The sequence below is a fragment of the Nelumbo lutea genome, chromosome 5, assembly GCF_056320005.1.
Source record: "Nelumbo lutea isolate HS-2025 chromosome 5, American lotus-T2T, whole genome shotgun sequence".
Classification (NCBI taxonomy): Eukaryota; Viridiplantae; Streptophyta; class Magnoliopsida; order Proteales; family Nelumbonaceae; genus Nelumbo; species Nelumbo lutea.
The window spans coordinates 33193475-33265563 of NC_142688.1; the positions used below are offsets into that span (position 1 = coordinate 33193475).

General features: G+C 38.9%; 2 protein-coding genes and 1 long non-coding RNA gene across 7 annotated transcripts; 1 reads left to right on the forward strand and 2 right to left on the reverse strand.

Annotated features, from left to right (window-relative positions):
• Positions 1 to 11137: 11137 nt before the first annotated feature.
• On the reverse strand, positions 11138 to 16602 carry LOC148851562 (terpene synthase 10-like). Its single transcript, XM_088945691.1, has 7 exons — positions 16366 to 16602; positions 16003 to 16267; positions 15499 to 15886; positions 14370 to 14588; positions 12299 to 12437; positions 11949 to 12200; positions 11138 to 11815 (listed from the first exon to the last, which is right to left on the reverse strand). The coding sequence occupies exons 1-7, from the start codon at positions 16600 to 16602 to the stop codon at positions 11522 to 11524; spliced, it is 1794 nt and encodes a 597-aa protein (XP_088801817.1). The 3' UTR covers positions 11138 to 11521.
• A 10528-nt stretch (positions 16603 to 27130) lies between these two features.
• On the forward strand, positions 27131 to 32110 carry LOC148851563 (uncharacterized). 5 transcript variants are annotated; one of them, XM_088943308.1, is made up of 6 exons: positions 27131 to 27268; positions 27682 to 27773; positions 30383 to 30478; positions 30620 to 30716; positions 30859 to 31588; positions 31689 to 32110. In XM_088943308.1, the coding sequence occupies exons 3-5, from the start codon at positions 30464 to 30466 to the stop codon at positions 31059 to 31061; spliced, it is 315 nt and encodes a 104-aa protein (XP_088799434.1). In that variant the 5' UTR covers positions 27131 to 27268; positions 27682 to 27773; positions 30383 to 30463; the 3' UTR covers positions 31062 to 31588; positions 31689 to 32110. The 5 variants fall into 5 exon arrangements, with proteins under 5 accessions (XP_088799434.1, XP_088799436.1, XP_088799432.1 ...); XM_088943310.1 differs by having other exon boundaries at positions 30859 to 31368; XM_088943306.1 differs by having other exon boundaries at positions 27682 to 27738.
• A 24814-nt stretch (positions 32111 to 56924) lies between these two features.
• LOC148851564 (uncharacterized) lies at positions 56925 to 57937 on the reverse strand. Its single transcript, XR_016098798.1, has 3 exons — positions 57851 to 57937; positions 57666 to 57744; positions 56925 to 57493 (listed from the first exon to the last, which is right to left on the reverse strand). It is a non-coding gene; the product is annotated as an uncharacterized LOC148851564 (long non-coding RNA).
• Between the last annotated feature and the right edge of the window lie 14152 nt (positions 57938 to 72089).

Below are 72089 nucleotides of genomic sequence, written 5' to 3' on the forward strand. Positions count from 1 at the left end.
TGATTGGATGGTCCATATTGCACTTAATGACCTATTTCATCCAAAAATTGGTTCAAGGGCAGAATGTTGAAACTGATTCTAATGCTTTCCATTTCAGGATGTAGTCATTTCTATCAAAATATTCACCTGTAAAACCTACTGAGAAAAGATCGGATCATTTTCTTATACATCTCTATTACTCTGCAGTCTCTATTAACCCATCTAACTACCAGCTGAGACACCATTCATAATGCCACAAACAATTATAAACATAAAAAAAAGCTAAGCTAATCTAATAAAACTGGTATAAGAACATTTCGTCATTTTTAGTTTGATGAACTGAACTTGCAAAAAGATCAGATCTCTTTGTCTCTCTCTATCTGTTTCTCTGTCTGTTCTCTTTGAAGCTTAAACCTGGGAAAGATTCAAGATATAACACGAAACGAACAAAGGGGGAAGAGAGAGAGAGAGAGAGAGAGAGAGAGCAATAGTTCTGAGTACAGGTTGAAATGAAGACTCCAGTTAATTTTCGGAGGAAAAGCAAAAGATACAACTGTTTTCTTAGTACCCGATTTAGATTTCCTCAGCATCTCATCTTCTTGGAATGTACGATATCTAAAGGCTTTGTCATCAGATAGATATAAGCAATGGATTGAAACCTTCTCTTCCTCGGACGAACTACAACTTCTGGATCTTTTCCGAAGATTTCCTCTAATACTCTCGAATTGATATCATCTCTGGTTTCCCCTCGATTCTGATCTCCTTCTCCGCTGCTGTTGTCGTTGTTCTTGCCCCCAACGACATGCTTAACAGCGTCTGGGTCCTCTGAGGTTGAGCTCATCTGGATTTCATGGAAGGACTGTGATTCAGCGGCCATTGAAACACGTACAGGAGGAATAAAGTCTGATGGGAAAGAAAGATGTTGAGTTTTCTTCTCTTCTGTTTCTGGTTTTATTCGTTGGAATAGAAGAGATCTTGCAATGTTGGTGCGACGAAGATGAACGGAAATTGAACGAGGCTAACGCGTTCGGATTTGATACGCCGTAGTGACACATCACGTCAATTCGTTGACCATGATTTCCTTCTTTATTAATCAATTTATTTATTTATATATTTTTACCATTATTGCCAGATTGACCCGTCGTCGTCTTTGCATTAGATGAAATGAAAATTAAAGTTGGTATATGATAGTGGGGCCGGGCCTAGAAAACTGGACCAGTCCATAATTGAACCAATTTTATACGGTTGACTCACGATTCATGTCTGTCGACTTGAGTGGTATTACTCATCTGGGTCAAAACGTATCAAGCCGAGTCATGGTCGTTGAACGGTCTGAACTCTGATGTCCGGTTCGACCATTTCAACTTGTTCAAATCTAGGAACGGCAACGGGGCGAAGCGGGGACGGGGAGCCTCTCCCCATCCCCATCCCCGGGGACAAGTTAAAAATATTAATATATAGATGTATGTGTGTATATATATATATATATATATATATATATAGTGGGGATCCCACGGGGCAGGGATCAGGGTCCCCGTGGGGCGGGGAGTGCTCTCCCTGTTCCCGTCCTGTACCATACCCACTAACAGGGATGAAAAACTTCCCACCCCTATTCCTGTAGGGGGGAAATCATCCTCATCCCAGCCCCATTATGGGCAAATCCCCATGGGGATCGGAAAGATGATAAGGTTCCACGCTAATAATAAAATACATGGGACCCATACACCTATGAATTTATTACTGACATAAAACCTCATCATTGGTGCCACAGCTGATGTCAACTAATCCGAATTCCCTTCCTTTAGCTTAGTTCACTTAATCATTTTGCATGTGGGATAAATGTGAGTCCCTTAAAGAGTTTTACATGTTAATGTTTGAGAGGCTTCCTTGTCCCTCTTTCTCTTAAAGGCTCCCAACCAATTCTTTTATAGTTTTTTCCTTTTGAACCGCCACCTGACCACTAACAATGCCCTCAAAAAACTACCTCTGCTCTGCTTCTCATATGTCATGTCACTCCCCTTCTTCATTCATCATGGAACAATGATAAGTGAAGGAATCTATTACAATTTGAAAGGAGGGATTAAATGTAACATAGGTGAGGTTTGACACAATACATTTAACAGATGGAAAACATTTTTGAAAGAAAACAAACAACAAATTTTCCATAAGTAAAATTTGATACATAAAAGTAGCTCCGCCTCTCATATGTCATGTCACTCCTCTTTAATTTTTCATTTTTCCGTTTGCCCCTACTTCCCAAGGTCCCTTTACTAGTATTTATACATATTTATGTATGTTTTTTATATTATATATTATATATTTTTCATATTTTATATTATATAATATATAAAATAAATTTTTGACACATTATATGCATATAAATAAAATATTATATATTTAATGTTTTTTATAGTAAAAGTTATAAGCACGGAATCAGGCCCAGCCTAGGCTAGTCCTTAATGTTTCAGGCCGAGAACACGTCCAGGTTGGCCATGATCACCCCTACCATGATACTATCTGGGGCATTACAACTAGGATTGGTGTACAAAAGGGACGCGGATGGCTACTTGCAATTTCTATGTTCTATCTCAAATATCAGACTCATCTCATCCATCCCTCTATCCATAACGAATTCTAGCGCAGATTTTGAAAATTTAATGAACAGTCAAAGGCATTTTTGTCCTTTTATTTTTTAACAAGGAATTTTTTTTTAAACCTGATGGTGCAAATTATTAACATTTAACTCCACAAAGAATCGCGATGAATGCAATCATATAAAAATGGAGGACAAACCAATCAGTTTTTGGTTCTATGAGTTATCCAATTATCAAATTATATTTAAGTAGTTTTGAAAACCACAGGGTTATGTAAAAGTAATTAACGCTATCTTTTAAGGACAAATTTATGATATCAGAAAAAAAGAATGAAAAAGAAAATGAAAGAGCAGTCAATTCCGATATTGGTCATTATCTATATATCGTGATAAATGGTGTTAGTGGACACATAATTAATCAGAACAGATGAAAAGGATCTGAAAACTGAGCCTTAAGGTTGAACCAGAACAGATGGGAACCTTTGAAAAAAAAAAGTTGAAATTCCATTTTAGTGGAAACATTAATCAGAAAAATTATAACCTATATCATTAAATGGAGTATTCACCATTCAGCGAGTTCAAATTAGTCCCCACAACGTCCCACAGCACATCCTTGCCGTGTATTGGAAACATCTTCCAATGATAGCATCATTATTTTTGGTATTATCATCAGAAAATGTTCTCAATATACGGCGAAAATGTGATATAAAACGTTATGGGGGGCTGATCATTTGATCTCTCACCGGGCAATAGCAATAGCAATAGCCAAATAAAATAAACGTGCCAATAGCTCAAAAATAAGTTACGCCTGTTGGATTAGGGCTTGGATCTGCTATCCACAATCTGCTTCCACATCTCTACCCATGGTACACTGGTCCCATTGTTTGAAAATGCATTAATTAGCATTGATCCCAGGAGTTTAATTAATTGCTAATTGTTAGGATTATGAACACAGTTTCGCAGGTGACAGGTTGAATTTCCCATCTGATTCTCTTGAGTCTTGATTAATCGTTTTCAGACATAGAGAATCTAGATTCAGTCCTCACAAAATTTATCTTTACGACATTTGCCGTCACATCTCTCCGTGTATAAAAAAAAATACAAGCATAGAGTTGTTTCAAATGCATAAGTGTTGTGAAGACGGTATGAGGACTGAATCCGGATATAGAGAAAGGGATGAATTATGAATACGTTTAAGTGTATTGATACGTGATTCAAATTCAAAGGGGTGATCCTCTCTGAGAACAATGGTTCTAAGTTGTCAAACTATGAACATGGCAATCTCTAGAAAGAATATTAACCAATGAACATGGTGGCCACATGACTTAATTCCAAGTTATGTCCAATATTTTATACATGTCTTAAAACTGATATGTATGATGTGATATGTATTGATACTTTGAACCTTAAGTAAATAAAAAGTATAATTCCAGTTCTCAAACCTAATAAGTTCTTATCTACTGATCACAATTAGGATGATTTGAACTTGTAGAAATAAAAGTGAGATGGCTTGTGGTTACGGCCAATAAGTATATGTAAAAGCACTTATCACGTGTCCGAAAATCAGTTGTAATTGTACGAATTGGACGAATTCACATCTCCGCCCCACAGCACATTCCCGCTGTACATTGTGAACATCTCCCGATGATAATACCAGTCCCGATGTGCCATCATCGGGAGATATTCCTAATACACGGTGGGGATGTGCTGTGAGGCATTGTGGGGTGGAGATGTGATCTCCAATTGGATATACTCCCAATAAATCTGTCCCAACATGCTTTCAACATGATCTGTATCCACACATCTCAACATTATCCATCAATGAAATGTGTGGACACAGATCGTGTTGGAACATGCTGGCATGCTTTTTCGTTGGGAGCAAGTCTGGTCTCCAATTGCCCTATTTATTCATACAAGTCAATGTTTTCAGGGTTGGAATGGACTATGTACAGCGTGAGTTAACTTTCCAGGTCTTGGTTATTTGACGACTTTGAGGAGGGGGGCTCCTCACAAATGGGCGCTTCACATACAAATCCACCATGCATTGGGAACATCTCCCATGAATAATAACCAATTAGTACGGGCGATGTTCCTAATGCATGATAAAATGTGCGTGAGGAGCAGATCCGGTCTCGGGCGGGGAGCTGGGACCCTTGTTCCCCCATGCCTCAAAGTTCTCTACTTATATCATTAATATAATAGGTTGCAATAAAGTTAATTTCCTTCGCCTCCTTTCCCTCAAATGTGGTTTGGATTGATTTCCCATGAAACGCATCCCACACATGCCGTACATCAGATCCCAACTGTGCATTAGATACACTTGTGGGGAGCCAATGCGAATTGGTACTTTTTTTTTACTCTAAATAAAAAAAAAGCTATTATCCAATGAGTTTATTTTTGCTCCTTGAATTATACTAACGACACAAGCAAACATTTAAGCACTCCATTGTTGGATAATCAAATTGAACATAAGCCTGGATTTTTTTTTTCTAAACTCAGTACACCCCCTTCAAATTCTTTTCAGGCCAGTGAGAAGAGGGTTCTCACACCAACATCACAATGTGTCCCGGCCATATATTGGGATCATCTCCCGGTACTTTGTGTTGTTATTTATGAGGAAATATTCCTAATACATGGAGGAATGAGACTGTGAGAGATGTATTCTATGAAGAATAAATTCAGATCTGAATTATTATTCAAATGAATACCATCTTAACTTAAATGAATTGGCACGATATCATTAAACCAGTAAAGAAGAATTAGAATATTTTTCTCATACTGATCTTACAGTCACATCCCACCATGTATTGGGAATATCTCTCATACATGAATAATAAATATGGAAATTGTTCCCAATATGTGACCAGAACATGCCATGATATTGGTGTGAGAAGCTAGCAGATCCGAACTCAGACGAGGGTCACGTTTAATTATCTTCACTCCTTAAATCAAGAATAATGCAAGTGCGGCATTGAATGATGCCGGTCCGAAATAAATAAATAAATGAAAAACACTTTGATACAATTCGGGTTGTGTGTTAACATAAGTGGGGTTGTTCCTAACTTCTGAAGGACAACGATTAAATCAAGACGTGATTTTTCTTTTTTGGGAAGAAATAGGCTGGAAAAGAAAAACAGACTATACTCAACGGGTATTTTCCACTAATCTTCATGGAAAAAGAAAAAGAGATGTCCGAAAAGTCAGTACGAAAATCTACTTTTTGACTTAAATGAAACCACGTTATAAGTTAAGACATAGGGAGGCGGCATAAGCAACTAAGCAAGGGACCGTGATGACAGCATTTTACAGCTTTGTCCTGGGTTTAGGTGGGAGTGAGAGGTCAGGTCTCATAGAGGAAGGAGTGTGAAACTTGCATGCCTTTAAATAATAATCTGCATGCATAGCAGGCACTACATTAGCAGGAAAATATTTTCCCTTACCAAGGACTTAGGTCAATTAGGTTTTGATGATTTATGCTTGTGTAATTTGGCTTATTAGTTTTGGATTCTTATCCTACTTCAATTCTTTTCTACATCTGAATAGAATTAAATACATGCTTCGTGTTGGATTTTGATCTCATAAGAGATTAAATTTAATGGGTTTGATTGGTCAATTACATGAGAAATTGCACCTGTACACTTGGTTAAAAAATCGGTTTTTCTCTTACAAAAACCCCGTTTTGAACATGTTCCACATTGGAAAATTATAAGTTTTGTTTTCAATATTTAAATAGGAGCTGATTTACACTCTTTAGAATTAATAGAGTAGAGTATTGGGATTCGATATTGCGCAATGCGCGCACACGTGCGGCGCAATGAGACGCTTTAGAAGCGCACTTTGCTCGCACTTCGCACGCACTCGCGATGGACGGCTCTGGTTTTGGTGCTTTGATGACCGTTGATCACCGATGATGAGATCAACGGTCATGATTCGATCGGGTATGATCAAGAGGCACAATTCAAAGTTAACAGTCACCAACTGTTAACTACTTTTTAAACAGTCACAATGTTTGAAATTGTGACTGTTCAAGGTGCCTTTTTTAAACCAGCACCTACCTTTTCATCATACATTTTCACAAATTATTTAAGGAGCATGAATCAGACTCTAAAACACACAATTTCGAAATTCACTCTCTCTCTCTCAGTCCGGTCTGCTACAGTCTCACAGAAGGTTTCTCTGGAGACTCATCAACTTTACTGGTTGCAGATTCTCGCCCAAGGCTCTGTTGTATCCTAGGAACGAATTTGCCTGTAATAGCAAACTCAGTAAAACTGAGTGGGGGCAAATAACGTTCTAAAGACAGTGTATTCAGACGCGCCTCAGAGCTTCTCCTCCAAAGTTACAGTGACCCCATCTTCTCCAACACTTCGAAATTCTTCTTTTCTTGAATTGCGTCTAGGCCAGGGTCACTAGATGCGTTTGATCGTTTCATCAGATGAATTGTTTGGCTGAGCCAGTGTAAATTTCTAATTAATATCTTGTACTTTAGGTTCAATATTGTTTTGGTTCTCCAACTTTAAAATATGATAATTTAGTATCAAAAAATTTCAAATGTGTTGAATCTCCCGTTGTTTCTAGCAGAGAGATAGAATCTCACAAAGAGGTTTCCAATCTATATGAAATTGAGATTTTTTTGTTCTTATGATTCTCAACTGGCACTACTGAAACAATGCCACTTAAGGATGACAGGAACTGGATTAACATGTTTGAACGTTAGGGTACTGAATTATTACATTTTAAAGTTTTAGAATTAAAATGGCACTAAGTCTAAAATACAGGGTATCAAGAATTTTTCCTAAAATAAAAGAATAAACCCTACTTGAGCTAAAAAAATCTGAATTATGCATATAATTAGGGTGACAAATTTTCCCATCATCCCCCCAAGCTGGATTTTCTGCCCACTGCTGTCTATCCACCTTGAATTGCATCCACCTATTGCCATCTTGTTTTGTGAGATGTGGGGCTGCAATGTACTGTGGACAGGGTACAGGCAGAGAAAGTGAATACGAAATCTAGATTCCATCTCCATTGGTAGGCCTGATCGGGTTGGGTATGGAGACCGTGCTGGTAGGGATGGAGAATAATTGGGATACTGGCCAGGTCAGATTCGGAGATGGGGGTGGTGAAATCCCATCCCACCCCAAACCCAAATGAAATATATTTTGAATATTCTAAAATTATTATTTATATTTTAAATTTAAAAATAGTTTTATATAATTACGTTAATGCTACTACAGCTATATGTTCTTAGCCCCAAAAAACCAGCCCTAGCTCCCCAATGGTAACTATTTTGGTGTTATATATGTGAGAATTAGCTATATATTCAGTTGATTTCAAATGGATGTTGGTGAAGTGCTAAACCAATTTATATTGATGTATTTCTTTTTTTTCTTTTAAGTAAATCTTTTTCCCAACCATATATGATATCTGAGGCCAAAAATAAAATTTTAATTTAAAAAAAAAAGAGTTTAAGTATTTGAATCTTCAATGGGGTGGCCATTTCCATTGGAGGTAGAGTTTGGCATGGGGATAGGGATGGAGTATAGTAAATCTGCGTACAGTTCCAATTTAAAACTCCAATATGCTTTCAAAGCAGGATCAGTCATGGCAAATGATAATGACTTCTTTCTTTATTGCATTTATTGCATTAGGCCCAAACAGATTACCTTTTGGAAATCTAGTTGAAACTTCACTGCTGTCTGAATACTTATTTTGCTCAAATGGTTGTTCAGTTCTTTTGTATGCGTCTATTTTGGGGTGGTGCGTGCTAAGGCGTGTGGAGACTCTGCATCTTTAAGAATTTAAGGCCATGTTTGAGATTGTTTATGTTAAAAATAAATTCTTAAAACAAGTGCTTATTGGAATAAGTATTTATTTGTATTTGGTACCTAATTTTTTCAAGTGGCATTCATATTTTATATTGGTTATTTGATAGTTTTTTTTTAATAAGCACTTAAATAGCCATTTGTGGCTATTCTGTCTTTCATTTTTTTTTAATTTTCAAAATATACCTTTATGAAAGTACTTTTATTAAATTACTTTTATAAAAATACTTTTATGAAAGCACTTTTATAAAATACTTTTACAAAAGTACTTAAAAGTACTTTTATGAAAAACACTTTTACAATTTTATAAAGGAAGAGAAAGACAAAGAAACCAATACAAGGGTTGTAAATGTTTCCCTACCTTTCCCTTTCTTTCCTTACATTTTCCTTCAGACCAAACATAGCATTAATGAATGCAATTTGCTTTTTCCAAAAAAAAAAAAAAAATCCAATCCTATTAAAAATGAGGATAAATTGCTGAAACATCCTCTCAATATCAAGTTTGGTAATTGCAATCATTTCTTCTGAATTTTTTAATTTAGTTGCTACTAGATGCCTTTTCTTAGAATTCTCTAATAAGAATCACAAAAAAGTCCAAAATACTCATACAATTATTTTGACCAAAATGTTTGTTTTCCAAGTTTCTTTTTTCTACGTATGAATAACTGCACCAAATCCTTCCAATATCTTTTCTGAAATTGATTTATCCTTCAAATTTGCCCTTCATACCCATGCTCAAAAGTAAAATTGTAACTTTAAATTCTTTGGTTTTTTATAAGGTTTGTGTTGTTTTTTATGTAGAAACCAGCCTCAATAATAATTGTATGGGTATTTTGGACATTTTATTGTCTCTTTTTAAAGGATTCTAACAGAAGGGGTCTTACTTGCAATTGTATCAAAAAGTTCAAGGAAGGTTTTAGCAACGGTCTGAAAAATAAATTCAATAAGACTTGAACTTTATTAGATTTTAATGAAACTACTACTACTACCACCACCACCACTACTACTACTACTACTAACAAAAAAATAAATTCAATAAGACTTGAACTTTATTAGATTTTAATGAAACTACTACTACTACCACCACCACTACTACTACTACTACTACTAACAAATTGGGATATATGGATCCAAGTTTGATTATAAATATTCATATTCTAATTGGGTTTTATCCATAAGATTTAGAGTGGATTCAAATCAGACTCAAGTATATATGATTCTAATATTAAATACCACTAATAAGTCAAATTAAAAATGATAAAAATATTATGTTTTAAATAAAATAAACCAAAAGATGAATTTTATATTGTATATCATTAACAAAATGACTTAAACATGGCCATTTATGAGACTTTAGCCAATGAGTACTCAGTAAACATACTCCATTCAACCCAATTTTACTAGTAGATACATATTGATTTTACATAAATATCAACATAAACATGAATGTTTTAATAATTATTGTACTGCATCCGATCATATTGGACCAAATTGGGGTAGATCCAATCCATATTCAATCTAATTATGAACAAATTTGGATAATCTTAATCAGATGGGGTTTGAGTTTAATTTTGAATAAGCAGATACTTTCGCTTTTTTTTTTACTACTTTCTAATTATTTTCCATTTTCGATGTTTTTCAGAAGTATGCAATTAAGGTTCCTTTCATTCCACTACTCTTTTCAAAGCCGGATTGGACAGGAAGGTTGGACCAGAAAAATCAGGATTCGGTTATCTGACCGGTTTCATTTTTTTCCAAAATCATTTTTTCCCTTAAAACCGTTGATTTTGATCAGCAAACTGCTGAACTGGCCGATTAATCGTTTGAACGGTTTTGACCGTTTTTCAAAATTTAAAATTTTTTATTTTTTTGTCAGAACAAGCCGTCCATTCAGATCGAATGGTCGAACCGTTCGAATCAATAACCGAACCCCTGACCGGTTCGTTTTTAAAAACCATGCATTCCATTTCTGGCCAAATAGGAAAAGCACATATCAGCGTGAGTACATAGGTGTATGTACATTTAAGACATTGTTGGTTGACCCAAAGTAACACCGTCGTCTCTGTTTGGCAGCTTCGCGCGCCCATGGAAGCTTCATCTGAATCAGAACTTCTTCTTCTTCTGGGTGAAGCAAAGTTGCAGAGATTAGAGGTAGATGCCACTTGGTCCAAAGAGTAAAGATGGTAACAGAGAGAATTTGTAGATTTTTGCACGGAATTGCTTTTCAATGTCGCATACCAACTAAAAATAAGTAGAAATCAGTCAAATCATATCTGTTTCTGGTAGAAATGTTTTTGGGGTTAATCAATACAGTTGGTTTTTTTTTTTTTTTTTAATTTCCCTATCACATCACATCACATCAATAACTATTTTTATTAAAAAAATTATAGATTATTGTTGGCATTTAAAATCAAATTTGGCATTTCATGAAAAAGTGGCAATTGTACTGATACTAAAAATAGATTTTGTTTACGTAAATAATAGCCTGTTTTAACAAATATTTGTATTGATAAACCCCAAAGTTTTTAAGTTAATTACTTAGCAGCTTGAATTGTGGCAATATAGTAACTTGAGTATTAGTCAAGCATTTAGGATGTATTTGGTTTGAATTAAAATGTAGGGAACCCTACCATTCCCCTCATTGCACTACCTTCTTCTTTCAAACCAAGGCAGCCTTAATTACAAACAAGGAAAAAATGAAAAAGGAAGAGATATTTAATTTCAATAGATATTAAGACATATGCATGTTATATAACCCCATAAACATTGAAATATACAATCTATCATAAAACCCTAACCAACCCAAATTAAAACGGATTTACCAGTGACCATGGTTCTCAAAACCGGATTGGACTGGAAAAATCAGGAATCAGACACTTGATTGGTTCCGTTTTATCTCAGAACTGTCATTTTGGCCAGAAACCATTGATTTGGTCAGTAAATTGCTGATCGAGGTGATCGATTCGTTTGAACCGTCAAGCTGTTTTTGGCCGTTTATTATTATTTTTGTTGTTTTTGTCAGAATGGGCCATCCATTTGGTTTGAACAGTTGGACCATTTGACTCGGAATCCGGACCTCTGAACGGTTTGCTGTCCGGTTCAGTTTTAAAAACCTTGCTAATAACTATACCATAAGGGAAATGGGTTCAACCAATAATGACATAATTCCATCTTTGAGCTTCCAGTCAGCAACTCCATGCCCATGTCGATACTGGTACATGAAGAGGGCTGTTTGTGCAAAATTTACTGCACTAGTTATAAATAGTGGTGGGAAAGGAGCAGAGGCATGTTCATTCATCTGCTTCCATGTCTTAGCAACCAGAGCTCTGATGTGTTCACGGGCGATTTCCTCAGAACAATCAGTGTCATGCATGTAACATTGGATTGATTTTGGAACATCACCTCTCCTCAACTCATCCTAAAAGAGGAAAAACAGAGATCAATCCAAATCTCATGAATTGTCATCTAGTTTTAAACTGAGTTATATTTGAAAAAGATGATATATGGAGTTGATCTGACTAATAAGGCAGTTTGGTTTGCTTCACACTTACTGATGAAGTTCCAAAATCATCAGCAAATCGAAAAATTAAGGATGATGACCGTATGATATTTGAGTATTTTCCCAGTTGCTCCAGTGCCTCCTTTGTGATGTTGTCTCTCGATGAGCAAAGATAATTCTGAGTTAGAACGAGAGGCAGTCCTACTGAAATCCAGGCATTGTTCATATACTCCTCAAGTGTTGGTTTATATCCATTGTGGTGCCACATTGCCTCCACCAAGTATGCTTTGCATAAGTCCACCCACTATAATATAAGAGAGAGCCATTTAAATTACAGACAAATCAAAAAGAACTGATGATGAAGAAAAAACATGGAAGAAAGAAATTAAAGAGATAGAGTACCTCTTTCTTCAAGTATTTTAATATGTCGTGGCCATGCTCTTTAATGAAGTCGTAAGCCAATTCATTGGTTGTGTTGTAGAGAGCCATAAAACATATTTTCATGTACTCTGGAAGATCTTGTAAGTTATTTATATCCCACCTGCAAATCCAGTGTTGCTGAGTTTAATTCAAACTTTTTACTCATCTACATGAAGTTTGAGTTTTAAGCTCTTTAATATTGGTGTTCTTGCTCCCCCTTCTTTTTATTTAATTATCCTCATCTGTTGAGGTTCTGTAGTATATATATGTGTGTGTGTTATTTATTTATTTATAAATAAAATTTTATATTATATTTTTTAAATTTATTATATTATTTATTTTTTTATAAAAAACATATATATATATATATATATATATAATGAAAATAATACTTATATTTTTGTTTTTATTTTATTTAAATTAATATATTTTATTTTTTTAATAGTTTATTAATTTTTAAAGAAAACAAGTTGGATTAGATCAGATTTGACTTACCGATAAGATTTGAGTAAAAATCAAGTCCTATTGGATCCAATCAGATCTTCAGATTGGATCGGATCTGGCATAAACAGTGTCGCATCGAATCTTCTGCCTTTCCATCTTTTATTGTCAAACAGAAAAAAAAAAAAAACCTGTTTTTTTAGGTCTAATGATATTTGAGAAACCTGAAAGATTTTTTGACAAGACTTGAAAAACAGGCTCTTAGTAATTTCAGAAACAATTATATAAAATCTTCCCATATAGGTATCTAATTGCAAACAAGTGAGTAACCAAAGATGCCCACTTAGGGGTGTGGGTACTATAGCCACTTAAAGTGTGGTGGTTTGAAATGATAAATTTTAGAATATATTAAAGCTTTAGTAATATTAATGTTTCGTACTATGGTGGCTTGGTCTCTTACAAAGCATTGGAATTTGAAAATTGAAAAGTAAATACTTTTGTCAAAATATAACCATCCTCAGTCTGTGTTAATAAACATGTTTTTACATGGTGCATTTTAGAACCTAAGAGAATGGGCATGCATTATAGTGCTGAACACTCCCTTAATTGTAAAGGCAAAGGCTTTAACAGTATACCAATTGGCCTAGTTGGTAATCTTTGATTTGTTGTCATAGGAATAGGGGTGCAAATGGATGGACCAAGTCCGATTTTATTTTGTTGGATTTAGTATCTCTATTTTGGACCTTTGGATCAGATCGAATTGGATCATATGATTTGATCAAAAATCGGAATGAATTCGAACCATTCCCTTATTCATTTATTTATGCATATATTATTTATATTGTTTTTTTTTTTGTAAATTTGTTCTATTATTTTTTTTTATAACACACACACACACACACACATATATATATGATGAAAATAGTTGACAAGAAACTTGTATTTTTTTTCTTGTTTTTCTTTGTTTAAATTGTTAATTTGTAACAATTTATTATTTTTTAAATTAAACCATATCAGATTCAATCCGAATATCCGACTTCCTTATTAGATTCAAAATCAAATCAATGTTTGTGAGATCCGATTGGATCAGATCTTCTGTTCATGGTATGAGATAAGATTTGGATATATACCCTAATTCAAATTTGATCCAATCCATTTGCATCCTATATAAGAGTGTTTAACCAAACTGTGGGCCTTTTTTCTAAGCCAAACTGATGATCCTTCAGTTTTTGGAAAATTGTGAACTGAAACTAATTAATTAATCAGTTCAATTTTTTATTGATTCGGTTCTTTAGTTTTTTGAGTTTTGTAATTTATACTATATATTATAAAATGATTATATAATTATATAATATAAATAATATAAATATATACCGGTTGGATCGATTAACCACTGGAAACTAATTTTTCACATTTATAAACCAAAACCAAACTGGTATCTTTGATTTTTCTAAAATACTAAAGTGATCAGTTTGGCCAACCGAAATAGTTGTAGCATAACTTGGGATCAAATCATCAAATCCCTTTCTAACCCAAGGTTGGTTATAGGTTTGGTTTCTCATTTTATAGCTGCACGAGAGAGAGAGAGAGAGAACAATTCTTAAATACCAACCTTTGAACTGCCTCAGTAAAGAGCTGGAGTTCGTCAAGAGAACCATAAATATCATAAACATCGTCAATTACATTTATAAGAGAAACGGCTTTCGTAAGTTGTCGTCTACCAAATCCGAACTCAGGCTGAAACATGGCTCCAACAGTAAACAAGAAACACTCCACTAACCAGTCTCTAGAAAAGCTTAGTGCCTTTCCCAGGCCCAAGTTGTTCCACCACCTGAATGCATTGTGAAGGAAGAAATTTAAAGTTAGAAGCATTAATTTTTGTCTAAGAAAGTGCCAGTTTCTATATGTCTGGATATGGTCATGCATCGAAACAAGATTAAACTCGAGGTTTTTTAAAACCCAACTGAACAGGGAGCCGTTGGGTCTGGTTCCCGGGTTGAACAGTCCAACTGTTCAAATTAATGTTTAAAAAAATGATCCGGAAATGGAATCATTTTGGGCACTGGTTTCTGGGTCAATGGTCCAACTGTCCAGTTGGAACAGATGGCCTGTTCTGACAGTAAAATTAAAAAATAATTAAAAAAATAAAAAACAGTCAACTGTTGAACAGGTCAACAATTTGTTGACTTTTTCAACGGTTTTGACCAGATTCCAGGTTTAGAATAAAACGGAACCGATTGCCTAGACGATTCTTAGGCCGAACGGTTCCCAGTCCGGTCTGATTATAAAAACATTGATTAAACATTAGAAATAAATGGTTGGACTGGTTAGCTTACATTGTTCTTCTTGAGGCAACCGCACTGAATTGGAACCCACCGTTGCTAATTAAACAAGTACTTGATATTGTGATAATATTTGTTAATGGTTATTACATGTAATATATATTTTGTGTCTTTATTTATTATAAATGCACATGTTATATATATATATATAGTCTCAAGTTATTCTACCTAAAAGCTTAAACTGTTAAGCAAGGTCTCTGAATAGGTTTTTTCACACGAGGGCTATTTGGTTTTAAGTATGGACAAACATAAAAGCTTAAGCTGTTAAGCAATGATCAAACACTAGATCAGTTGGTCAAATAGGATCTAATGCCATCATAAGAAACCCTTCAACATAAAAGCTTAAGTTGTTAGGTGAAGTCCCAAGTGATTTTATTCTCTGATCATGTAGAAGTATACCTGGAGACATGCTTTAGGTCCTCTTGATGCGTCGCCTGCACCAAGTTGAAGTCTAACTTAGCAAATTTAAGTAACAAGGGATCCATATCTTCTCTCATCCCATATGTATCTAAGAACCATCTGGCCTCCATCCTTTGCATCCTCCAATGCAAAGGCAGTTCCATGGCATGGCTGATTTCTCTGGTAAGGTCTGGGGCTATATTCTCTTTGAGCTTTTTCTTGAGCTGTCTTCTTGTGAAGCGTTGCGCCTCATCCAGGATGCTTTCGCCTTCGAAAGCATAATAAGAAGCTTCATACAAACTCAATATTGTCCTTATATCCTTGCAAACAGGTCCACTAAAAGTAAAATAACCATCGCCTACCTCCTCCTTAAAGCTCTTAAAGACATCTGATTATTCAATTTGTTCAGAAACATCTACTGGTTAGAGAGAGAGACCCAAAAATTGAATTAAAATAAGAAAGAAAGAAAGGGAAAAAAAAAAGTGAAGAAAGAGATCTCAGTACCCTGAGAGACTTGAAACCCATGTTGCCTAAGGAGCCTGAATCTTAAAGCTTGGGCATATATTTCTTCCCCCGCACAGAAGTTGTTGTCCTTGATGGATATTATAGTCTCTAGAGCCCTCTTGATCTCAGTTTGGAAGTGATACCCCACTCCTAACCTCTCAACTGTGTCAATGAGCTCTAGCAGTGCCAATGGCTCAGCCACCTCATTGAACTTTCTTCTGACTTCCTCCCCCAGCTTCTTGGCCCCCCTCACGTATCTCTCCCCCTATTGAAATAATCAAGCTTAACTTAATGTAAACAATATGTTCAGTAACAAAAAATAGTTAAAAAGAGAGTAATTAATGTATAAATGATAATAATCACCGTGAAATCAGTTTTCAGAGATTGCACAAAATCATTATCCCATATGCTTGGCTGATAGTTTCCTGATCGCCTAGCAGCTGCTGTGAATTGGGATACTAGAGAGCTACAGAAGAATAATTGGACATGCTGAGACGTCACATGAAGATTTTGCAGTGGCCTAGCCAGGGGATCACATGTTTGTGAAAATTTCTTGGAGGAGAAAAGAGATGAGTGTGAAAAGGAAATAGAAAGAGCCATTGAGCTGAGGTTAGCGAATGTATGTGGAAATTAAGGGCTATGAGCATTTATATATTAATCCAGTTGCATGTATCCTACAGAAATTCCCAAAATATAATCACTTCAAGTCTTCAATTATGCACAAGTGGTAGATTTAAAAAGTAGCCACTTTGATAATGGACCCCTTATTAATTAATTGTTATGATCAAATCAGCAGATCCTGTCATATCCCGTCTCCAATAATTCTTAACATGTTTCATGTGTTAGAAATTAAGAATAAATTAATTAACATAGTATCATATTTTCATTATTATATTTTTATTCAATTCTTTGGGAAATATGTATGTTTTTTTCATATGGAAATTTTAGAATAAATTAGACATTATATAATATATATTATTAATAAAATGAATTGACAAAAAAACACCAATAAAATGAAATAAAAATATATGTTAATTTTATGTGGACACATGGATATATATACAACAACTTAATCAAATCTTAATTATATCAGATGTCAATATAATTATAGAACTTATTTTCTTTCTTGAGAGAAAATCCAGTGGCTCATTCATTGAATTGCATATTCCTCAACAGGAACTTAATCTCGTAGGCAGAGGAAGTTTTCAGTAGGAAGCTAAATTCAATTAGTGGGGATGAAAACCTTTTTTTTTTTTTTTTTCCAGTAGAAGGGGCTGCCTAGTTATTATGCATTATTTATATGCGTTTATGGACAACTTGTCAGTATTGATAAAAGTTGCTTTCTCACATCTGGGAAAGCCTCTCCATCCCGAATTGGGATTGCTGTTGCGGCCATTGAATTTCAGCAAAAAACAGTTCCCCTTCACCTACCTACCTTAGGTTCTCTAATCTCAAAGGGAAGACATAAAGCTATTCACTTTGCAAATTTGCTGGAGAAAATATCAAGGCGTTTAGCTTGTTGGAAAGCTAAGTTTCTCTGAAAAAATTACATTCATTAAACATGTTCTTGTTGGAAAGTATTCTTGTTGGAGTGCGTGGAGGAGAAGAAGAAATTTTTCAGAAAAGAAATCTACAATCTATGATTAACCCTTTTCTTGTAGGTTTGCAGTTCGTCCGGATTAGATTCGGATCGTCACACTTGTAGCCCTATGATATGTGTTTTCCTTGTTGTGATTGAATGTCAATTTTGGCTACTAATAATTTCAGACCAAAATCTTGAAAATTGTAACATGTTTTGGACACCAAACCTTTAGCCGAATTGACCCAATTTGGTCCAAACTAGTTGGATTGAACCCATGGTTTGATGGGGTCTAATCTCAGCCCCATGGGTCACGTTTTAAGTGAATTAAATTCGGTTATGGGCCAAGGGTTTGATGGCCCATTACATGATACAATTCAGCCCTCCCTTGTAAGACCTAATTTTTGTTAAGTTAAAGCAACATCAACCCAATTTTCTACATAATTGCTATATGGGTCGAACTACTTTTTGCAGTTTAGCCCATGGGCCATAAGTACTTGGCCCATGTTTAATCGTATGTGACTCTCTATGAACATCATGGCTGAATGCACATCATTGTCATGATGCCCTCAGTTCATTGGATGATCTCCCTTTTCAATGGGCACCCTGATCGGATTCCTCCCTAAGAGGAACCTCGTAGAACCCTAGCTCTTTTAGGATCCATTTGAATCTGACTTTATGAAAGTCAGTGGGAGCCACTTTGGTATGACCTAAATCAAACTCAGGGACTATTTTAATTTGTTCCCTCAAGTTAATATAAGTTCAAGTGATAGGGAATTTCATATGATGAATTTTCTAAAGGCCTTCCGTCATTAGCATGAAAGCGGGCTGAATCAACATTGAGAAAATGCACCATAAAATTGGGCTATCCATTTATTGGTCTAGTTGGTTGGATTGTTTCATAAGATGATAGAGGCATCATAGAACGATGTGGGAGAGGCCTATCCTAAAATGGAAGACTCTTTCACGGTACCTTGGGGTCCACAATATGACAGGTTAGCACTTACTAGATAGAAAATGTTTAACCTAAAATGGCAATGAACCTTGTTTGATAGAGGCCAAAGGGAAAGCTCATTTGATGGGTGAATAGGATCCTTCATAGAAAGTGGTGGGGTTTTGCAGATGAAACAGTTGGCTCAATGCACTTATGTGATTTCCCACATTTCCAGAGACATGGACCATATCTCTGTCACTGGGATAGGAGGAAAATCTTAGAGATGAATAAATGAAGATGGAGCATAGATAAATGACCATTCTTTGTTAAATAACATGAATCAATTTTAAGTTGTGGACTAATATCTATTGGCTTTTATCAGAAATGGCAAATGGACAATTTGCCAAATTGTTGGATGATAACAAACTTAAGGGACCCAACTATGCTGACCGATATCGTAACCTTAATCTGGTTCTGACGTCCAAGAAATTGGACAAGGTTGTTAAGAACCTTGCTCCGGAACATCCGGGTGATAGGGCTTTTGAGGCACGTAAGAAAGAGTATCGGGAATGGGAGGAGAATGATTCTCTTGCCCGGTGTTTCACCATAGCATCTTTGGACAATCAATCCAAAGATAGTTCGATAAGATCGAAGTGTCCAAGGATATCTTGGATAGTCTGGAGATGAAGTATGAGGAGCAGAATCGTTTTGCCTATCAAAAGGTCCTCAAACTATTGATGACAACTCAGATGACCGAGAGCCAACAGGTACATGACCATTGTTTAAAAATGATGGGTTGTATCAACGAATTAGAGGCTCTTGGTTCTTAGCTAGATGATGACACTAAAACTGATGTCATCTTAAACTCTCTGCCTCCCTCTTTCAATCAGTTTGTCATGAATAAGCTAAAAGTTAGCCTTCAGGAACTCAACAATATGTTGTAGAGGTCCAAATAACTGATCAAGAAGAATAAGCCATGCTTGTTGAAGGTGGCATGTTAGACAAAAGAAAGAGGAATGGCAAGAAGAAACCTTAGAAGAAAGCAAGCAAGCCAAAAAAATAGAAAAAAGACAAAGCATCGGATGCGTGTCACTTTTGCAAACAGACCAGGCACTAGAAGAGGAATTGTCCTCAATATCTGGAAACCAAGAACAAAGAAGGTAATTTCAAATCTCTTGTCATAGAGACCAATATATTGGTCACTTTTACATCATGGGGTATTGACTCCGAGACTTCTACTCATGCATGTAACACGTTACAGGGGTTCAAATAAAGCAAAAAGCTGAGTGACGACGAGATGATCCTTTACTTGGGACTTCTACAACAGTTGCAGCTACAGGTATAGGAATTGTAGATCTAGTTTTTAGAGAATGAATTGTTAAACTTAAAGATTGTCTTTATGTAGTTTTTTTGAGAAGAAATTTGACTTTTGTTTCAAAATTGTGCGAGGATGGCTATTGTATTTTGTATAGTGACACAATTACTATTAAATTGAATAACAAATTCCTTACTCACGGAGAACTTGAGAATGGTGTCCATGTCCTCTGTCTTTCTCTAGAAACAAACATAACCGAAACTACATCGAAAATTGTCTCCAAGAAAAGAACACGTGATACAGTTAATCTTACGTGCCTATAGCATTACCAACTTGACCATATTAATATAAATTGCATCACAAGATTGGTAAATGATGGTCCGGTGGATTTTCTAACTATAGAAAATCTTCTAACTTGAGAACCTTGCTTTTAGAGTAAGATGACGAAACGACCATTTGCGGGAAAGCCTGAAAAATCTATGGGCACATTTGACCTAATACATACTGATGTATGTGGTCCCATGAATGTTAGGACACGCAACCAACACTATTATTTTTAACTTTCACTGATGATTATTCTTGGTATGGTTACGTGTACCTAATGAGACATAAGTCCGAATCCTTTGAAAAATTCAAAGAGTTCAGACAAGAAGTTGAGAAACAGTTGGGGAGACAAATCAAAGCCCTTCGATCAAATCAATGAGTCAAATATCTCTCCGACGAATTCAAGGACTACTTATAGGCCAATGGGATTGTATCATAGTTAGCTCCTCTTGCTAACTCTTTGACACACAACTAAATGGTGTTAGAGAGGAGAAAGTAAACTCTATTAGATATGGTTTGATCATTCATCGTTCACTCAGAACTACTTATATCTTTTTGGGGGTTGACTTATACGGAAGCTATGTTGGACATAGATTCATTGAAGTGGGTAGATGGCATGAGAGTTGAGATGGACTCAATGGAAACCAATGGAGTCTAGACTCTCGTAGATCCACCCTCAGGGTGAAAGAGATTGGTTGCAAATGGATCTACAAGAGAAAGAATTGCCCCGATGGGAAGGTTAAGACCTACAAATTTCGTCTTGTAGCGAAGGGGTACACTAAAAAAGAGGGAATCGATTATAAGGAAACATTTTCTCCAATTGCCATGCTTAAATTCATACAGATTCTGCTAGCTATAGTAGCACACTGACTATGAGATTTGGCAAATGGATGTCAAAACCGCATTCCTGAGTGGATATGTTACTGAAGACATCTATATGTAGCAATCACAAGGTTTTATTGCTGCTAGTTAGGAACACATAGTGTGTAAACTTAATCGATCCATTTATGAACTTAAGCAAGGTTCAAGAAGTTGGAACATCCGATTCGACTCTACCGTCAAATAGTTTGACTTTGAGAAGAATCTGGATGAACTCTATATTTACAAAAAATTAGTGGGAGATAAGGTTATGTTCCTGATTCTGTATGTAGACAACATTATACTCATTGGGAATGATGTTAGAATGTTGACTACGGTGGAGGTATGACTTTCACAGTAGTTCTCCATAAAAGATCTTGGAGAAGCCTCCTACATCTTGGAACTTCGACTCTATAGAGATAGATCGAAAAGGATAATAGGATTATCCCAAACTACTTACATTGAAAAAATTACCAACAGATACAACATGGAGAAATCCAAGAAGGGATTTGCCCCTTTCAGACACAGAGTCACTCTCTCCAAGGGTATGTCTCCCAAGACTCCCAATGAGATTGAGGGCATAAGAGAGGTTCCCTATGCCTCTGTTGTAGGAGTATCATGTATGCCATATTGTGCACTCGGCTAGACATTGCCCAGGTTGTAAGTATAGTAAATAGATACCAGTCAAATCCAGGACAGGAGCATTGGACTGTTGTAAAGAACATAATCAAATACATTCGAATGACAAAAGGGTTTTGTCTAGTCTTTGATGGTAGTTCACTACAGATATTTGGGTATACTGATGCTGATTTCCAATCAGACCCAGATGATAGAATGTCTACATCTGGTTTAGGGGTATAAACGGTATTTGATTATCCAATTCTGAATTCAATATTCGACGTAATCGAATTGAATTCAAATGGTTCGATAAATTTAATGGTCGAATTCAAATTTACACACATTTTATCGATTAATTTATCGAATTCGAATTCGCATTCACGTTGATTCGATTCCATTAATTATATACATTAATATATATTAATAATAATTGTAAAGATTTAAAGTATTAAAGAGGGGTCATGTCTCTCTCTCTTCTCGATGACGCTTTCCCTCCCCTCTCTCTCTTGTCCTTTCATCTCCCTCTTTTTTTAAGTTTTAATTTCATTCTTCTTCCTTCTCTTCTCTTCCTCTCTCTCTCTCTCCCTCTGTCTTTTCTATTCGCATTCCTCTTCTCTTCCTCTCTCTTCCTCTCTTTTTATTCCCAATCTTTGTAAGCACTGATGACAATATTTATGATAGCAGTCAAGCATTGGTCACTGGCCACAACCATCTCCTTCGCCACTGCTCAAACTCAAATTCAACGTCTCAAGGTCCTCAACTGTCCAGCATCACCAGTTGTTGTGTTGCAACAATCTAGCATCATCGGCCAACACTGCTCACTACCATCGCATTTGCACTACCGGAAACCCACAACTGTCGCCGTCACACACTCACACTTGGCCCACTACTGGGAACCCATGATTTCCGCCGTCAATCCCCTGCCTCTTTTCTCAAGCTAACCACTTGCTTTTCTTTGCAAACTCAGGCATTTAATATTCTAGGCCCTCATGTTGATCGAATTCAAATATTCAATTTAATAATCGAATTCGAATTGAAACATTCGATATCCGTTGAATATCGAATCGAATTCAAATATTGTTTTTTATAATTGATTTCGAATTCGAATCTAGACTAATTCGATTCGAATTCCATCTGTTTACAAGCTTAATCTGGTTACATCTTCATGATGGGGTCCTGTGTAGCCAAAAACACTCCATGACCCAGGCCAAGCACATTACTATAAGTGAGATTGCCTAATGGATGAAGCTGTTCATCGTAGAATTTGGAATCCTACCATCATTACAAGAAAATTGACCTTTGGCAACAGGCAATTCATTACAGTTATAGATGGTTGTTGCCAAAAGATAAGCATTAACAACAATTGATCAACGTTGTTGCTAAATCAAATGAATTGGAAACAAAGCTTACCACCGTTTGCTTATTGCATATCCAATTGCTACTAAATCAGTGAATTGGAAACTAATTTGAACCAAGCCATTGAATTTTTAGCAACAATCATTGAAAACTGTAGTTATAAACATATTTTATTATTTGATAACCAAGTAATTAATTAATCAAAATAGGATCAACTTCTGACATCACAATTAAAATAACAATATACAAAAAATTATTAAACAAGATATAAAAATATAAAAAGTTGAAGAAAACTTGTAAAAATTATATTAAATATTTAAATATAATGATTGAGATGTTTAAAAATATAGAAAATTGCACAAAGGGAAGAAAACTCAATGCTTTTGGATTTTAACCTTTTATTTCTATTTTTGGAGTTCAACTATGATAACAAACTTAGTAATGGGACCTTGGGGCAAGAATGGTTAACCTCTTAGTTGTTTTTTATCAATGTTTAAAAAACCGACTTAAAGGGAGGTTGAACTAATTTTGCATCCAGGTCACAAGTCACCAGTTTGACCATTTGGGTCGAGTACATTAGACTACGCCACATCAATATATATGGGAAATATCCCAACATTTTTTTTGGTTTTTAACTTTTAACCATCAAAGAATCGATATCATTAACCAAATTAGTTAACCAATCATGATCCTTGGGTCACAAATTACACACTAAATTAACTTAAATCCTAATATTTAGAATTTTTGTCTAAATAAACAATTAAAATTAAAATATAAATATAAATATAAACTAAACAAAAATAAAACTTATATGTATACATGTAATTGACATGTTTGACCCAAATGATCAAACAAATGTATCACCTAGAGGCAAGACATTGGATATTTGGGATCTGATCCGATCTGATTTTTTTTTTAAATTAATAAGTTATTAAAAAATAAATATAAAAATTTAAATAAAACAAAAACAAAAAATGCAAATATATTTCAACTATTTTCATCATTTATATACATGTTTTTTTTTTACAAAAAATTATATAATATAACAAATTTGTAAGAATTTAATATAAATAATATATTTATAAATAAATAAATAACATATATATGTGTTATATATACTCTACTAAAATATATAGATTTAGAGGCTCCTGGTAGAGGTGGTCCCAAAAAAATGCTTCTATAACACATTAAAGAAGGCAACATTATTTCTTTGTCATAGAGGTGTTTTGTTATGCCTAAAGGTGTAAATCGGTCTGGCATGAATTTGGACCGGCCTAGCCTAGCCCAGTCCAACACGATGGTCCGCGGGCTGTGCCAGGCCCAGCATGACCCACCGTTGACTCGGGTAGTCAAACCGTCGACCTGTTGGACCTACACAACGATTTTTGGATATTTTTTATTTTAATTATTTTTTTAATTTAGAATGGGCCATCTATTCGGATGGGATAGTTGAACCATTGACCCAAAAACCGATGGCCAAAATGGTTCTATTTTCAAGGACAATGGACTGTTCAAGGTCCGGTTCCTGGGTTGAATCGAACGGTTGGCCCGTTCTGACAAAAAAAATTAAAAAATAAAAAATGGCTAAAAACTATTGGACGGTTCGAACGGTTTGACTGCCCGAGTCAGCAGTTTGCTGACCAAATCAATGGTATTTGGCAAAATGGCGATCCTAGGGTAAAACAAATGGGCCATCTATTCGGATGGGATAGTTGAACCATTGACCCAAAAACCGATGGCCAAAATGGTTCTATTTTCAAGGACAATGGACTGTTCAAGGTCCGGTTCCTGGGTTGAATCGAACGGTTGGCCCGTTCTGACAAAAAAAATTAAAAAATAAAAAATGGCTAAAAACTATTGGACGGTTCGAACGGTTTGACTGCCCGAGTCAGCAGTTTGCTGACCAAATCAATGGTATTTGGCAAAATGGCGATCCTAGGGTAAAACAAAACTAGACCCCTAACCGGTTCCTAGTTTTTCCAGTCTAACCATCCAATCCGGTCCGGTTTTGAAAACCATGTCTGGTTATGTGTCGATTTTTAAAACAATCACTAAAAACTTCATTTATAAAAATAAGGGTAAATTACAAAGATCATCCTTGTTCTATGGGGTCAGTGACAAAGTCCCCCTTGTACTTTTATTGCAACAAAAACCCCCATGAATTTTAACCGTTAGACAAAGACCCCCCTTGGCCGTTAAGTCAGACGATAAAAAGCACTAAATTACCAAAATACCCTACTAATCTTTTTCTATTTTATTTTTCTTGCCTTTTTTTTTCTCTTAAAACCTATTTCTATCAAAACCAACCGAAAATTTTCCGATTAACGCATTGGTCCGATCATGGTAGGAGAAAAATAACTCCAACTCAACTCTGTTTAAACTTTAAACTTGGTTGTGTAAAACCCAAAACACCATACACAGTAATAAGATAAAGTCCGACATGCTTTTTTATGGTCATCTTAGTGTAGGGAAAATAATAAAACTATAAAAGAGTCGTCGAAAGTTGTTCATTACCATTACTCCTTACAATTTACAACTGCCAGCTTATTTCCTGGTTTTTGTTTTATGAATGAAATTGCTATTTTCACTGTGTTTCTAAACAAAGGCTTATCTTCCAGGGTACTGTATATTTTTAAAGTCATTCGGGTTTGTATTTCGAACTGAAAGTGAAAAAGCACAGGAACTGAACCTCCGATTGGCACAAAGCTGACAATCCGCAGTGGTTCTTGGATCTGTGAGAAAGAAGAAAGGAAGAACAAAGATTCGGCAATTTTTTCTTTTCCTTGTTCAAAGCTGAATTGAGGAACCAAGATAGATTCCAACTTTCAGAGCTTCAAGAGGGTGGTTTGAGAGGGGAGAAGAGAGAGAGAAAGCTCTCAAATCTTTAACCAGAAGAGACACCAGTTTAAGGTCACTATTGCCAGATAGATGTGCTTGCCAAAGAAGGAAGAGAGAAAGAGAGCAGGTGAGAACCAATTTAATTACAGTGTCCAAAATTAAATCCTCATTCACCATTGCGATTTGTGAGCAATAGAATAACCACATGCTTCCCTACTCCTCTTTCTATAAACCATTAAATTACCATTTATTACCGCTTACCCAACCACCACAAAATTCTCAAGCAACTGCGCAGGGACAAAGACTACGACGACTCTTTTTCCCTTCTAGTTGTCTTGTCTGACTCTTGACCCACCCAAGAACTTTTCCATCCAACGTTTCAAAGATGGGTTAACGCGTTTTTCTCATTTTTTTTATCAATCTTTGTCTTTGTTCTACTGTTCTGTATCTGCATCTCAAGAATTAGAGTTCTGGGTTTATGAAATTCTTGCTATTAAACTCTGTCCTTATTAGTTGTTTGGCAGAGCATAAGGAGGGAGAGAAAGAAAGTCAAGAGCAACCAAAACCAAAAGTAGAATAATAAGGAACTGATTTCCGAGGGGGAGGAGAAAAAACAACAACCCAGTTGATAGAGCTGTTCACGGGTCGGGTTGGGTTGGTTTATTGGCATTTTTCCAACCAATCCGATCTGCTCGATTTATCTAGAAATAAAACCAAAACCGACCCAGTACTAAGTAAAACCGACCTGATCGGTTTAAATCAGTTTGGGTCGGTTTTGTGAACGATTCTCTCGTGTGAACAATAAAGAATTCAAGTCTAACAAAACAAAGGTTGGATGCCTGAAAATTAAAAATGATTTGATGGAATAAAACTAATATTTTGTATATAATATATATTTCTGAAATAAAGCTGAAATATATATATTTCCACAAATATATATAATATCTGAAATATATAATATATATCTAAATGGGTAGTATAAAAATCGAAACCGAACCGAAAAAACGGTTTATATTTTTTGCAATCCAAAATCGACCGATACTAAAGAAAAACCGACCAACTCGTATTAGATCGGACCAGATTAATCGGTTTGGGTCTTGTTATGAACAATCCTACCAGTTCTGGAGTCATACACGCACTTACTAAATGTCGGTTTAAACATCACTTGTCAAAATAAAAATAAGTTGTGACGGTTATGGTCGAGAGTAACGGAAAAACAGAGGAAAGCGGGAGCCGCATCCTGAATTTGAGAAGATGAAGAGTCTTTTTTTTTCATAATAGTTATTATAAGGGTAATATGGAGATTAAAAAATATAGAAAAGAAAAACCAAAACTCTAAACCCGCCCAAACCCATTTTAGCCTTGGCGCTCAACATACACCATGCGCGCAAAACTCTTCTCCGTCCAAATGGGGGAGTGCTCTTCTAGAAGAAAACCTTTCTAGGTGAGTTATTTTCCATTTCCAAATGATTTTCCTCTTTGAAATCGAAGCTGAGACGTTCGAATCATGTTCGATAGTGCATCTCTTTTTTGTCAATAGTAAAACAATAAAAGTTTCTTCCAAACTCTATTATGCCTGTTTTTTTACAACTATCATCTCTTTCTCGTCAATGTATCAAATCTTCTCCATTTTGTTGTTTCAACATCTCCTTTTCTTTTTTATGATTTGTTCACTTTTTATGGTTCAGTTGAATCGCCGTTCTTCGGCCCCCTTCCCTTCTTCTGTTAGGGTTTCTTTAGAAAGAACAAATTGAACGTAGCTGATAAGTTTTTGGGGCTCTTGTTGTACGTACCAAGCTCTTGTTGTTCGTTCCATTGTTTATTTCTTTCCTTATTTATTTTCTTTTTTTTTGGCAGGGGAGGCTCAGCTTGGGTCGTCATAAAGGTTTTGATAGGTGTATGCCATTGCTGATTGTTCGTGCTCACCACCGGTCAACTGCATAAAATAAGTGCAACATTGCATAAGCTTTTTTCCCTTTTTTTACCATAAGTTCTTTTTTTTTGCTTTGTTTCCTTTGGTGGCATTGTATGTTTGTATTTTCTTGTTTACTTCTTGATTGCTAACTTAAGGTTTCTATTTTACAGTTTAAAATTTCTTTGCATGACTCTATTGGGGCTTAGAATATGTTTTAGAAACATATGTACAATATATGTTGCATAGAGTTGAGCTTAGGATGAAAGCAAACATGAATGCCATTCCATATACAGAAAGTGTGCAACATCTCAAATAATAATTATTAATTATTAATTTTTTTATCAATAAGTTTTCAATTTCCTTCTTTACTTGAGAACTTCTATATTAAGAGTTGTATACTTTACAGATGCAAGGATCAAAACCTAGATCTGATAAAAGAAAAAGCTCATTCAAACCATTCCATTTGCACACCCCAGATTTCAGAGTTCAAAAAGACAAAAAAGTACGTCTGGGTTAGTACCACAGTCTGTCCCCATCATTTAACAGTCTTTTCAAAAACTGTTAAAAGCTACTCTTCCTATTTTTTATCTTCTGATTTAGTAGTTGCTTCAGCCTGGGGTATACATCCTTTTTTCTTCAAGGAGAACTGGGGGACAAACCGACAAAGACATATAAAAGTGACCCAACCCAGGATCATCATATAGGAATCCTAATGGCAGACTAGGCGCAACCAGTTGGATGAATCGGCCAGTGGGGAGATTGCATTGAACTCTCACTCAGGCACAACAGTTGAATGCTGCCAGCTAATAACCCACCCACCTTAGTCCAGCAAACAAATTCCTCAACCGCAACACTTGAGGAATCTTTACTGCAAACCTGAATTTCAAACAAAAAATTACGGCTAGTGGGGAGATCTCATGAACTAAAAATTAAATAATCTAATGACCCTACTCAACTGCAAACCTGAATTTCGAAATAGAAAAAAAAGGCTCCTCTTAGTTTTATAAACCTCAATTTTTACTGTAGTCTATGGAAAAGCTCACATTAGAAAGATATTACCGCGGGGGGGGGGTCTCACCTTTTTACTTTGATATCAGAACTTCTGATGTTTTGGTGTGAAACTCAAATCTGATTATAGTATGGGGAAGCCCAGCCATGCAGGAATACAAGCAGACATTTATAAATTCTTTTTAAGTGTTCTTGGAAAACCATCACTGAAGAGATCTATTGAATGGTATTTGTGAGTAATTGAATGCTACTAACTTGTCAAGCCCAAAGTTTGAAAGATAAAAATGCTACCAGCTATGTACTTATATGGTAACAGAAAAATATTAATTGATTATAACACCAAAAAATAATATGTTTAGATTTGGGGAGAATTGGGTTCAGCTGCATATGACATAATAATTGATGTTTCTAAAATGCTATAGTTTGTGGTTTAGTTCATAGAAGTGAAAATTTGGAAAATAATACTAGATCACAACTTCACAAGTGTGAGACCCATTGTGAGTAAAAAATTGTGAGATTCAAACACCTATAATAGAACTCAAGTTTGAATCGAGAGGGTGGAGAAAGAAGAAAAAAAAATTTGATTGAGTTGTAAGTTTCACTTTGAGTATAAAACCATGAATTCCAAAATACTCTTTTTTATTATGACTACAAACTTTAGGTACATGCATATGTATCTACATCGAAATTTTTCCATTAGCATTATCAGTCATCTGTTTTGGAATTCTTCTTTTTATTAGATGGGAGATGTTTGTTGTAATCTTTAGCAGTCTGTTGTATCTTTCTTTTGGAGTGACCTACCCAAATTATATGAGTGTAAACCAGTACTGACAAAAAATTTGGCAAATCAATTAAAATTAGTTTCTTTTTAATCAATTATAGATGATTCCTTACTCCTCACATTAAGTTGCATCACGGTGTCAGTTACCTTTTGCTATGAAATCAGTAGAAGGATTACAGAAAAAGATCCAACAGTATTTCTGAATTCTCTCAATGCTTTATGTCACTACTTAAATCAAAGGAAAGTTGTGTACAGAGTCAAACCAACATCTTGTCTTGATCATCACCAAAAGAGGGTGGACATGTCAATTATTCTGCACGGAGAGAACACCATAAATTAGTCTAAATATCTCCCTAGTTCATAACTCAATTGTATCCTACTTTGGAAAATCAACAACTTTGACAGGAAAGGAAGGGAAAGGTAGGGAAACCTTTATAAACCTTGTTAGAGGTTTTCCTACCTTTCCCTACCTTTTCCTTCAAACAAAACACAGCATTAATTCCTCCAAAGTGAATAGATCATGGAGCAGTAGCCATGAATCAAGAGAGCATAAAAGGTTAGGTTGGTATCTAGTTCACTCTTCCCAAGATCCTGGATGACCAGGACCAACATTGGATAATGGTGCTTTTTGGTTTTTAAAAATTTAGGGCATGCTGTACAATACATATTATGTATTACAAATTGAGTAGTTTATTTTAATGTTACTAAGACCTACATGCATCAGATGTGGTATAGTTTATTTTATTTTAATTCTAAGGAATAGTTCATCTTTTTAATCATCATTGTTGTTCTTAATGTTATTTGGATTTTGTTTAGTTATGCATTTCATACAATGTAAATTGTTTTCTCTTCAGAGATATCTGGTGGAATTAATATGCAGCTTCTTTGTTGCATCATGGACTGGGGTTGTCAAATATCATGGGCCACGGCCCAGCATGCGACCCAAGCAGGTATTATTAGTTAGCAACCTTGTTCTAGGCTTCTTGTAGCTTCTTGGTGTGAGTTGATGTTTCTCTAAGTGGTTACTTAATATTGTTAATTTGTAATACATATGCTTATGGATCTGAATTTCTGTTTTATGGCTTGAACAGGTTTTTGTGGCCAATTATACTTCCATGATAGATTTTATTGTTTTAGAACAGATGACTGCATTTGCTGTAATTATGCAGAAGCATCCTAGATGGGTTGGTAAGCGTCCAAGGCCAATTGTCTATCTGAGTATCCCTAGATACCTGCAGATATTCTATGTATATGCATGCATTCATGTATCTATACCTTTTTTTCCCAGAAATTCTGTGTTATTTGTACTAAATTTTTCTTTTTCTTTTAGTTTTCTTTGCCACATGGTTCAGCCTTGGAGGGCTAGATTTTGTGCTTGAAGGTTGCCACCCACTAAGGGGAAAGAAGAAAGAAAACAAAACGTGCCAATGTTTTTGTGCAATGATGCTTCCGAAGTCCAAAATTTCTGGGTTCTGCATTGTGATTTTGGAGCTCGTGTCAAATTTGATGACTTGTGAAATTGCAGGAGGCTAGTGAATTTCCACTTCTGAAATCCATCAACCCCAAAGACAGCCTTAATGTCCATCCTAGAATGAAAACGACAAGAAGTTTGTAGAGCTGAAAGAAGTGAAATGGGTAACACAATACATGGTGAATAATGCCCAGGTCAATACAAGGTTTCCCGCCAAATTAGATGACCAAAATCTTTGGTCCAGATAACGAGCGGTCAAGTCTCAAGTACACGAAATTTTAGGAAATTTATTCTTGTTTGGAAGACAGAAGGACTCTCACTCGTTCCAATAAGCTTCCATCCCTCGTTTACTCCGGAGAAATTATACCAGTAACCACCGCCCCTACAAATTCTCAGTTCCTGTCATCCTGCTTCTTGCTTTACTTTTTCCAATTTCTATTACCGTTCAGTCTGCACCTCCATTTCTTCAAGACAGAGATGGTGAAGAGGAGTGAAAATAGCTCATGTCAAGACATGAAGCCTTACTTCTTCATGATTAAGCTATCGGGACTCCCCACCCAATAGTTGGGACTGTCAATCTTTTATCTTTGTTAGTTCATTTCTCCTTTTCTTGGCCTTTACGGTTTTTAATCTGTGAACATGCTTTACTAAAACTAAATAACGAGCTTTTTTTTTCTTGTTTTTTGCAGCGGATTCATCCAAATTTTACGAGGCACATTTCAAAAAAAGCAGTTGGAAGAGCAATCCTAGAGGATCGTAGTGGTTAGCGTTGGTTCGTCAAATTAAGATAGACTTCAAGTGGCATATATTTGATAGGATTTTTTTAGTAGATCACTCTATATTGGATGATGAATTTTTACTATTTCGATATAATGGAAATCTAATATTCAATGTAAAGATTTTTGGCAAGAATGGATGTGAGAGAGATGCCAGTACATTTACTCTTAAGACAGACAGTCTTTACATTCTCAAATAGAAGAGAGAGAGGAGCTAGCCCATCAAGAAATTTTTTGTTAATTGTATTATTTATATGATATGAATTTAAAAATTGTAATATATTTTTAACATAATTGCATATAAATTACAGTTGGAATGCAATTTTTATCTTTTATAACATCAATGGGTTCGTTGACATTTTACATGTGTATTTTATTTAGATGATTGGCAATAATTATTATAATATTTACAAAAGTTTATTAAATTAAATATCAACAAGTAAAATGATAATTGGCAATAGTATATGACAATTAACATGATTGTTGTATATGAAACTTTGGGGCAACAATTGCTTGATTGTTGCCTAAGGTGCTTATTAGAGATAAATTTTCAGTTTCAGTTAATATGATTGTTGTCAAAGGTACTATTGAGCAACATATAATCAGTTGTTAAAAATTTATATGGGCAACAATTTTTATTAATTGTTCAATTGTAAGTAGAACATGAGCAGCGGTTTTTCTTGTATTGGGAACAAATTTTGACTTTTGCAAAAGATCAATTTTCTTGTAGTGCATATTACCCATTCCACTGATTATGGACGTCTAAATTTAGAAGTTAGTATCAACGGAGAATGTAACAGACCCATTGATTAAGTCGTTGACACAGAAAGTGTTTGAGAAATACGTGGACAAAATATGACTAAGACTTGTACCAGATTGGATTTAAGTGCAAGTGGGAGCTGTTAGATAGTGCATAATTGAACTCGCACTATTTTTGGTGTGTTTATGTGTAGTTACCCTTAAACTGGACACTTATGAGGTTTGTGTTAACTTAGAATGTTTTCGGTCGTTAGATAGACTTAGTGAAATTTATCTTGTCAAGGCTAATACTAATGTGCTGCCAAGTTGGTTGATGTGGCTTGTCTCAGTTGTTAGGGTGAGACCTGAAGCACATGTAGTGTGTGTTTGTTTAGAACATTGAACTCTGACTATTTTTCAGTTAGGTTCTAGACCTTCAAGACTGGTGGGTAAAATTATAAAGTTACACTTAACCTCTAGACTCGATTATGGTACTGCACTAAGTGTTAGATTGGGTTGTTTTTAATATGCCAATTAGTGAGATCTTAGAGGGAGTCAAAACTTGGATATGTTGAGGTAGTATGAGAATTCACTCGATTGGATGATTATAGTGACATGATCAACTCATTTGTCAGACATAGTGAATGATTAGAGACTGCATTCTGATGGAAACAAAAAATTGCCGGTAATTGATTTCAAACTTGTTTGAAATTTGTGTTGCAAAATATATATTATGTTTTAAGAAAATGTTTGCAAAATGTTTTGATTCCCGGGATCCATTTGAGCAGAGAGTGTAACACTGTACCTTGCAATTGAGTGAGAGGTCCTTTTGTCGGGCAGTATTTGATCATTAAGGGTTAAGAGATTAAGCGTAATACCATTTAGGGTTGTTATACTTGATATGCTAATCTCACTTAAGACTATCGTTCTTGGGCCTTCATAAGATGGTTGGACTCAAGGACCATTTAGTGTAAATGTTGGGCCAATTAAGAGCCTATATTGATGGACTTAGGGGTTCACTGTGCTTAGTAGTGAATTCGGCTAAGCTTTGTCACAGAAGATAGGTTGAACCCAAATGGGCTTTTGTGAGGTCAATGTTAGGGTTCCTCGCAATACAAAGAGAGTCAAGTTAGCTAGCAATTAAAAGGGGACGTGAGCCACTTACTTAATAGGCCTATGACCCTGATTTATTGGACTAATCAAGATCTCACATAACAATTTAAAGCAGTGATGTGACATGGGTAAATTTAGATATAGATATGGGCTTAGATTAGCAGATAGGATAAGAGGATAAGTTTTATACACTTAAAGAGTCTAAATCCAAAAAAGATTTAGATTAGGAATCTCTTAATTGGATTAGGAAAGTTGCTCTTTAAGGTATTTAAATAGAGGAAGGCAAACTACTCTAGGTTTACACACTACTCTCAATTTTCTCTCTCTCCTGCTTTTGCCGCCCTAACCCTAACTCGACCTCCATTCTTGAATTGATAAAGATAAGTTATGATATCTGATTTTGCAAGAAAACATCAAATTTATTCCGTACTCATCTCCCTTTCTTGATCCAAGTTGTTGAATTGCAGTTCTTGCTGAAGGATTGTGTTGCTGAACTGATTTCACCCTAAGCTGCGCCATTTTCAGTACAAGCTAGTTTTGGTACCATCTTTGGGCGTGAACACCTACTTTGGGATCTACACGTGTGGAATCCATATCATGTATTCTTCTCCCTTTCTTTACACTTACTTTCTAGTTCTCTTGCTCTTTAACTTTCTGAACTCCCTAACTTTGCTACCTAACTCATCTTAACTATATTGGCTGGCCAGACAACCTCTTCATTCTCTTCAATGGCTTGAGCATTGGACTGCTCCTCCTTAGGGAACCACCTTTGGGCCTTGACCTTCTACATGTGTAGGTCATTGAATCTTGTTTAACCCATTCAACTTTATTAGGACATTTTGTTTATTGCTCATCCATTTCAACAACATCAATGCAAATCTTGGTTTACTTTTACTTCAGGCTTGACCTTGTTATGAAAATGAGGGTGAGGAACCAAAGTAATTTATTTTGGGCGGTGTAAGGTACAAATAAAATTGATGCAGTCCTCACTTCACATGAAAGGGAATTTGGGTAGGAAGTACAAATCTTTCTTCAATTTTTGGATACAAATGAGACAAAAGATGCAAATTTTGCATCAATTCAGTTTTCTCACACGTTAAGAGAAGGAAATAAATGTGCTGATTTCTTGGCCAACAAAGGTATTGATGAAGCGAGATATATCCAATACACATCCATCTATAAAACTTCAAGGGACTTTCATCAGCTCCTTTAGGAGGTTGAGAGTCTGAGGGAAAGTACTCCCTATTCTGGGTATTGGGCTAGGCAGACTATGTCCTCCCTTGTATTATCCTTGTTACTTCTTTTTGAAAATGATTAATAAAATTTTAAGATGGTCATCCGTCCATTTGGTGTAAAGTTTGGGGTTAAGGTTCAATTTGAAAAGAGTATAAATACAAATACATACAAAATAATACCAAATACAAGATTTTGTACTTCAATTTGGAAAGAGTACAAATACAAATATATAAAAAATAATACAAAATACAATGTATGCAATTTATTTGTACTCCTTCCAAACTGAGGCTAACAAAAGAGTGAAAATCATAGTTCTAAACATGATGAAATCCATTCCATTGACACCTAAAGGACCCATTAAAGTGGTCAAATGTTGAATAGCAGAGTCCATAGGTGGTGATTTTTACAAGTAATATAAGTGGTTCTGTTTTATAATTTGCCATTAATCATAAAGGAAGAATTATTTTGCATGGTGGGAAATTAGCAGAGAATCCTCATATGCTAGAAACAAAATGTATATATGACACTTGCTTAGTATTTTCAAGTAGATCCGACTCATTTGCACCTTGTTTAGACTTTAGAGAAGCTTATTAATGATATTAAAGGACCCTAGTAACGAATAGGGTTCATCATGGGCCGGGCTCAGCACCTATGCTTGAGGCTCTAGCCTGGGTCCAGGCAACAAAATCTTCGGAAGGGTTACAATGATAGCTCAATTAAGGAAAGATTATATCATGTTCTCACGTCCAATATCAATTCTATATTCCCTAATATAGAACTAATCGTGTTTTAGTGATGAGCAAGACCAGTATTTTAAAAATCGACCTGGTGGTCGAATTGTTTTTGCCCCTGGGTTGCGGGTCACCGGTTCATTGGCCAGGTCAATAAATAATGTATAAATATATTTTAGATATATTATATATATTTTAATATTTAATTTATGTTTTTTAGTTCAGTTTTTAATTCTTTTTATTTATAAAAAATATTAAAAATTGTAATTTGATACCAAAAAAGTTTTTTTTTACAAAAATAGCAGTGCAGGGTGCCTATGCCTCATTGGAACACATAAATCTTGAAAAGTTATCCAAAATAAAAAAAATAAAGAAAATCACCCTAATCAGACATCGGAATGCAAAGTTATGGTCTCTGAAAATTTCATACATTGAGTGTGCAGCTCACAACCCGGGGACCAGGTCAAATGGGTCAGTGATCAAACCGGTCAGTTCAAATGGTTCTTAACCAAATCAACGATTTTTGACCATCTGATGGGTCTTAACTGAACCGAATCTGAAATCCTGGCAGGGTGATAATTCAAATGGTTCGACCAAACGGGTCAACGGCGGCAGGTTAAAAACATTGAGCAAGACAATGATAGGGACCAATTTAGTTGACCTTTCCTCAAATTCTCAGTTTTGACAAAATATAGTCAAAGTCCAATTTTATTAATTGAACTTCACCAAAGTTTTGGCCAAAATTTTAACGAGTAAGCAATAAAACTCACTGGTTTTTCATTTAAGGCTGTCTATATATATGAAGTCTTAATATGGGTGCCTGGGTCTATGTATAATTGTTTGAAGATTTAATTTTCCACTTTTAAGTGTTTATCGTCCACGAGACAGATAAGTTTATTTATTCAGTTCTTTGTTTTCATTTTCTCACTTTATTTTTTCCTTTTTCTTTAACTTTATTCTCTGATTTCATGCTTTCATGGTCCCATGCACAACTCCGAGTGAATGGTCAAAATGCTGAACCAACTACTAGTCCTGGTGGATCAACCGGGTAAAGGATACCCAACTGATGGGTCATGACTCGTGACACCCTTATTTTGAGATTGACAGGCTTCTGCAACCTGAATCTGTATTAATTCTATCTTTGGTTTGATACAAAATAAAAGAGAAACAGAAAGTTCTCAATGAGTTTTATTGGGAAATTCCTTAACAACTTTTCCATCAACTTTCTCTGTCTCTTATTTTCTACAAAACCAATTAACCAACCACAGCCCAAAAATCAAAAGCCTCCCTTTCTACTTTCTTCATAAAAATATATGCCTAGGCTATAATATCAGAAGCAAAGCTCATTATTATCAGTAATGAACTCGTTTGATATGCCAACGCTGAGCCAACCCAACTTCAAATTGGGTGGAGGAAGACAACCTGAAACCACCGACATCAAGCCTAAACTGAAAAATAGATAAATAAGAGACAATAGAAAACCAGGTTGGTTGACGGATCTGGTGATGAGAGACAGACACCACCCCTAGTTTCAGGAATCCCTCCTTGGGAAAGCTGGAACTGATCATCATGATAGCTTCATCTGTTCAAAGTGTGTGGCCTACTGACCTGTAAGCTGTAAAACAAGGCAGATGACAATCTCCAGTGATCATTGAAGAACCCATATGGGCTATCATCTCCTTTCCCTTATTAACCAGACCATCCACTATTTTCATTTATCTTCATGTGTACACTATGATTGCAGCAAACGTAAATTGCCATCATCTTAGCTTGGCGATGAGCTTCAAAGTTCATTGTATGGAAACAAAGTTGCAGAGAGCTAGCCTTAGGCTTTTGTCTGGACTCTTAAACCTTCGTAGAGCATTTGAAATTTCAAATAAAGACTGAATCCAAGCCATTAAATGAACAGTTTTAAGAAAAAAGAAAAGAAAGAGGAAATTAAGTTGCACAAATGGAGAGAGAGCTCGGCAAAGTTCAATAGCGTTCTTGAATCTTAACTAAGCGTTTCATGATTACATGAAAATTGAGAGATCAAGTATCGAATTGAACTGAAAAAAACAGTAAACAATCTCCGGTCTTTCAATTAATAAAAGAAACCCCAAAAAAGCTCTCGACCCATTCAAAGCCGACCTGTAAACCCAATTCGTGGCTCGTGGGTTCTTTCATCGACGTCGTATCTTCTTGGCGCTGATGACTTGTATGGGCTTCGTCACCCTGTAGATAGAGACGATGGACCGAAATCTCCTTTTCGTTGGCCTGCAAACGACGACTTCATCTTTTCTGATGATCTCTTGTTTGTTGCTTGAAGAGATATCGCCATCATTTTGGTTTCTCTCATCGTTGCCGTTGCTGTGGGTTTCCTCATCTCCGCTAAGCTGAATGAGCTGCTGAGCTGCAGCCACATCTGCTAGGTCCGTTGCCTCCTTCTTTGTACTGTGTGGAGATGGTGATTCCGCCATTGAAAACAAGCAGGCGCACACAAAGTCAATTCAGAAGAAGAGGATCGAGGGAAGTAGAGACCTTTTCCTTTATTCAGTTTTGGGTTTTGGTCGTTCTAGATTCTGGAATTGTGTTGGGCGGTTTTTTGCTTTATAGGTTTGGCGTGGAGCGCGTTTTAAGCTCGGAGAGTCGGAGGCCTTTTGCTTTTCGGATTTGGGATTTCGGGGGAGAGAGAGAGAATTTGCAGCGTGAAAGTAGGAAAGAATTGGGATGACGGACAGGCCTCTCTGATATGCACCCAGTTCCATCTTAATATAATACGCTGCGTGGCTGGTAATCCGTTAGATTCGTTGACCGAGGTTACGTAATGGTATTCCAAATTTCGGAGCTTGAGGTCGATGTGCTGCGCGTCATCCTTTCCTAGCCAAATAAATATTGACAAAAAGACCAAAACGCCCCTGAATATCTACTTTTTTATGTTGCTTGTGTTGCTTGCATCGCCCAAAATTGAACCGGTTCAACCATGGCTGGTCGGTCGAAGGGACATGATGGTCGGTCCCTTTACTCCATCGCCAGGGATGTGAGGATGTCAGTGATAAACCCGGCTTGGCCCAACTCTGAATTTTAATCATATTAGGGTTCATGCTAAATAAACCTGATCCTTTGATATAGTGTCGATTAAACATTTGAAAAAAATATAACCTTTTTGTGCCTACGGGAACGGTATCCTAAGGGTAAATTTCTAAAACCTCCCTTGAAGTTTAGTTATTCTAATAACCTCCCCTCAACTTTTTGATACAGTTGCAGCTCTGATAGAATCTTCAAAAAAAGGCATTTAAATGCTCAAAATACCCATACAATTACTATTAAGGTTGGTTTCTACACTTGCAGCCCTTCAAGTGACTGATATGATATGATGGAAAATTTTGAAAAAAAAAATCAATATCAGAAAAGAGATTAGAAGGGTTTGGGGTAATGATTCATACAAAGAGAAAATTTGAAAAATAAACATTTTATCAAAAGCAAATGCATAAGAATTTTAGACATTTTCATGCCTCTATTTAGAAGAGAGAACTATCGGAGGGGGTCTACTTGCAACGATGTCAGAAAGTTCAAAAGAGATGATTATAATTATCAAACTTGAAAAGAGATTTTAGCAATAACCAAAAACTCCAGGGGGGGTTTCAGCAATTTACCCTTTATATAATTGGGGTGAACCAAACCACATCAAACCTGAGACATTAACGTCCCCATCTATGACCATCCATTAACATAAAATATTTGACCTTGATAGAGGAACATTGTGACCCGGTCCATGTGGTTGCAAATAGGTCAAATAGGACCAACAATAGCCCTTGGTTGGTAGCATCCGGATATCCCAGGCCCACAAAGTAGAATGATGGTAAAGAATGGCGATCAGTGGGAATTCTTCGTTGTGGGCCCAAGCCCGGCCCAATTATCAAATTCCCTACTAATCCTAGTATGCTGAACCCGCTAGTGACTTTAATTTCATAGGTTCTATATTTGGAAGTTTATGAAACAAATAAAAAAAAAAGCTCCTATTTTATATATTCTTGTATGCTTACGAAGTTTATGAATCTTCATGATTCTTTGTAGAATATCTTCAGTTCGTTGAAACCAGAAGACAGTGCCCTAACATAGCTCTATTTTGGATTCAATGGCTTCTCAACTAGCAAGAAGATAAAAAGAAGGGTAAATAATAAATAGTTTTCCTAGGGACCTTCTTGTTTTTACTTACGTGCATAAGGATGTTTATTTGAGCAAGTGTTTCTCAAGTAAAATTTGTTCGGATAAGTGATATTCCAATATTTTTGTATGTTATAAGTTATTGGAGTAAAGAAAGCACTGGGAGGGAGAGAGTGCTTATCAGCATGCGCATAAGTTGTTTATCCACGTTGTAAGAGGATATCAGTATGTTATTTGGATAACTGATACTATCCGATATCCTCAGTTATAGTGACGTTTGTGGTCAACTTACTAATTGACCAACTTACTACATAAGGGCAAATGAACAGAGCCCAAGGAGGAAAAAGTTAGGGGGGTTTTCTTTTTCTGGATTTTGAGAGGGGGAAAAGTTGGTCAATGGGATTTTGATTCCCATTAACAAAAAATCCCATCTTTTTTTTCAGATTTATGTGGGGATTAGGGAAATTTTATTTTCCTGTCTATCACTTAAAAGTTGCCACCTTGGGCAAAGTTACCAACACTTGAAAGGGACAAAAATGCCCCCTGTAATAATCGATTTTTATGGATAAAATAGTAAATACCTTATTTACATGGGAAATAAAAGAACATGGGTAGATACATTTACCTAGGTAAATCTTTCCTGAAAAACAATTACTTGGGCAAGTGCATTTACCTAGGTAAATAACTTACCAAAATGCGAACGGGCCTAAGTTGAAACAAATGATCATTGCGAAAGATGAAAAACCACCCAGTTGGAACATTTTTGTGTGTTTGATTCCATGCGTCACTAGGTGTTACTAGGTTCCACTAGGCTCCACATCAGCGTAATAGTTAAAAAATGCTAAGTCATTTATCGAAACTTTAAAAATAAATTTCACAAATGGCTGGCATGCACAAAAACCAAAGTTGACTTTTTTATTTTCAATGCATGCAGAAAAGCAAGACAGAGAAAATGTTGAAGTAAGGCATATGTGATACCGTCAATAAACATTTACTGAATAAATGTAAACAGAACCAAACACCCTCTTTGTTAGTAGCTGTGTGTATTGCGAAGGCTGTTGCATTGCAATTTGCCATATGAATCAGAAATAATGCTTCACCTATTAAGTGCATATATGCCATTAGATTCCAAATTTCCTATCTATATTCTATCTAGTTTAACCAGATCACAAATGCTTTCAGTTGCGGAGTGCTAATTGAGAGACCAGACCCTGTGAATTTGCATGATTGGATGGTCTGAGTCCCATATCAATCACCAAGCTCATTCATGACTTGGATCAGAAGAGCTCGTGTATATATGAGGGTGCAGAACTAGTTCGACAATGCTTGAGTCTCCGGCCTTTGGTTGGTCACAAACCCAAGTGAAACTGGGAAAGCTTGAAAACCAAGAAAAATCTGAGGGGGACTGAACTCTAAATAGTCCATTTTTTTATACGTGTTTGAATGATGGCCAAGTCAGTAATTGAAACTGGTTGACTTGACCCTTCAGTTGTTCATCACTTTTGTGAATTGAGTCAGAGATAAGTAGCAACCACGGAAATCAGTATTTGGAAAAATATCACGGATTGATCGTGCAGGACTTCTCCTGTATCTTCCACTGATAATAATATCTTTTCGTCGTCATCACAAAAAGGATTAACCAATTTATATGTGCTTGAACACTGAATGAATCAAGTTCAATGAAGTTTATGAATACAGGAAATTGAAACCCATCTAGTCATGTGTGTAGTAGCAAACAAACTTGCAACTTGTAACCACCAAACTGTTCCAGCGCTTCGATATTATTCCTTAAATATGAAATAGAGCCCGAATAAAATTGGGTCTAGATCCCATCAAAATTTCATAAGTGATGAAGGAAGATTTGGCCCAATCTCGTAATCATTCAACACGTGGCAAAGGCAATATCTCGGCACAACAGTACGCTTAAGGTACGAGCTCCGAAAGGAGGAACTAGCGGTCCGAACTCACTACAAGGAGCCCGAACTCCCCGCAAAGAGCCAAAACTCTCCCTTAGGCCCCGAGCCTTACAAACACAAAGGGCAACAACCCGAACTGGCCTGCCCCATGTTTGGGACACACCTCTATCCGAACTCAAGACTTCACCTTGCTCACCACTCCAGCACTTCGCCTCCAGGATGCTGAACTTAACAACTGTACCATGCCTGACGCCGAGGAAATCCGTATCCAGGGGCGACGCACCTGACTGACTTGGGATCTGACGCTTGATAGTCGCACTTCAACGGCCACCTCCCACCGCCACCTGCCACCGCCATCTCTAGTTGCAGAGGCGACTTCGACAAAGAGAGCAGTGGCGGTTCTTCCCCAGTAGAGGTGATGACACCCGAACTGGCAGGAGCGCAGAGATAATCATACCCGACCTGACAGAAGCTTAAGAGTGAGTGCGCGAAGTGGTTATAAAAGGCTCCCTACCCCACAAGAACAAGGTATGTGAACTTTGCGCCATCTGATTTTATCTTGCCTTTGAGAGAGTACTAACTTGAGCTTCGGAGTAGTCTCATCGGGTTCCTCCCCGGAGATTCTTCACCTTCTTCTCCGTTTCAGGCCCCTGTTGCTCCAGTCAGAGGCAAGGTTGTTGATAGCTAGGATCGATCGGGTTGCGCACCATCAATTGGCGCCGTCTGTGGGAATGTTTCTAAAAGCCTCCCTCTCAAACTCTCAGCCTCTCTTTTCCAAAAAACCCCAACACTCATGGCTTCTTCCAGCAATGCCGGACGTGGCACGGAGATGAACACCACCGGGGAACAACTTCAAGTCCCCGTGGTGTGCATCGGGCAGTTCACCATCCCCCTTCTAGTGGATGGGATCCCCAGCCTAAACGTGCCACGAACAGTGGCGCCCGTAAACCTCCCCACCATGAATGTTCCCTTTCCACTCCCTATCGAAACAACATTTACTGAACCAACTGCTGTCCTCCTGGCGACCAGCCAGAACCGGTTTGACGACCTGATGCAATGCATGCGGGCAATGCAAACCCAAATACAATAATTCCAACAACATCAGCTCCAACAGCACCAAGTACTGCACCACATCTCTCAGTATCACTATCAGCAGTAGTTCCCCCAACTGCCTCTGAACCAACCACTGCTTCCACCTCGGCGCCCTGCTCCAAAGCCGGTTAAGCCCTCCCCTCAGGGTAGATGCCATCACCGAGGAGAAGCCTCCCAACTTCAGAACCCCCACAAGAGCCTGGCCTCATCCCCAGGCCGAGGGGAAAGAAAAAGCACCCCCGCCTCGCAGCTCATCGGCGGATCAGGAACCTCTCCCGCCAAGTCAGTATTTCGACACTCCAAGTCTGAATTCCCGCTGATAGAGAATCGGTTCAGCGTCCTAGCGGCAGACTACCAACAGTCTGAGCCCATCGAGCTTGGCAACACAGAGGCCAGCAGTGCCAGTACCAGGCCTACTCAGCAACAAAGACGCCGGCGAAGTCGCCGAACTACCACCCGTGTCCTGCATTAGCTCAGAGGTAAAGAAGAGACAAGCTTGGACGAGGTAAAAGCTGCTCCTATTCTCTCAGTTCCTTCCCCCCTCTCATCAGAACTCCTTGCAGTCCCCATGTCCAGAGACTTCAAGCTCCCCCTTTGGACAAGTATGATGGGTCATTCGACCCCAATGACCATGTCAATGCCTTCCAGTCCCAAATGCACCTAGCCAGGGCTAGTGAATCGTGCATGTGCATGGCCTTCACCACCACCTTCAAGGGGGTGGCCCGCACTTGGTACAGGAACCTGGCCCTCGGGTCAATAAGAAGTTGGACCCAGTTCGTGCAGGTCTTTACCACACACTTCGTTACTAGCAAACGGTGCCCCAGAACCGAGGAAAGCATTTTTGGAGTAGTCCAGAGGGAAGGAAAATCAATCTGGGGCTACATCAAGCGGTTCAACGACGCGTACTTGCAGATACCGCGACTGGACCCCGCTGTACAGCTCGCGGCGGCCAAGAGAGGAGTAACGCAAAGGAGTTCAAATGGCACATGGTAGCTAACCAGCCGCGACCATTGCCAAATTCCTCAAGGTCGCAGATAAGTTCATGAGAACAGAGGAAGAGATCAACCAAAGGACTGAAAGCGGGATCGAGAAAAGGAAGAGGGAAGGTGAGCCCTCCAACCTAGTTGACAGAAGAAAAAACCCGGCCCGGGAGGCAAAGCTGAGCCAACCATTCTGAGCTCTCTTAGCAGCTCGGATGGACTACACACCCTTAAACACAAGGCAGACTGAGATCTTGATGATGATCAAAGATGCCCCATACGTCAAATGGCCACCCCGCTTGAAAGGAAACCCAAACGAGAGAAATAAAAACTTGTACTGTAGTTTCCATAGAAATCACGGTCATAGTACCGAACAATGTAGTAATCTCCAGGACGAAATAGAGGGATTCATCCGTCGCGGGTACTTGAGAAATTTTGTACAGCATAATAATAATAATAATAATAAGGCAGGTTAGCAAGGGGAGCATGGAAGAGATGCCCCCGAATCCAGTAGCAGGCCAGCCAAACCATCGCAAAGATAGCCTCCAGAAGAGAGGCCAGTTCGGAGAACCATCCACGTGATAGTGGGAGGTTCAGTGGTAGCAGGTTGTATTTCGGCAGCGGCCCGAACGTCAGTTCGCAAAGCAGCCCGAGAAGAACAGAACCTTCCAAAGAGGCCGAAGACGGAAGAACCAATCTTCTTCACGAAAGACGATGCGCGAGGTGTCCACTACCCGCACGATGACGCGCTTGTCATAAAACTAAGGATCAACGACTTCGAAGTCAAGCGTGTACTTGTAGATTTAGGGAGCTCGGCAGGCATCCTCTTCAAGTTGGCATTTGACCAGCTTCAGTTGCAAAGAAGCAAGTTGAAGCCCGCGAACACTCCTCTGGTGGGCTTCCTTAAAGAGGAAGTCAGGCCCCTTGGGAAAATAACAGTACCTGTGGAAGTCAGCACATGGCTTTGTGCGGTGAGACTCAGCCATGATTATCTGGTGGTCGCGATCCCCTCCCCATACAATGCCATAAAAGGGCGGCCAATTACGCATGTCCTACAGGCAGTGGTCTCCACCTACTATTTGGTAATGAAGTTCCCTACAAACTTCGGTGTGCGGGTAGCGCGGGGCGACCGGCTCGAGTCCCGCAAGTGTTATGTTGCCGCCCTGAAGGGAAAAACCAAAGCGGCCGACGACCTCGAGATGGAGCGGCTTGCGGAGCAGGGCAAGGAACGAGCTTCACCCACAGAGGAAACGATCGCAATCCTAACTTTGGCTATGGACTCGGCTCGAACGCTACAGATCGGTGCTTCCGTCAAGAAGCATCTACGAACCGAACTGGTGAGTTTCTTACTTCAAAATTTAGATATTTTTGCATGGTCTACGGCCGATATGCCCGGTATTGACCCTAACCTTATAACTCACAAAGTTAATATTGACCCTATAGTCAGACCCATTAGATAGAAGAAATGCAACTTAGCGCTGGAGGGCGGTTGACGAGGAGGTTGAAAAGCTCCTCGCAGCAGACTTCATAAGGGAAGTTCATTACCCGAGCTGGGCAGCCAACCCAGTGTTGGTGAAAAAGGCAAACGACAAGTGGTGCATGTGCGTCAATTACACCGACCTGAACCGAGCTTGCCCAAAAGACTGCTTCCCCCTCCCTAGAATTGACCGCCTAGTGAATGCGACCTCGGGACATGAGTTTGTAAGCTTCTTGGACGCATACTCGAGCTACAACCAAATCAGGATGGACCAGTCCGATGAAGAAAAAACCAGCTTCATAGCCGAGTTCGGCCTGTACTGCTACAAGGTCATGCCCTTCGGACTGAAGAATGCTGGGGCGACTTTCCAAAGACTTGTGATTAAGCTATTTCGGCCCTTAATTGGCATGACAATAGAATGTTATGTAGATGACATGGTCATCAAGACACAGTTTTCACAGGAATTAATATAAGACTTAGATTCTGTCTTCCAAATTCTGCGTCAATTTAGCATGAAACTGAACCCAAACAACTGTGTCTTCAGTGTCACCTCGGGTAAGTTCCTAGGGTACATTGTCAACTGGCGCGGTATTGAGGCCAACCCGGACAAGATAAAGGCCATCCTAGATATGAGACCACCCCGGAAAGTAAAAGAGGTTCATAGGCTCAACGGCCGCATAGTCGCTCTGAGCCGCTTCATGTCCAAATTGGTAGACCACTGTCTGCCTTTCTTTAAGGCAATCAAAGGCAAAGGGTTCAAATAGACCCGAGACTACCAACTCGCATTCGACAAGCTAAAAAACTACCTCGCTAGTGTGCCAATCTTAGCCAGGCCCGAGGAGGGCGAGGTCTTAGAACTGTACCTCTCAGCAAGCGACGATGTGGTTAGTTCGGTACTAGTAAAAGAAGTAGATCGGGTCAAACGACCCATCTATTATGTTAGTAAAATTCTGTAGGGAGCAGAGACGAGATACCTGCAGATAGGAAAGCTAGCATACACACTGGTAATTACAGCACGGAAACTCCGCCCATATTTCCAGGCCCACACTGTCATCGTCTTGACTGACAAACCTCTGAGGCAAGTCTTACTTAAGCCTGATGTTTCCGGTTGACTGACGAAGTGGGCCATCAAGCTCAGCGAGTACGACCTCCAGTATAAGCCACGAACTGCTATCAAGGCACAAGCCTTGGCAGATTTCATCGCCGAGTGCACATTCAACCTCGAAGTCCCTAGGCCGGTTGAGCCTAAGATCCCCAGTTTGGGTGAGACCGAAGCTCCCTAGGCAATAGAGTCTGAACCCCGTGAAGTAGTAGCCAGTGTGGCATTTCTCCTGGTTAGGCCAAACGCAAACTGGGATGAGGAGCCCTGGATCCTTCACGTAGATGGATCCTCGAACCAGCAGGGCAGCGGGGCTGGAATAATGTTACCCAGCCCGGGTGGCACAAAATTGGAATATGCACTACGCTTTGAGTTCGCGGCATCCAACAATGAGGCAGAGTATGAGGCACTTATAGCCGGGTTGAACCTAGCGCAAAAGGTAAGAGCAAAGCACATAGTTACCAGCAAAAGGTAGCTCGGTACTACCACCCCAGAGTAAAAAAGTGGAACTTCCGCGTCAGCGACCTGGTTCTTCGTAAGATCATGGCACCCGAGCCCAGTGTGGGCTAACTTGGACTGAATTGGGAAGGGCCCTACCGAGTAAAGAGAGCGTTCGGGGGGGCATACGAGCTTGAAACTTTAGAGGGCAAGCAAGTACCCTGGGCTTGGAACGTCGTTAACTTGAGATGATACTACCTATAGATCACTAAGCGAAGTGGACTGTCACTACCAAAGCCGATGCTAGGATGCCGAACTAACAAGGACCTTGGCATGGACAAGCAAAGGCAAAAGATGCAAACTAAAAGCTCAGGCAAAGTGCCAACAACGAACTAATAGGGGCATCGACATATGGTCAATTCGGCAATACAGCCAGTTCGGAGGAAAGATCGACCAACACTTAATCAAAAGAAAATCATTCCATTGCCAAATACTTTGCATACATTTCAAAAATAATAATAATAATAATACTATGTACAATTAATAAAAAATCATAGGCCCGGAGGTACTTCTTCATCATCAGAAGGCACTTCAATGATACCAAAGGTCCTGCCTTGCCCTCAGAATCTGGCTCACCGTCAGTGGCATTGGCCATCTCCTGAGTAATGCGCGAAGTGGATATAACACTAATATCGAGCTCGGGATACGTATTCCGGATCATCCACCGGCTTAGTTTAAAGCCCCTTTTGTACGAGTCCACCATTAGGTCATCAAAGAACGACGAGGCGATGTATTCATCGACGGCCTTTTTCTTGGCATCCTCAATGCCTTAAGAAAAGATCTGTGTCCTCTCCCTAATATCCTCTTGAAGGTATTCAACCTGATGTTGCAAATCCAGCCTCAAGTCCGCAATGTGCTTCACCATAACTCCCATGGCCTCGGCATCTTTCTGAGACCTCGCCTGCCTGGCCTGTGCAGCGCGAGCAGCTGCCTCAGTAGCTCGGAAAGCTGCCTCGGCAGCACGAGAAGCCTCTTTGACAGTTCACGCCTACCTCGAACTCCTTTCCACTTGGGCTGCCAAGGCATGGATAGAAGAATTTCACCTACCAAAAGGAAGGAACAAATGATCAAAAGAACAACAACAAGAAAGATAAAAGCAAAGAGCCCGACAAGAAATCTGACTTACCACCATGGCATGAGTGGCAGCACGACAAGCTACCTGGTTCAAAGGAAGCTTGGTCCATGCCGCGACCTCCTCAGGATAGATGGCCTCCCTACTCTTCTAAAGAGTGTGGTTCGGTGACAACACGCTCCTGAACTCGCTTGGGGCTCCCGAGTCTGAGGGCCCAGCTCGCGTATAAGCAAACTTAGAGTAAGCGGGAGCCCCCGTGTAAGTAGCCTCGGCATAAGGGGCCCCTGCCACTTCATGTACTGGAGGGGCCATCTCGGGTTCCCTGGGCGGATCCATTGACGGGTAGTCTGGTACCTCGGGCTCTGTATCTTGGGGTAGCTCGGCACGAGTTCGCTTGGCGACTCGCTTCCTCCTCTTCATGCCGTGAAAGAGGTTCCCACCACGAGTCTTCTCTGAGTCCATCACACCTGCAAAAAGAGCTCGGCATCAGGAAAAAAACGAAAGAACAGAGCAAAACAAAAGACAAACCTCGGAGTAAGGAACCTACCCGAACTCAGACCGACCTTAATGAACTTGGCCTCCGTCAGATAATGATGGCATTTTAGCCCAAGCTGTGCCCATTGCCAGAGGCCCTTTGCCGTCTCCTTATCAAGCGTAACACCGGCGTCAGGGGCAGCCATCCCGCACTCGGTTTGGAACGGCCACCCCAATGCACTTCGCACCCCGAAGTAGTCTCGTTTCCATGACAGAATATTGTTAGGAAGTTAATGTAAAAGCTTAAAACCTGGGCGGGGAGACAGGTAATACGCCCACCTACGCCTGGGAGGGGGACCCGCTTGCTTCTTAAGCATTAAAATGGAGGAGAAGATCTCCAGGTCTAAAGGCAAGACCTGTTCGCAAAATAGGGAGATTGTCCCCACCAAGTTACGAATGGAGTTCGGGTGAAGCTAGCTGACAGTAACGCTAAAGTGGTTCATTACCTCGATAATGAGGGGGTGGAAAGGCAGGCGCAACCCCGCAACGAGCTGCTCTCGGGATATCACGATCTCATCAGAACCGTGTTCCCAAGGAAACTGCCCGAGGGTATGAAGTAGGTGTACTCCCTAGGCAAGTTGAACCGGGTAATAAGGGAGTGAAGCCCCTCAGCCGTCATGGTCGAGGGCCCAAACTTGTCTAATGTCCGACCTCGACGCGAGGAGGACGCCAAACTAACCGAGGCAACTCGACCTACGGGTTCGTACTCTTCCTCGAGTTCTACCTCAGGTTCACAAGGACTGTCGGCGGATGCAACTCGGTTCGTAGATCCTGCATCTGACCCCCTTGAAGAACTGTCTGAGCTACCCGAGCTAGATATCGGAAGAAGAATAAGGATTCCAGGAAAGTCTCACCCGAAAAAAAACAAACGGACTACGAGAACGTGAACACGAGCTGAAACTTGGACGTAAGCTCAAGAAGCAAAACACAAGATAATGACAACGACTAGGGTCCCCCACTATTCATAGCCACAGTAACCAAGAATCAATGGCTCAGATCAAAGCCAATCCAATGGCTCGCAGTCGCGCTGACTGCATGTCTCCGGAGACCGAGACGTGACTGGCCTCACATCTCCTGAGACCGAGACGTGATTGGCCACACGTCTTTCTGAAAACTAAAAGAACACCAGTGCACGTCTCCTCACATTAAAGGCAGCAACGACACGTTTTTTCAAATTTGAAAAGACGCACGCTGTCACATCTCCAGTGGCGCGCTTTTTGAATTTTGAAATAAGCGCACACCGTCACATCTGTCAGCATTTATAGACAGATTGGCATGTTTCCCGTCTTTTTGGTGCTCGAGAAACCCGAAAAAATCCTGACGAACACGCACTTCGCGCTACTAGTCAACCAGTTCGAAGTACGAGACAAATCCACCCGCCACCTCGTGAACTCCCCACGCCAAGGCAAGTCCCTTAGCGCGAGGAGTGGGGGGCAATTGATAAAGGAAGATTTAGCCCGACCTCGTAATCACTCAACACGTGGCAAAGGCAACAGCTCGTCATAATAGCACGTCTAAGGCGCGAGCTCCGAAAGGAGGAACCAGTGGTCTGAACTCCCTACAAGGAGCCCGAACTCCCCACAAAGAGCCCGGGCTCTCCCTTAGGCCCCGAGCCTTACAAACACAAAGGGCAACAACCCAAACTGGTCTGCCCCATGGCAATTCGGGACACACCTCTATCCGAACTCAAGACTTCATCTCGCTCACCACTCCAGCACTTCATCTCTAGGACGTTGAACTGAACAACTGTACCATGCCTGACACCAAGGAAGTTCGTATCCAGGGGCGACACACTTGACTGACTTGGGATCTGACGCTTGACAGCCGCACTTCAACGGCCACCTACCACCGCCATCTCTAGTTGCAGAGACGGCTCCGACAAAGAGAGCAGTGGCGGTTCTTCCCCAGCAGAGGTGATGACACCCGAACTGGCAGGAGCACAGAGATAATCATACCCGACTTGATAGAAGTTTAGAAGTGAGTGCGCGAAGTGGTTAAAAAGGCTCCCTACCCCCCAAGAACAAGGTATGTGAACTTTGCGCCATCTAGTTTTATCTTGCCTTTGAGAGAGTATTAACTTGAGCTTTGGAGCAGTCTCACCGGGTTCCTTCCTGGAGATTCTTCACATTCTTCTCCGTTTCAGGCCCCTATTGCTCTAGTCAAAGGCAAGGTCGTTGACAACTAGGATCGGCCGGATTACGCACCATCAATAAGGTTTTCTTTTCCTTTCTTATTCTAATTGAATCATTTATCTATAAAATAAATAATGAATGTTTAAACATGGCTTTGTAAATTTGTTGGTGACCTTGGACTGGTATCTCTGAAGTGGCTGTACTTGAACAAGTACTGATGAAGAAGCTATTAGTTGTAGGTAATTAGATGATATTCATCATCAAAGGATGCTAATCCATAAGTTTTTCAGAGATGAAGAATGGTGACTTGGATGGGAATTCATCAGCAAATGCATGGGAGCCTATGTCATTTCTAACTTCACAAACGATTACAGAAGAACAACAAGAAATTAAAGATGGATGGCCATATATGATTTAAATTCGGGGATTTATTCTACCTTATTCTACTTTGGGTTTGATCTACCATGATCACCTGGCTATTGAATTTGAATTGAAACTCTAGCGCCTACCATGTATAGTCTGAGTAAGTGGTCAAGTTGTCTGATTCACCAAATCTGTTCATATATATGGCTTTTCCCATGTCCAAACACCATTACGAGAAAAGGTTGAAACACGAAACTGTTGATGATGTCTTTACATGTTGAATATAAACGAATGGTCAAGTCATTACCAGTGACACAAAGATTGACTATTGATCCTTGTAATAAACCCATATAGACTATGTTCGTTGAGAGAGAGGTTTTAACTTTTTAAGTAAGAAACTTCCATCTCCGAGTCTGTCAACTCTTTCAGGTTTCCATGAGGAGGTAGTGATTCCGCCATTGAAATGAAAAGATTCAAAGGAGAAAGGCCACTGGAATTAGAAATAGAGAATTTCTGGGTTACGACGGTTTCGTTTTCAAAGGTTTGGGTTAGAGTTAGAGACAGCTTTTCGGGGATGGAGAAAGGGAAGAGAGGGCAAACCCAAACTGGGTGGGTGCGATAGAAGTGGAACGAACGAGAGCACTTGGATTGGGTTCCCATTTTGTCCGTCGGATTTGTTGATGTGATAGGTGTCCCTCTAGATGATACGGTATGTGGCCCGGTTAATGACAACGAGGACTCCACAGATTTTCACAAATAGATCATTTCACCCTTCCAATTTCTACTAAATTACACTGGACCGATCTTAAATCCGAGTTCGGCTTCGGTCTGTGCAAAATTGTTCACACCGTTCGAACACTCCCTTACAGCTTTGCATTGGGAAAATCATATTATGAAAAAAAGTTTATAAGTACGGAGATATTTCGGATTCAAGGGTATAAAAGGCTGTTGAAATGGGCAATTGGGCATGGGCTGAAGCCGATTTCGTGGAATTCACGTTGTATATGCTTGGCATTCTGACAAAACTAGACCTGGCAATTGGGATGTTTGGGTCGGGTTTAGGTTTGGTCAAGATACTTTGGATTGATTATACGTAGGGTTGAATTTTGGGTTGGGTTGTCAAATATTAGGCCTTAACCCTAAATTTTCGGGTTAGGGTTGATCCATGGGTCAATTCGAGTCATCTTAAAAATTAATTGAAATTAAAAACAACTATATAAAAATGTTAAAATTTAAAGAATTAACTTTAAAATTTTAAATATAAAATAAAAAAACTTGAATGTTTAACAATTTAAAGAGTAAACAATAAAGAGTAAAGACAAAATAGAAAAAAGTTAAAGAGTGGAAACTTTTATCAATGCCTAAATAGTCCCAATTAGACTTAACAATCGATTCAGCGGGTTGACCCATGTTCCAACCCAGTTTTTTCGGGTTGGATCAGGTCATTCTCACATTCAGGTAGCTAAATATGAAACCCTAACCCTGTTTTTTTGGGTTGGGTTGGGTTCGCGTGTTAGGTCAACTTTCTGCTAGGTGTAGAGAAAACGGTGTTGGTTGGACCTTTTTCTTGTTTGGAAACGTTGATGCCAGGTAGAACGTTTTCTGGAGCAGCAACAACATTTTCTGTTTGATATCAATGCTCCAAGAAACGTTTTCAGCACTGGTACCTATTATCCAAAGCCACATCATGTCTCTGTCATTGCCACCTCATGTCCCTGTTGGCAGCAACGAGTTGCAGCTCCAAGAAACGTCAAATTCAGCATTGCTCCAAGCCACACCTTTCCAATTTCCAAGGTGTGGCTTGAAGCATCATTTTTTTCTGGCGTGGCGCTAATGTGTTGTCGTTTTCTGGAGCAACGACATCGATACCCAACGGGCATGTATATGTTTGGCATCAATGATGGAGATGGTGCTACTGATGTGTGGGTTGGAAGAATCGATGTTTTTGTTTTCCTGTTTGGAAACGTTGCTGCCAGGTAGGATGTTTCTTGGAGCAACAACAACACTTTTTGTTTAGTGCCAGTGCTCCATATCTGTTTTCAGCACCAATACTTATAAGAAGTTTACGTCACTGCCACATCATGTCCTCGTTGGCAGCAACTAGCTGCAATATGAGAAAATGTCAATTTCAGTGTTGCTCCAAACAACACCTTTTTGATTTCCAAGGCATTGCTTGGAGCACCGGTTTTTATGAAAAAACAGTTCCAGAGAGATTGGTGTTTCCTGGAACACCATTTTTTCCGATGTGGCGCTGATGTGTCACTACTTTCCAAAGTAATGGCATCAATGCCAAACAGATGCTACATCAACACCTATATACACATCTCAGCTTGTATTGGAAACATCTCTCGAATCAGTTGTTCTTTATTCAGATTGGAGGGTCTGGACTGGACTGACTTCACTGCAAGAATGTGTGAAATATGCATTAAGATTATGTTGGCATTTCCAATTCGGACTATCCATCGGATTCGGATAGGATTGCTATGCAAATTCCATATTTCTTTTATGGAGTTGGGTAATGGAAATTGCTTCCTCAAGTATTGCAATCTCTGAATTTTAACTTTTACTTGGTGTAGGTCGCTTAGAAGACCCACTCATGTTCAAAGATGCCATTAATAACCCTAAATTTTTTTGGCTACCAATGGTGTTTGGGGTTTTGTGTCGCTACCAATAGGTGTCAAAATTGTTCCATGTAAATGGATATTCAAAACAAAGAGAACTCCTAATGGTGAAGTGGAGAGGTATAAGGCTAGATTATTGGCAAAATGGTACAATACTCAAAATGGAGTGGACTATAATGAGACTTTCTTACCTGTCTCTAAGAAAAATTCATTTAGAATCATAATGGCATTGGCGGCCCATTACGATATGGAGTTGCACCAGATGGACGTTAAGATAGCATTCCTAAATGGGGAACTTGAGGAAATCTACATGGCACAATCAGAAGGGTTCGCTACAAAGGGTAGAGAACATTTGGTTTGTAGATTAAATAAGTCCATATATGGCTTGAAACAAGCATCCTGTTGGTGGTATTACAAGTTTTAGTGTAATTACCTCATTTGGTTATAAAGAAAATGTTGTGGATCAGTGCATATACCTCAAGGTTAGTGGGAGCAGTTTTGTCCTGTTAATTTTGTATGCTGATGACCTTCTAACTATCAATAGAGACATGGACTTACTATACCAAGCCAAAGAATTTCTTACACTGAAATTTGATATTAAAGACATGGGGAAAGCATCCTATGTTCTGGGAATTGAAATCTAGTGAGATAAAGCCCGTAAAGTGTTGGGTTTATTCCAAAGGGTATATATTCAAAGGATCATGAAATGGTTTGGTATTGCACATTTTGCACCAAGTGTAGTGCCAATTAATAAAGGGGATAAGCTTTGCATTGAAAGTTGTCCTCTCATCGTATATGAAAAAGAGGAAATGAACAAAGTTCCCTAATCATCAGATGTAGGAAGTTTGATGTATGTGTAGGTTTGCATAAGACCTGACATTGCATTTGTGAAGAAGGTATTTAGATATTTGTGAGGAATAAAAGAATTTCTTCTCACATATAGAAGACGGGATGATCTTAAGTTGTTGGGTATATTGATTACGACTATGATGGATGCCCCGACACTAAAAAGTCAACATCAAGGTATGCATTTCTATTAATAGGGCAGTTGTATCTTGGAAAAGCTCAAAACAAAATCTAGAACATCCTCCACCATGGAAGCAAAATTTATAGGATGTCATGATCAACAACTCACGCAATGTGGTTGAAGAACTTCATTGCTAGTTTAGGAGATTTGATGTTCGATTGCATTGATAGAGCAATATGACTATTTTGTGACAATGCTACAACTGTATTATTCTAAAAAAATAATAAAAATAACAGTTAAAGCAAGTGCATAGATTTGAAGTACTTGGTTGTAAGGGATGGAATCCAAGAGCAAAAGATTACTATTGAACATATTGGAATTGAGAGGATGATTGCTGACCCCATGACTAAAGGGTTGTCCCCTAATTTATACCTGAACTATGTAAAAGACATGGGAGTAGTCAATTCAATTCATGGTGTAATCTAATATAATGACACATGTCTCTATTCAATTAGTCTTGTCCCAAATCTGTCAATTTTGCACAAGTTTTCTTTGGGCAGATGTAATAAAAAAGAAACACATTATGAACTTTTTACAATGAGGGTTGCAATGTATGACATCATGATACATGTAAAGGGACTGCTATGATCTATGTTATATTTAGCAATTACCTAAGTGATATCACTATAATCTAAATCCGTAGCTCTAATCAAGCTTACATCTATTGGGTCATGACCTAGTTGCGGCTCTTAATAGTGGCCATAATCTAGGTCATTATAATTTTAAATATCCAAACATAAGCTTGTTGGGAATGAGTTGGAAACATCTCACAATCACTCTATAAGTGTAGGGGTGTGTTTTAATTTGAATTTTAACTGAATAATAAACAAGATTTAGGAGAGGTGATGGGATTTGAAGAGATTTTCTCTCAACTAAATTAGGAAGTTCATTGATAGGATGGACTAATTAAGAGATGGGAGAAATAAAAGGAACGTTTTCTCCTTTGAGTCTAGCTAATGAGCTTACTCATATGGTAACGTTCAAGAAGGCCCCAATCGGTCTCTTGAACATGAGAGCTCTAGAGTGGTTAGACTTGAGAGGAGAAAAACACTAGAAGGAAACCAAGAAAAATAAAACTCCATACTAGTACACTAATCTTAAGCAAAAGGGCGCACCAGAAACATATATTTTTCTGTTGATTAAGAACATGGCTGCAAGATAATTGATTTGGTTGGAATTCTCATCAAACAATAAGTAAAACTCATGGCTAGGGCTTCTAGAGGAGGTAAGATGATTCACTATATTTATTTGCATACTGTTTTAATGGTTCAGTATAACCAGAGATAGATTGGACTGGTTCTCACTTGGACCATGTCGAATTGTCCTTCACATCCCTCAGATCTAAACAATTGGGTTTGGACCTTTTTATTATTTGTCCTTAAAAATCTACAGACAAACTGAACTGCCAAAGCTAAGATTAAAGAGAGATTTGTCCTAGTAAATAAATAACACGAGAAGAAAGGGTGTTCTTAGATATCTTTACTGTCGAAGATGACAGATTTGGGTTCCTTAAGGTTTTGCTAGAGTTATTTTCGGTTCCTGCTTGGCGGCAACCTTTCTTTTGGGCTTGGAGGCATTCTTGGGAGTTTCAAACCTTTTGACGGGTTTAAACCCGAGGCCCGAGCCTAAGTCCGAAATTCGACAACATCATCAAATGAGAGAGAGAGAGATCTGGAGTTTTGTATGGGACATCGCCACTATCCAACAAAATAAATTAGGCTTAGAAATTTAGGATATATATTATTATATATTTTTTTTAAATATAATATTTTTGGGCTGAGCCAGGGTCGGAGAAAACTTTTATGTGAAATCCCATGTTGGGTCCAAAATTGAGTAAGGTTTAAATAATAGAGGCCGAATCCAGGCCCACGAGTCTAATAATACATCCAAACCCAATCGTAACCGGGCTGTTGGATTACCCGAACCATGAAAAGGTCTAGCCGCGGCTAGAATGTTTTTCATGTCGTCCGTTTCATTAGTCGCTGAAATGACTTTAGTTTTGGTAGAGAAGGGAGGGGACTGTGAAAGATGAGTCGATGATATTTTTGAATAAATTTAATTTTAATGTTTTTAGAAGTCCGCCCGTTAACTGCATCATTAACGTTAAATTTTAAATAACATACGTTTTTGAAGTGACGTGTTGACTTTTGAATGGAAGTTGCTGGTTTATGCAAAGACCACGGATGTTGCAGATGCTCTCTCCTCCCTTCTGCGCTCTAGGTGGAAAAAACCTATGTTAATGTAACTAACATACGGTGGCACAAGTACAAGCGCAACAAGGGTGGTGTGGGCATTTCTTTTCATCATTTTCCTTCTTCTTAGCTACTTCTTTATTCTTGTCCTCTTCAATGATTTATTCTCTCATCACATGTCCAGCAATAAATGGCACATTATTCAAGTAAAATGTTACGACATAAACAAACATTACAGACATCCCACCGTCACAACCACCGCCGCCACAACCACCACCTCCTCCTCCACCACTACGGTTATACAAGTGAACAGAACAACCCCCCAGTTGAGGATATTACATGGTGGAGCAATTAGGTTGGGTTATGTCGTTAACCGTCACTTGGACTTGACAATAACAACATCCTGGTGGACACCTATTGTAAGGGCAAGGTGGCCATGGCGAGGGTGGTGCGGGTGCTGGTTGTTCCTTTGTATGTATACAAATAACACAACAACAGCCTGGTGGACAAGCCTTTTTCTTTTTACCAACACAAATAACACAACAACATCCCGGTGGACATACGATTATACAATTTGGTTTTGGTTCTGGTTTCGGTTCCGGTGGCTTGGGGGGCTTGACCTCCTCAATGGTGATCAAGACTGCGTGACCAACTTTCTTCCTCAGGATGTTGGTTAAGCAGGTGGTGTCGACTTCATTTCCGACCACCTCCAATTTGTCCATGGAGTCATTAAGCTTCACCGAGATCACACCTGCATACTACATATCAATCAACGTACGGAGATGAAAAGCTTACTGTTTTTTGCTTTTTAAGCCCTTGTACTTGTGAATGAGAGCATATATATGAACAATTTAGTCTTTTTTAATCCATCTACTTTGATATATAAAGCACAGAAGTAGATCAGGTTTGGAAGTGATACACACCGTATGCTTCTGCAGCGATCCTCATGGCCTTGTGCCTGCAATCGTCACAGTGCATATCCACCTTGATAACGATCTTTTGCTGTTGCACAAGCAAATCAACACCACAAAATTAGCACAGAATAATCGACCAATTCAAAAAGCAAACTGGGATATGATAAAACATCAAACACATCCGTATCTACTACTTTCATATTTGCCCGTCTCAAAAGAAAACCAGCCTGTTTTTCCAGTGAAGTGAAGGTAATTAAGCAATCTAATTAAGGGACTTAATTCAGTTTATATAGGGAGTTGTAGTCTTTAGGGGTTAGACAACGGGGGTATATAGCCCATTCAATCCAAGCCTCCACGGCAATCAGCAAAAGAGACCTTACCGACCAACCGATTGTCACTTTGCTATCTATTGAATTATCAATTAGATCCTTTCTTACACTCAAATGCGGTGCCAAGATATAGGGTAGTATTATTAGCCACTAAGATATATCATATCGTACACCAAACCCAGCTACCAATTAGGACGTACAGTTGGATGTTGGTAGCCTCATCTCATGCTCAGTAAGACGACACCAAGTAGCTAGTGCGGATATAAATCAGGCATTTCTTCTGTAAAACACTTGTATATATGGACATGAACAAGGCCTAGGTCATGTATAGCTAGATATAGTGATCAACCCATCTGCTTTACGCCTTTAATTAGGTTCGTTTGAAAACATGAATAATTATCCTTAAATATGTGAACACTGAGGAAATAAGAAGAAATTCAAACTCTTTTGTTTTCTCGTTATCTTTTTTTTTTTTTTTTTTTTTCTACATCATTCACCTAAAATTCTCTCTCTTATACGTCTCCCCTAGCTATTAGTATGTATTCAATATACAAAATCACAGATTGTGTCATGGCCTAATTGGCAACTTGTGACCCAGAATCTTCTGAAGGGAAAACAGTGTAACACTGAAGTAAATGATTTGAATTAGGACATCACATGCATTCTTCTTTGAATTGATTCGTGTCTAGATGTTCAGTATATTTTTGGCATTACAATGGCATCATTGAGCTGATTTCTTCATACCTTCTTGGCCTTTTGTATCATTGGCAAATCTGTACCAACTGGGCAATTGGAATCTGGGTTGTTAGCGTTAGCCTATGAAGTTGATTATCATAACAACCTTCTATTAATTCTCTTATTATATGTGCATGCATGGACAAATTTTTTTTTTTTATATTACTTTGGAATTAATCATTCTGGAAAAGTTCATCTTAATACAAAAACAATTCTTAGATGGCCGACCTTACATGACTTAATTACTAATATCTGCTTTACTTAATTAAGAATATCAATTTCGACTTAATTTAATGTATTAAGTCATTCCGTATCCATTAGACATGGGCTGCTTTTGATTGATTAGGTTGGACATTAAATCCCGTGAAGGATTATTATCCCATGTGGTGGTTGGGGTTTGGGATGAGAGAGAGAGAGAGTAAGTCGATGTCACGTAAACCAATTACCACGGTGATTGGTGAATGACGTGATCTATAAGTTTATGCTAATTTTATTGAAGAATAGAGACGTTAGGTTTGTTTTATTTTGTTTATTGTTTAAAACATGCCTTGCAATCTTGCAGATAGGGGTGTCAATTGAACTGGATTTGGTCCAATCCGATCCAATTTAATGTAAGTCTGTTATAAATGGATCAGATCCCATCTAATCCATTGAATATTTTGGATCAATTTGGATTAGTCCAATTCAATGTTTGGACCGTCCAATCTGTTTAAATTCATTTTGATTTAGATTACCCAAATATGGTACATTGACACATATATTCTTATCTTATACTAAGGGATCAGATATTGGCTTAATCCAATCCAATTCAATATAAATTTATTATGAATGAACCAGGTCCAATCCAATCTAATAAATATTTTGGGCCGAATTGATCTACTACAATATGTCTTGTTAGTCCATCCAATCCATTCAAATTGATTTTGGGCTGAACGGAGTCAAATTCAAAACCGGTCCATTGACACCCTTACTTGCATATTATTGCACTGAAAACGAAGTGCAGAAGCCAAAAAGAAGAGTGTGTGATGTAGATGCTATGGATTTATCAAAAAAGTTGGCTATGTGGACCGGTTTAGTATATTTTCTATTCAATATTGAAATTGATACTTTACAATATAGTATATAAATATTGAAATTGGTATTACCACCCATCCAAACTAAGAGTGATTTAATATGAATTGAGCGGTTGATTAATTAAATCGACTAAATCAGTTTTAGAAGCTATGAATTATTAGTCATGTCCTAATTAAGGGCACAATATTTGATGGATAATAACTCTTTTAGGCTGTGTTTGGTTAGAAAGAAAAAGGTGGGGAGAAGGGAGGGAAAGGTACTTAGGGAGGTTTGTATAAGTTTCCCTACCATTTTTTTTCAAACCAAAGTACCAAACACAGCCTTTTATATAAAAAAAAGGTCAAAATTGATGCATTGAGTAACATGACAAGTTGGTTTCATTACTTAGATACAAATTAAATAGAGATAAAAATACAGAAGATGACAAAAAGGGGAGAACAAAATGTGGATTTGTTGCCGAAATTGTGGCGGCCTAACCTTTGCAATGGAGCATTTTTGCCTCTCTTCTGTTGAGAAAATAGAATCTAGGAAGAATTTAATTCTTGGAAATTTTCCATGTTTGTCAAAGGACCTTGAATCACTGGATGAAATTCAGAAAGCCCATGAATGGTTTGGATGGTTTAGTAAATGATCATCTGAATCCATGCTTAAAAGTTTAGGTTGTTTCGGTTCAAAGAAAAACAATAGGAAAAGGAAGAGAAAGGTGGGTATAGGTTTCCCTACCTTTTTCTTCAAATCAAACACCACCTTGTAGGATTTCTATGGTGTTGATGTCATAAAAATTGCTAACTTGGGCATTGGTTTGGTTTGGGCATGAAAAAAAACTCCATTCAGTCCATTCGGTTGAGGTATCGGAATCGGATAGCCCAAACCTGAACCTTACCCTTGCACCACTCCCATCGCCATTCAATTGAAAATTGAAATCACTAATCTTCATAAAGATGGGCCAAGTCAGTCAGGTGCACATTGTTAGGGTTTTCAACCTGTTGCTGGCCCGGCCAGTTGTTCAACTGTTGAACTGTACAATAAATATGCATGTAATTTTTTTTACCATGGTAACTTTTTGAGATATATATATATATATTCAAAGGTTTCTTTTCCCGCTATTGTCACTTAAAAGACCCCTTTTTAGTCTCAAATCTTAATTTTACATTTTTTACAAATAAAAATTTAAAATTAAATTAAAAAATATAAATTAAAGATAAAATAATATTTATATATACATATTTTACATATAAAAAATAATTATATATTATTTTATTGATAAAATGCATGTTGATACAAACAAACATTGAACCAGGAGGTAAATTGGTTCAGCCTCCGGAGCCGGTTTTTAAAACATTGCACAATAAACAGATCTGGTTTGTTATTCCGTTGACAGTAATGCACACTAGCAATCTTAGGGGGTGTCCCACTCCCAAGGGTCTCAACATGCTTGAAAATTTGTCCTAATTTTTTTCAGCAACTTTAAATTAGGGTACATTGTTCAAACCACCTCTAAATCTAAAATTTCTGATAGTTACATCCTGTCAATTTGGTTCAGTTAACAGAATATGTGAAATCACTAAAATTGCCCTGTGCAAATGCGTCCATTTGTTTTCTTTGAGAACAGCTGAGAACCTTAGTTATATAAATGTAAAATCGTTGTGGTTTCAACTCGTCAATGACCTTCATTTCTTGAGAACAAGCTGAGAACGTTAACTGTTTCAACTCCCCCCCACCCCACCCCACACCCCCCAGCAACCTATATAGTTCCGTCTGCATTTAAGATCTAATGTGCATCATAAGTATTTTTGTTAGAAAAAAAAAATCCTATAGAGTCAATTAAGGATAATTTTGGTATTTGAAAAATTAATAGTATGATATTATAATTTTGGGGTTTTTAAAGTTCAATCCACTTTTAGAGTGAAGTTAAGATTTTTATTAATGTTAAATTTACGGGCAAAATGAGGCTCTTAATAGATTAAGAGGAGGCTGCAATTCAGATTTCTGAAGTGGATTGCAGTCCGCTTATCCTTATAGATGCCACTGTGTCTGAAAGTTTAGGGAAAGACAATATCATTGGCACAAAGTAGGATATAACTCCGTAACTATCTGAAACTTTAGGGAGATTTCATCAATTGAGGCCCTAATTAGTACTTTGAACTGCTTTGGGCTTGGGTCTTCGACCTGGACCCAATCAAATATTGACAAAAGCCCAACCCAAGCCCACACAAATGAAACCTCGAGCTGATTCCAGTTTCTCATCCTGCCCAAGGGTCTCAATGGCATATGCCATTGAAAAAATCGGATACACAACAGGTTGCTCCATTATATGTTGTTGTTCTTCTTGTATTTCACTAGAGTTTGTAGGTAGAACAGTACAAGAATGCCAAACAATTGGACTGGCTTCTTGGAATCTCATTCCCACTAGTAAAATTATCTTCTAAGAACCTTGCATTTCTGCTTCCCAGTGGATCTCCTTGGAACAAATGGGGCCTCTTGCACTTCATCCTGGCTTTTAGGATCAGGTTGTTCATGGACGATTCAACCACAATAGGTTGTTCCAATATATGTTGCTATTCTTCTTGTATTTCAGTAGAGTTTGTAGGCAGAACAGTACAAGAATGCCTAACAATTGGACTATTTTCTTGAAACTCAAAGTTTCTTGAGATTTCATTCCCACTAGTCAAATTATATTCTAAGAACCTTGCATTTCTTGCCTTTACAATCCTTGGAATTACTTGGACAATAGAACCTATATCCAGTGTACCCCACAAAATGGTAACATAGAGTTCTAGATTCCAATTTCCCTAATTGAGGGTTATACACCCTCACCTTTGCATTACAACCCCATACGTGTGCATCATTTAAATTGAGCTTCTTTCAAACTTAACTCATTAGGAGTCTCAGGGAGTGCCTTAGTGCGCACTCTATTTAAAATTTACGCAATGTTTTCTTAAGGATTCACACCATAGACTTGTGGGTAAGATGGAGTTGCTCATCATACTTCTCACCATGTGTATGAGTGCCTAGTTTCTTCTTTTTGCAACTCTATTTTGATTTGGAGAACTAGGCATGGTGTACTGAGCGATGATGCCTTGCTCTTTTAGGAACAACACAAAGGATCCAAGGTTTTTGACCCACTTCTATGTACCTCCCATACTACTCATCCCCATGGTCTGACTCTACAATTTTATGTTTTGATATTTAGTCTATTTTTTTACTTCATTCTTAAAAACTTTAAACAATTGTAAGGCTTCATGAAGTAGATATAGGTACATATATCTTGAATGGTCATCGTCCTTTGTTTTTCTTGAGTTTTCTTTTCTGGGTGAAATCCGAAGTTTTAGTAAAGATTTATAATAGGGGATTTCATTTCTAAACCTTGTACTCTTTAATTGAATTAGTGATTGGCAATGCTTTTATTCTATGAGTGCGAGAGAAAACGAAAATATGATTTGTTATCGTGTTTGTGAATCCAAAAAAATATGAAACAAAATTAACCTTTTGTTAAGGTTTGCAGTAGGCACTGTTAAGTTTTAGAGAATAAACAAAATTGACGTGTTCACCTTTTATTGGAGGTCACTAGATAATGTGGCAATAAAGGTTTCCACAAATGTGCTCTCATTTGGGAGGGCTTTTGTGTCTAGGATGCATTGTGTTACTTGATCCATGGTGGTTAAGCAAGCGTGTTCTGAGAAGCTATTCAAAATTAGCTTTATTTTTTTTTGAAGGCTAAAATCATATTTCATTCATTCAAGAAATTTATACAGGTACATAGAATTGTCAACAAGGCCAATCAGAGCCTAAATACAATTTTTCAAGAAGAACAAAATATATAAATAGATGTTGGAGAACAAATGAACTTCGTCAATCCAACATATGTGAAAAAATCACCAACAGAAGTAGAAAAGCACAACTCCAATCCATCACAAACGGCGAGAGAAAAGACAGGAGAGGTTCCCAAAAGAGATTATAAAGAGTCGGTAATAGCATGGTTGGGGTAGATCCGCAGAAGAGGACAGAGCCCCAAACATTACAATCGATACCATATATTGTAACTGCTTTACAAAACAGCATTTGCCGGAGAACTATGAATGGAACTGACCATGAATTGCTTCTGCCAGAGAACCACAACCGGATTTAACTATGGATGGCAAAAACGTAAAACAACACCCACTGGTATCAAAAGCCCAATAAAGGATCCAAGAGCAAGTAACCCCTTTGTCAAAATACCTGCAAAAAGAAAAAAAACAAAACAAAAGAAATGAGAGAATAAAGGAAAAGGGGGACTCCTCGAAGGTAATCACCCCAATAGAGAGATTGATAGAGCCTCGAGAGACATGAGAGAGAAGCTCTCTCTAAACAGAGAGAGAGGGAACGATTGCGCGACTTGTAGATCTCGGAGAGGGAGCGGTTTAAGAGTGTAGGGGGTTTCAGAGAATGAGCGGTTTCAAGCCCCAACCAAATACAACTTCTTGTGCATCTATGTGGGGTTCAACCAAAATACAACTTCTTGAGCGGTTTCAAGCCCCAACCAAATACAACTTCTTGTGTAATGTGGGCAGTATTGGGCCGGCCCATATTTTCATGTTGCCCACACTATAGCGATGCAAGTTCCAGGTGGGGCCAGCATGACCCTGGGTCTGTACCCCATAGGCCTTGGGTTGAGCCAGGTCAATACATTTTCTTTCTTTTTTTTTTTGTTTTTACTACAAAAAATAAAAAATCACCAGAAAATTTTATTCTACATCAATAATCAATTGATACAATAAAAATAGAAAATGATTAAATGAAATAAAAAAATACAATGAAATTGAAAATATGCTATAACACAATGGAATTGAAAAAATTTACAAATAACTTACAAGGTATAAATAAATTTAAAAATATCAAAATTTACAATAACCTAAAAATTTTCTTCAAAGTTTTACTTTTCTCATCTTCTGGTGATACACATGAAGATATGTCATGCCCTCCATGATCTTATAATCTATCTTTTGCATCTAATCAACATTTCAAACAAATGCATATATGTTTTATCTGTCATCTAGCTTCTCTCATCTAATACCCTATTTCTTTCACTAAAACAATATTTCAATGCTACTATGGACAATGGACAATTTAATATATCACATGCCATATCTACAAGCATAGGATACTTAAAATATTTTCCTATGCTTTCCATCATGTTAAAATATCAAAATTTCTTATCTTGGGCATCTAATATTTTGATACAAAAATCACTTTTACATTTATTTCAAATTACTCTTATGTCCTTTCCTATTACATCCTTGGTGGTAAAATATTTCCTAACATCATTTTTTCTTAGTGCCTTAGAATTACTAGGGCCAGCATCATATTCACATTGAGAGGAATAGAACATTTTAATAAATATTAAAATCTAGAATTTATGAGAAAAAGTCCAATTAACTTAATAATTGCACTTTGGTCCTTGAATTCTAGTCTATAGTCTCAATATTTCAACTTGAATGCGAAGTTTTTAAGTCTACCAAATTGCCAATTTCAACTTGAATCACTCGATTAAGCCTCCTTCTTGTTGAAATTAAAAATAAAAATAAAAAAATAGAGTACGAGAGTAGAGTAATATGACAGATTGAGAGTATGAAAATATGAGAATGAGAAATTGTATTTTATAGTTCTTGTGAGAAAATGGGTAAGGGTAATGGTATTTGGTTATTGTTGAGAAGGGTACTTTGGTCATTTACAAAGTTTATTGTCACTTTACTTGAAATGTCTCTTATAAACTAGCTGTAAATGCCTTAATAAACTAGTAATATATAGTTGTTGGGGGCATTTTAGTCATTTTCTTACACTCCATTTGGTAAAATACTCAAGTATCCCCCCATATAACCACTAGAAACAGTTGAGCTGGGTTGTGCCGACATGAGCCCACACATGCCGAAGGTCAGCACAGCCTTCGGGCAACCCGGCCCTATCATACACCTCTAGCTCAACTCGGAACACCAAAAGTCACATTCCAAAAAACTCCCAAATGGGCACTAAAGCTGTATTTGGCATTCCTTATTTTAAGGACTTGTCTCTTTTTTGCACTTAAAATGTCTAGAAATAAGTCCTTAAAATAAGGAATGCCAAATGCAACCTAAGTTACTTAAAATGGGCTTTTTAAATAAGTGTTGATTAAATAAGCAGCTAAGTGTTTTGTGAAAAAGCGCTTCTTTCAAATGGTGGATAATATAGGTGTTTGATAATTAGGTGGTAGGTGATGATGGGCAAGAAACACAATAAATGCTTTTTCAATAAGTGCTTATACCATATTTTTTGGCTTCTTTGAAATCGATTTATTTTAGTGAAAAAGCATTTAATGGACTTTTTTACAGAAATGCCCCAATCAATTTTTTAGATGATTTTGAAATTCTTTAAGTGATTTCTCTTGTAAATGTTAGAAGAAGCACTCCAATGTCCCAAATGAGGGCACACATGAGTCAAACTTTTCACAAGTTATTCAAATTCAGGTATATAAAAGCTTGATTCAGTTTGGTCTAAACTGAGCTTTGTTTTTAGCTCAAGCTCTATGAAGCTCAGCCTCATGAGTCAAATCGAGCTTATATTGTGTATAATATTTTTTTGCATAATAATAAATAATTATATATATATATATATATATTAAGTGTGTGTGTATAATTCTTATTTTTTATATTTTATATAAAACTTGGTTCTCCGTCGAGTTCAAGCATATGAGATGAAACTTGGTTCTCCATCGAGTTCAAGCATATGAGATGAAACTTGGTTCACTATCAAATTCAAGCATATGAGTTTTTGAGCCAAGCACGGGACCCAACTCAAGTCTCATGCCTTTCTGCTAAGTTGAGCTCAAATAACCAAATATTCAACTCGGCTGACTTCAAATCCACTACGCATGGCAAGTGAAAGAAAGCATGTTGAAGAGAGAAAATTACGTACAAACGGATTTGCAAGTAAAAGAAGGCAATCTTACTGGATTACTTTAGCGGCACTTTTTAATGCCTCTATAATTAAAATTTTGCCATTACATTTTTGGCGGACTTAATCACTTAATAACTCGTCGCTAATTTATTTTGGAGCCCAAACTTTGCACGCGCAACGGCTGGCCAAATCTTCCTACTCTTTCATTTCTTCTATTTCTCTTGACTCTACTCTTCTTATTCCTCTCATGCCCTGGTCGAACTCAACTCTCTGGGCATCGAGCTTGAACCAGTAATCGCCCAACTTGACGCAGTGATGAAATGGCAGTAATAGCCCAACTCTGTGGGCATCGAGCTTGAACCAGTAATGCCCTAGTCGACTCTACTCTTTCCTCTCATTCATTCACTTTCCTTCCTTCTCACTTTCGCTTTACTTTTCCTCCCTTCCCCTTCCCTTTTCCTCCTCTTTCCCCGATAAGTTGCAATAGATAAAATTCCTCCATTGTTCTCACTGGTTGCGGTAAGACCCCTAGCCATCGTTCCATCGTTTCTGCCCTTCACCCTTTACCTATTTAAATATTTTGGCTTCCCTTAGATGTTGTTGATCCCCTAGACTCTACCTTCTTTACTGATCGAGCAGACACAGCTGTGGTTGTCACCGACATGGTCTCCTTGGCGTAGGACATTAGACGGAACCAATACCTACAATATTTCTCCCCACCGAGTCCACCGGTTGAAGCCTCCACCATCATTGCTGTTAGAGAAGATGATCAGAGATGACATGACATTGATTTCCCTCTTCTATCGGTCGATTTTATGGCCCAACATGATCAGGTAAGCTTGTTATCGCCTCCTTCATTCGTTCTATCTCTTTCTCTCTCTGAATTAAGCACAAGTTTGCATGGAAGATTCGGCACAGGCAATGGTTCAGAACATGCAAATTATCTTCAAGCACTACTAATGCTGCGCGATCCGGACACTCCTATTTGGCGACGGACGATGTCTGAGAAGAAGAGGGAGGTGAAGAATTCTCGGGGAGCTTGCCCGGCAGGAACACTCCGATGTTTAAGTTAGAACTCTGATAGAACTATAGAAAAGCAAAGAGAGAGAGAGAGAGCTAAGAGTGCAGATGGAGCAAGTTCAGTACCTTTGCTCCTTGGGGATCAGGGTCCTTTTATATTGGAGTTCTGTCAAATCAGGCGTAACCGCCTCTGTCAAGTCAGGCGTAACCACCTCTGCCGCAGCCGTTACTGTCAGAGCTGAGGTGGTGGGTGCATGCAGCTGTTGCAGGGTACGGACCTGTCAGGCGTGCCACATCTTTCAGAAATGGCAGGTATGATGCCGCCTAATGAGGGACATGGGCGCAACCTCCAGATTTGGCAAGTTCTGTTGTCAGGCAGATCTTTCCTGCAAGTTGCCGAGCTACTTTGCATCGAGCTACCTTACACCGAGGTGCTGGGGGTGCGCCGAGGTGCTTATGCTTGAGGCGAGCCTTAGGCAAGTATGGACAAGAGTGTTAATGGTGCTAACCCGAAGTGTTTCCACTTCAGGATACTTAGCCGCAGGTCGGGGTGTTCCCTTCTCAAGAAGGAAGAGTTCGGGGCTCATTGGGAGGAGCTCGGGACTCCTCGCTTGGAGGGAGCTCGGGGCGCTCATCCCTTAGAGAGAATTCGGGGTAAGCTGGGTGTTACTTCCCGGCGAGTTGCCACATCCACCGAGTTGTCCGACCGGGCTCCAACGAGTTCGTTACGCCGAGTTATGGCCAAGGTGTCATGCTGAGTTGTCACTTATGCCAGGTCATGTCCGCGTGTCCCCATGCTATGAGGTCGGGCCAAATCACCCTCCATCATTTGCCTCCCACTCCTCGTGCTGGGGGTTCTGACCCAACACGGGGAGTCCGCGGTGTGCCGGGTGGATTTGGCTCGGAGCTCAGGCCTTCTTGTCAGGTAGCTCATTAGTCGGACTAATTCACTGCTCGACATAATCAAGAGCAACCCGGGTCACGTATAGTTCACGCGCGGACTTCACGCGATCTATGGACTCCACAGATGTCAAAAAATGCGCTAAACCGATTTTGCCTCGGGGGTTGCATAACTAGTTTTCTTGAGAGCCATCAGATCGTCTTGATCTTGACCGTTGATGCCCGAGTATAGCGGCTATAAATAGTGGGGGTCCTGGTCATTTTTCCCTCGCCATAAGTTCTCAGCGTTCACCTTGAGCTCGCGTCTAAGGTCTCCAGCTCGGGTCAATTCCCCCCAGTTCGGTTGCTTTTCCTTGGTGAGTCCCCTTAGCTTTTCTTTCAATTTCCTTATTTCTTCTAGTTCGTTTCTTTCACCATGTCTAGTTTCAATAGTCAACTAAATGAGCCCGAGGTGGGTACCTCAGCTCAGGGTGACCCTACCGAAGTCCAATCTCATGAGGCGCGAAAGGCCTCGGGTAATCTGGCATCCACCTCTCACCGAGGTCGGATGTCGGATAGGTTCTATCCTTCCACCATGACCCTAGAGAGACTCTGACACCTTATTTGGCACGATCCTGACGAGATCGTGATCTTCCGAGAGTAGCTCGTAGCTGGGCTCCATCTTCCTTTCCAGCCCCTTATCATAGAGGTTTTGAATCACTTCAATGTCACAATAGACCAACTTCACCCGAACTCCATTCGTAATGTAGTCGGGACCATTTCCCTCTGCTTTGAGTACATCCTCCCTTTAGACATAGATATTTTTTGTTCAATTCTCTCAATAAAGAAGAGTGCTTCAAGCATTCTCTCCGAGCACAGGCGGGCTTTCTACCTGTCCCCTTGCCCGGGTTTCAAGTTACTGCACAAGCTTCCCAGCAAAGTCCCAGCTTGGAAGTAGGACCCCAGCGTTATATTGGACAAGAAGACAAGGGAGATGCTCCAGCCATGGGCTGAGCTCGGGTTTAATTACAAGAATTATATTGCTAAGAGCAAGCTCATACAGGCCGGCTTGAGCCCGGGTAGGTCATCTTACCTAGAGTTAAACATTTTACCTTAGTAGCTTGTACCTTTGAGTTGCTGACGCCGAGCTTTGTTGCAGGACCCATGGAGGAAGAGAAGATTAAGGAGGAGAGGCTTTTCAGCCATATGAAGGGGAGAAAGAAGCGAGCTGCCAAGAGAGCTCGTGTCGAGTCTCCACAGGTCCCTTCCTCTGAGCCCGAGCTTCCTGATGCCTCTCCGGTCAATGACTTGGAGGATTTACCACCTCGGTAGCCCGAGAGGGCGGCAGAGCCCGTTTCTAAGGTGCTATGGAGCCCAAGGTCACTACCGAAGCCACTGATGCAGCTGCTAAAGCCTCTACCGAGCCCATTCGTGCAACTGATACGGTGATTTCCAGCTCGAGGAGCTAGGAGGGAACCCGGAGTATCCTGATCCCACAGTGCAGCCTTTGGAAGAGTAAGGGGGTTGTCTACGCCGAAGAGGTTTCCAAATGGGCCGACCTCACTCCTGGTCAGCTCGGGGCTCGGGCTGCCACCCACTCTATGGTGGTAAGTTCTAAAGACTTCTTTCCTTTTTCTCCCTCTTTTTTTTTGTCGTTACCTCTTTGGTGCTAACTGACCTCCTCTTGTCAGGTGAACTCCGCCGTGCACGCCTTGACCCTTCAGTCCGAGAGGCACCTGAAGCGGGCTCTGGTTGTCGAGGACTCGACTCGCGCAATGCATACCGATCTGAAGGCAGCTCGCGACCAAATCCATCAGTTGGAGAGTGATGCTTCAGCTCAGAACAACGTCATCGAAGCACTGATGGCGGAGAAAGAAGAGTTGGCAACAAGATGGACGGGCTGAGGAGCGAGGTGAACACCCTCAGGGCAGACAAGGGGGCCTAAGAGCTCGAGGTGAAAGGCCACAAGGATGATAAGGGGGCCTTGGAGCACGAGGTGGAGTTTCTCAAGGCTAATATTGAGGAGAAAACCGAGATCTTCACCCAGGCCATAGAGAAGACATAGGTTAAGGCCATTATGGACTATGTCAAGTCAGACAGGTTCGATGCCGTGCTGGGGGAGGCCTATCGTAAGGGCATCAAGCTTAGCAGGTGGTTGATAAGGCACGCATACCCCGAGCTCGATACAAACGCCATCACCACTTCACGGATCATGAATGATATAGCCCGACAAGCTATAGAGGATCCAGATTCTAAAGATAAGGGTGGCGACGAAGAGGTAGATGTCACCGACCTGGCTGAAGCTCCCGAGGAGGTCCCGAGTAGAAACGACCCCAAAATAGTTGTCCTTGTACTATGAGCCCGCGAGCTTAGCTTTAGTTTCTTCTTCTTCTTTTTTTTATATCGAGCCCATTGTATAGAACTCTCCATCAATGAAATTTGATTTTTGCCAAGTGTTGTCACTTTATTCTTTTGCCGAAATGATTGTTTTATCCGAGCTATTTGAGTTAAGTGACCGAAGTAGGGTTTCTCAACTGTCATCACCTTGAACTGTCTCCTAGTACTTTGTAGGGGTGATTTTTGTAACGTACACCAAGGTGAGCGACATAGTAAGGCATATGCCCGACCTGTCTACTCCTAGGTTACTTGAATTGATGGTTGTCCCTAGCGGGTCCAACCTGTTGTATACCGAGGTGGGTTATGCACCGTAGGGTTCACACCCAAGCTGCTTGCATCCTTAGCATACTAAGCGTACGCCGATGAGGCCCAAGGCCCTTAGTTAGCTTGGCGTTTTAACCCTTAGGCTGGGGGAGTGATTTATAGTCACACCCTCCTGGGTCTTATAGTGCCGAGGTCATCGTTAGCTCGACGTTTTCACCCTTAGGCTCTAGAAGCGACTATGGTCCACCCCCTCCTAGAGTTTGCCTATGCCGAAGAGGCAGCTGGGTCTTATAGTGCCGAGGTCTTTTTATTAGCTCGGCATTTTGGCCCTTAGGTTCAGAGAGCGACTTGTAGTCCACTCAGTTCGGTAATTTATAGGTAATATTACCTTAAGTTGACAATATTCCATGCCTGAGGTACTTGTTTCCCTTCTAGGGTTTCGAGCTCGTATGTACCTTCCCCGAGCACCCGCCTTATTCGGTAGGGTCCTTCCCAATTTGGCCCGAGCTTACAAACACCAGGCTCAGGCACCATAACTTTTCGAAGGACCAGGTCTCCGACGCGTTATAGTACCAAACTACTCTCTGTTGGTAGGTCGCGGTCCTAATGTACGCGAGGTCCCGTACCTCGTCAAGTAGGTCAAGGTTGGTGCGTAGCTCATCTTCGTTTGTTTTGTCGTCGTGCGCTTCTAGATGTAGCGTGGGAACCTCGATTTCTGCTGGGATAACTGCCTCAATGCCATAGGTGAGGTTGAAGGGAGTCTCTCCTGTAGCGGTCTTCACCGTGGTCCGATAAGCCCATAGAACACTGGGTAGCTCATCTGCCC

Excerpts from the sequence above, each read along its gene's own strand:
- LOC148851562 (XM_088945691.1), bottom strand. The coding sequence starts at position 16,602 with ATGGCTCTTTCTATTTCCTTTTCACACTCATCTCTTTTCTCCTCCAAG. Across the intron at positions 12,201-12,298 it reads TAAAATACTTGAAGAAAGAG|TGGGTGGACTTATGCAAAGC; the intron begins GTACTCTATCTC and ends CTTATATTATAG. Across the intron at positions 11,816-11,948 it reads ATGATTTTGGAACTTCATCA|GATGAGTTGAGGAGAGGTGA; the intron begins GTAAGTGTGAAG and ends TTCCTCTTTTAG.
- LOC148851563 (XM_088943306.1), top strand. Across the intron at positions 30,479-30,619 it reads CCAGCATGCGACCCAAGCAG|GTTTTTGTGGCCAATTATAC; the intron begins GTATTATTAGTT and ends TGGCTTGAACAG. Across the intron at positions 30,717-30,858 it reads GAAGCATCCTAGATGGGTTG|TTTTCTTTGCCACATGGTTC; the intron begins GTAAGCGTCCAA and ends TTTTTCTTTTAG.